Source organism: Eurytemora carolleeae, unplaced genomic scaffold (genome assembly GCF_000591075.1).
Source record: "Eurytemora carolleeae unplaced genomic scaffold, Eaff_2.0 scaffold77, whole genome shotgun sequence".
NCBI lineage: Eukaryota > Metazoa > Arthropoda > Copepoda > Calanoida > Temoridae > Eurytemora > Eurytemora carolleeae.
In genome coordinates, this window is record NW_019396022.1 from 98,243 (window position 1) to 170,331 (window position 72,089).

The 72,089-nt window shown below is 33.4% G+C and overlaps 2 protein-coding genes and 1 long non-coding RNA gene across 3 annotated transcripts; 2 read left to right on the forward strand and 1 right to left on the reverse strand.

The window, feature by feature from the left end:
- Positions 1-15,884: 15,884 nt before the first annotated feature.
- Positions 15,885-32,138, forward strand: LOC111698253 (dynein intermediate chain 3, ciliary). Its single transcript, XM_023468578.1, has 18 exons — positions 15,885-15,919; positions 16,587-16,668; positions 17,358-17,403; positions 17,915-17,978; positions 18,921-18,988; positions 19,641-19,697; positions 19,771-19,802; positions 20,667-20,699; positions 20,974-21,015; positions 21,444-21,504; positions 21,730-21,796; positions 22,943-23,071; positions 25,633-25,706; positions 29,210-29,338; positions 29,952-30,010; positions 30,419-30,509; positions 31,260-31,326; positions 32,128-32,138. The coding sequence occupies exons 1-18, from the start codon at positions 15,910-15,912 to the stop codon at positions 32,136-32,138; spliced, it is 1,122 nt and encodes a 373-aa protein (XP_023324346.1). The 5' UTR covers positions 15,885-15,909.
- A 4,217-nt stretch (positions 32,139-36,355) lies between these two features.
- On the forward strand, positions 36,356-39,749 carry LOC111697973 (uncharacterized). The gene is made up of 4 exons (XR_002764443.1): positions 36,356-36,387; positions 36,629-36,688; positions 36,902-37,008; positions 37,071-39,749. It is a non-coding gene; the product is annotated as an uncharacterized LOC111697973 (long non-coding RNA).
- A 6,661-nt stretch (positions 39,750-46,410) lies between these two features.
- LOC111699674 (uncharacterized) lies at positions 46,411-69,713 on the reverse strand. Its single transcript, XM_023470434.1, has 7 exons — positions 69,519-69,713; positions 65,875-65,974; positions 63,837-65,083; positions 54,155-54,293; positions 53,738-53,808; positions 48,874-49,589; positions 46,411-48,186 (listed from the first exon to the last, which is right to left on the reverse strand). The coding sequence occupies exons 1-7, from the start codon at positions 69,542-69,544 to the stop codon at positions 47,528-47,530; spliced, it is 2,958 nt and encodes a 985-aa protein (XP_023326202.1). The 5' UTR covers positions 69,545-69,713; the 3' UTR covers positions 46,411-47,527.
- Positions 69,714-72,089: the final 2,376 nt, after the last annotated feature.

Here is a 72,089-nt window from a genome sequence, read left to right on the forward strand (position 1 = left end):
GAATTACAATTCAAACTTGACTCAGATATTTATAATATTGTCAAAATCTTAATTTTATTTTTGATTTTTAGAGGACTTTTTATATAGACACAGAGGTCTCCATAGGGCTGTAACTGAATCACATGTTTTTAATATTTATATACATAAACACAATAACATATTAATGAGATTGAAAATTTTTTAAAAACAGTTCAAAGGACAATCTGGACATTTTAAGTAAGTAAGTTTAACATTGATAATTAAAGTTCTAGAGTTGAATACAAACTTTAAAAAAGTTATTTTGAATTGTTAGCTGAAAGGTTGAAAGCCTGAGAGCCTTCTATTGTCCGGTGAGGTATATAGGTGTATGAATGGCACTGAATAATGTGTGAGAAATAGGACCAGACATGTTTAGACTTTTTTCAGATCGTCAAAAGGACTGTAAGCGTAATTTCAAGGGACCCTTCATATAGAGATGCCAATGCCCGATTCACAACGGTACCCTTAAAAAATATTTATATACTTAAATACTAAATAAATATATATACGTTCTTTAAAGCGCTTGTTCTAATATATGGATGATGTTTGGAGTTAACAATAAGGAAAGATTGAATTCAGATGACAGATTGGTTAGAATCAAAAGTTCAATTTTTGGTAATTTCCACTCAAAACATTTTCTAAACAATTCCTGCAAAGTTTAATTTGAAGTCACATCTTATGCAAAGATGGCAATGCCCGATTTACAACGGTACCCTTAAAAGCTTTGTCTGATCAAGTATGAATTTTTGTATATTTAAATTGTTTATGTTTCATTTGCGGTTTCTCTGCAAAAAAATGGAGAAACTCACAGAAACAAACAATTTTTGTGTCAAAAAACAGTGTTATTTTCCACATTTTTGATAAGATTAACGTTATAACTCGGGCATTGACATCTTTGCACATGGAGGGTCACTTCAAAACACGCTCAAAGTCCCTTTAAGTAACTAAAGGGGAAATAACCTTCCTATTTCCCTGAGTTGATGAGTATTTTAAATCATAAATTCTGAATATTTCGAGTTTATAGGTGAAGATAGGATAAACAAGGTAGAGGCAGGGTCGTACACAGGGAAGGGGGGCTGTGGGGGGCTATTTACAGTTTTCACTACGGACTAACCAGGGTGAGACGCATTCGGTTTCTACTATTTTAATTCCATCACATGTTGTTATTTAATTCAAATTCAACAATCTTTAATCTTACGAAGTTGTCTTTTAATACTTTTTTTGTTTAAAATGCATATGCCATGGCAAAGAAGTATTAGAGAAAAAGGCAAAAAAATTTGTTTAATGGGTCAAGTTGTGATCGAAAGTCATAATTAGCTGGGATAAGGGCCTAACCACGTGTCTTACAAGGCAAAGGGGGTGAATATTTTAAGTGAGCTGAGCACCCCCCCCCCCTGATAAATTCTAGTAAACGCCCCTGACGGCAGGCCTGGGATAAACTGATTCTAAAGTGTTGGAAGATTTAAAGTTGGAAAGGTTGGAAGTTAAGAGATAGTAAAGGTTGGAGTTATTGGACGGTTCACTGCTAGCTAGTCGGTTCACAGTTCACTGCTAGCTAGTCGGTTCATATTTAAAGTAACGTACCGATTTTTATGCAGCTAAGTCAATTATACATTTAACATGGTACCAACAATCAATGAGACTCTAAGGACGACCTCAAACTTCTAAAATATGACAATTTTAAGGTAAAAATAAGTCGGCTGCCTTTTTAAGGTCTTTATCAGAGTATTGTAATTTAAAATCTGTACCCAAGGCTCAAAATGATTAATATCTTGTTAAAACATCTATTGCAAAAAGGAAAATTGAAATTTAAACTAAACTGAAGCATTTTTATTGTTTGTTTTTGTTGTTTTAACAAACAATGATGAGAGAAGGAAGAACAAACAATGTTTACATTTGATACATTGTGGCTCCATCTGTGTTTGATCAACGACAACAATCATGCAAAGGATGAATTAGACCCATGTATAGCAGTTACTTTTAATTCCGTGTTGGCAGAAGAGAGACAAACATTTAGAAATATGTTCGCAGAAGTTGGAGCAACTGTGTTAGTATGTAAATATGCAGGATGCCATAGTTAAAGGGAACGTTCAGAAAATTTGAAAGGGTAAGAGTGTTCTCTGCACGTAAAACTGTTGTATTTTCACATTCAATCATCTCAGAGCAATGAATCGAACTCATTTACTTTTATAAATAATGACACACACTAAGTCTAAATATTTTATCAGATTGGACCTTTGTGTAATGCACTATCTTTGAAACCTGATACTTTCATATATGGGACTAATCTTATACTTGGATTCAATCCTGATATTACTCATCATCTTGGTAACCTGATACTTTCATACATCGAGCTAATTCTACTTTTTAATTTCGAATCCACTCTAATAATATTACTCATAATCATTGCAACCTGATAACACCCTCTCTCTTTAATAAACATTTCATACATGTATTTATTTATACATCATTGTACATTACAGCATTATATTATTATATTATGTACTTTAACATTATAATCAATACAGACGAATCATGGTCTTTATACAGCATGATTCTCAACTTGATCTTTAAGGATATGATCAGTTGATATATTATTACGTACAGATAGGACCATTATGTTGATCAATCCCTCAACTATTTCTTGATCCTCTGTTTTCCAGGTTCGTTGGATAACGCGCTCCTTCATCTTCTGGAGCAGGTACCAGACCTGGTTATACAAGCGAGATATAATAACATCCCTACTTGCATCTGGGTAAAGATCAAACTCTCTTTCCCAAGCCAACCCCGTGTCCCACAGTTTATCATCAGGGACCACTGGTGGCTGACCAGAGCTTGTACTCCTCCTCATGGTGGTATTAAATGTTTGGATCTTCTCAGATATCTCACCAAGGAAGTCGTACATCTCCTTCACTGTCTCCTCCTGTCTCCTCGCAATCAAGTCCTCATCATGTCCATCATCTAGTGTCAATCCGTCTGCTTGGTTCATCATTGCTCGTATTCGTAGAAGCTCTCTGTAAGCTGTGCTAGTAGTACGAGGCCCGGAACGATAGTGGAAGACGGACGGCTGTATATGCGTGTCTTCTCTTCTAAGGTTCGGGCTGTACTGATCAGGGTTGCCAACTACAAAATTTTGCTCAGAACCACATATTTCACTGCAGGGAACCAGTTGGGAACCAAAATCGAACCTGCAAAACCACTTCAGAACCAATGAAAAAAAGAGCATTTTAACAATAAAAAATACTTTTTATTCAACACTTTCTGCTAGAGGGCTGTATAACTACTCTGAACTTTTCCCATCTCTGGGTATATCAGTCAATATTAGATTTTAAAACATATGGGACCCCTTCTTGAAAATGATTGTTTCCACATGATTTTTTTAAAGGGTCACTGAAATAGGGAAAAAAACAACTATTTTTTGGTAAATACATGGCATTTTTTTAAGTAAAAATTATTATAGAGGGTAAAAACTTGGCCATTGAAAGCCAATTTTTGAAATTCATGGGGAATGTGATGACTTTAGAACTGTAAGACGGCCGTTTTACATGTTCTAGTAAGATAATCGGTTATATCTATATTATCGAAACTAGAAATTTAAGCGCTTAAATATATAAGCCAATATCCATTAACTTTATAAACTGTCCTAATAAGAGTTCTTTAATTCCAAAAATAAACAGTTCAGATTTTAGGCTGGGTTATATGGTAGATTGGAAATATGGAATTTCAGTATCAATGCTAAAAATGCTAACAAAAGATTGTCCAATTCACTTTTTTATTATAGCTTCTGTCTGCTTTAAGTCTTCAGCTTTCACTTAATGGTTCCTTACAGTATACATTTTTTTAACCTTTTTTGTAAACCTTAAAAAGATATGTGACCCGCTTAGTTGAGGGCAGATGCAAAACTATCACATGAAATATAAAGTGGGCATTAAATTACTAAGGGAATGGAGGTGCTTAAATTATATAGTTTATAAAAATATCCCTTCATTTTCATTAATCAGAATATTTTATTCAAGAATTATCTTAAAAATGATTTGCTAAATCTAGCCATTTTAACGTTTTCCTCAATAAATACCCAAAAAAAATCTTGGAACCAGATGGGAACCACCAGAACCACAACTTTTCTAGAGAACCACTTTTGAGTTATTTGGTTCCGTACAGAACCACTTGGCAACCCTGGTACTGATCCTCATCCCGTTGTATCTAAGGGACTGTTCACTCTTATTGAGATCAGTCTAAGATACAACAAAACTAAAGTGAAATTGCACGCACGATTGATATCTTACATGTTTTCAACCATAACTCCTCTTTTTAAAAAAGCTATTGAGAAGAACAAAAATGTTTTGAAATTTTAATATGTAACAAGATAAATTGGCTTTTCTCATACTTGTGCATAAAATCAAAACTAGAGGAGCTACGAGGTCACAAAGTCGTGTCAGTAATTTCAAACAAGTTTGGCTTTCTCCTCCTGTCTAGTTCACATGTGTAGCTGTAATCTCCGGTTCATTTCAAGTACCGTACCGACTTTCAAGCAGCTAGGGCAAGCTGTACAGAGTACAGTACACAGACAGTGTATACTAGGAATAACTGGACGGTACGACAAATGAATAATCACCTTCTAGTGCTGTGGGTATCAAAGGAACTATGTAATATTAGATAACGTTAATAATTATTTTCGATCTATGGGCGGCAAAGATTATTCAATTTTTTCCCGGTCTGCCAAAACATAATACAGGATGCAGAATACGGCAGGGTGTCTGTGAAGCTTGGCAAAACTTCTTTTAAGGCCTGGCGGGATTGAATTTAATGAATTTGATTTAGGCCGCTGAACTACCTACTTCCGGTTCAAATCGAATCACTGATAAAAAAAAATTTGAATCGGTGGTGGGTAGTTCAGCGACCTTCCCAATTCATTAAATTATGTCCCAGATTTCTTACAGTGGTCGGCGTTTATATCATTATAATGAAGACGACTTTTCTTCTTGAAATTTGACTTCATTTACATTGTAATTTACAGCTTCTCTTTGTTTCCATGTTTATATGTGTATCCATGCTGTTTGAAAGCTTGGTAGAAATCAAAAATTGTGATCGAAAGTCGTCTTTATTGTATTGATATTTACGACGACGACTGTAGGAAATAATGAATAATAAACATCAGATAAAATTAAATTCACTGGTAAACTAATTATTTGGGAAAAGATATACATTCATTTCATAAAACCATTTCTATGATAAAATCAGCATATCAAAAAGTTATCTCTTCAATTTATTAACGAAATTGTTAAGAGTTCATCTTAAAGAAAAAGTTCGGGCAACGAAGTTGCATTGGGTAAATATCGGTAAAATAAAAACCGATTTTATAAAAAAAAATTCAAAAATTAAGTTTTCCAATTTTAACCATTTAGAAAAATAAAGGCAACAACGGATGGACATTGTTAATTGAAGTGTTTGCTGTAGTATAAAGAATGTATTTTGAAAGGATTAAAACTCAGGGGCGTACTCAGGAATTTGTTCAGGGGGGGACTTTATATTTTTTCTTTCCAGGAAATCACCCTTTGGGGTCTGAAAACCCCTTGGAAACCTTACATTTTTCTGATAGCCCCCCCCTTAGTGCGTTTCTGTTGACTCTTCAGAACACATGGAAGGGGTTAAGAGGGGGGGGGGGAGGGTTAAAGGGGTGTGTATAGAGAGGGGGGGGGTTGTGTGAGAAAGATGATAGGATGATGTGAAGGTATTGAAGTAGATAATGATAACAAGGAAAAGATCTAATCATCACATTGTTCAAATATCTTCCTTCAAACAATCCTAAACTTGAAACAAAATATACAAAACATAATATAGAAAATTTAAACACAAATTTCAATTCTGTTTTGTAAATAACCCACGTAGTTCTCGACCTATAAAATGGGTTTAGAAAGGACTGTAGGAAAAATTTCAAGTTATCCTCTATTTATAGATTTGTATGTTCGAGTCCGATTCCATTTATTAATATTTGTCATAACTTGGACAATGAAGTTGTCAGAATTCAGTATTTTTCAGGACAGAAAACAATGATATCTTCCTCATTTTAACTGCAGATAAAGGTTTAAATTAAAGTGTAACGTTGTGAATTGAACATGCCAAAATGAAGGTCCAATCAAAAATATTCCTCCAGTCTCTAAAAGGCTTTTTAATCATTATGGCAAATTATGTCAGCTATAACGCCTTTGGTGCGCATCAAAATAGGATGCATCTTTGGTGCGCATCACTTTTTGAGGTATCTTTTGTGTGCATCACTGTGTGATGCATCTTTGGTGCGCATCACTTTGTGAGGCATCTTCGGTGCAATGACTGTGTGATGCATCTTCATGGTAAGTTTCTTTCACGCTAATCCGAAACGTAAATTGTCCACGACAAGGTGGTGAGATTTATCTTAAAACACAAACATTCGTGATTTCTTTGAGAAACAAAATAAATAAATGTTACTCTGAAGAATGTCTTTTCAAAACTCACTTTGGCCTTTCTAGTCCTTTCTTCCTAGTCCTTCTTTCCTAGTCCTTTCTTCCTAGCCCTTCCTTCCTAGTCCTTTCTTCCTAGTCCTTCCTTCCTAGTCCTTTCTTTCTAGTCCTTTCTTCCTAGTCCTTCCTTCCTAGTCCTTCCTTCCTAGTCCTGTTTCTTTCCTTTTTTCCTCCTACTTTTCCGCTACTTCTTACTACTTCTTTTATGTCCTCTTCCTACTTCTATTTTTATCCTATTTCACCAACCCCTGAGAAATCCAAAATTCTAAACTAGGGTTTCCTATCGGAATTCCGGAATCAGACTCGAATTGCGAGGAATTGTGTGGATATGCTCGGAATTACATTGCTCGTAATCATGCGCGCAAGAAAAAACCTACTTTGAACCATGTTTAAACCCATCCTACTCACGCAGCTACAGAGAACAGGGTTATCCACAAAGGATGAGACTTTAATGAAGACCAAAAAGTATGACAATTATTAAAGATAATGATACGTGTAAAGCTACGGGGAGCCAAGAATAAAAGAATAAATAAATAAAAAAGTTAATCAAAGTCGTCTCTGAAATCTCAAACTTTTTGGGTAACCCTGTATATAATCAGTCTTCATACCCCTCCCATCCCTTCCACCTGTATTCAAATAATATTATTTACTATTAAGTGAACTGGAGTGAATAATGATAAACCTAATATGAAGTTTTCAACGAATAAATTAGAGGATTCAAACCTAGAGGATTAGATAAATATGTGTGGTACAGTCGTCGTCATATATATGAATACAAGAAGGACGACATTCTCTTTCAATTTTGATTTTTACCATGCTTTCAAGAACAGCTGATCTTTGTTTACTTGTAAACCTGTACTTTTGAAAACTGCTGGTTAGGGATTGAATCATTACTTATAAAAGTCGTCTTTATTGTATTGATATAACCGCCGACCTCTGAATGATTGTCGATTTCGTCATGTTATAACAGAGAACTAATTTTAACAATTTTGACATATTTAAAAACTAAAAATATTGACCTAAAGCTCTTCAATTATTCAAATTTTTTTAAGGCTTGATTGAAGCCTAACACAGGGTTTTTACACCCACTGCAGCCTGAGTATTCTAAAAACTGCCTGAATGCCTAAATTTTGCTAACTAAACTTAAATATACTGTGGAGTTCTACATATATTTTTATAAAGTTTTTTTTATGAAATTACTCATCAGGAACTGAGTATTGTATCACGAGAATCATTATACATTATTTAATTCTCAATTTAGTATTTGGGGATTGGATAAGAGGGGGGGGGGTTGTTAAGTAAGGAGGGTGGGGGGTTGTTCAGTAAGGATGGGGGGGGATACTGTCCAGGGGCGCAGTAGGGGGCTAGGAATCTGAAAGGTATGGTATGGTGATGAAAGATGATCAAGGGGGTATCTAAAGTCAGGGGTAGATAGATAGATGAATAGATAGATAGATAGATAAATAGATAGAAAGATAGAAAGATAGATAGATAGATGACAGAATTAAGAGGGTAGGTTTCATTTAGAAAGATAGATTGATAGATAGTCAATATCTCCTGGAGAGATCAATAAACCCGCAGAATTTTGATGTACACTAGTTGTACATGTACGTAAATACAATGTAAATACACTGTACAATATACATACAACGTACAAACACTGTACATGTAGTAAATACCCTACTCCATAAATCTCTCTCGAACCCAGGTACAATTCAGTTTCACTTAGCTGGCAGTACTAAACCCGGACACAATCTCGTCAGCTATCAATGTCTACGTGGACGGACATGCAATCAATCAATGTCAAACCAATGGGCGCGATCAGCTAATAGTGTCTCTCCACAGACACAAGCACATAATTGATCGACGCCAAACCAATGGGCGCGATCAGCTATCAATGTCTCCCCACAGATACAAGCACTTAATCGATCAATGCCAAATAAATGGGCACGATCAGCTATCAATGTCCTACCAATGTATTTGAGGTTTATATGTTACAAGTTAAAGTTAATAGACGTTATTACAATTCCTACGTCGTTATCTATAAACCATGATTAAGACAATCATGTTACGTATTTACAGCACAGTTAAAATAGGCGCAATTAAGATGTATGTCATTAAAAATATCACATGATTAAGATAATCATGCTACGTATTCATTTGAAGCGCAGTTCAAATGAATAATGGGGTTTACGTAGAAGTTTACAAACGAAGATAGTTAATAATGTATAACGTAGTTTAGGTTTAAAGAATATCATGTTACCCGATATGTAGTACAGGGTATCGGTACATACTGTAGTATAGTGTATGTATAGTGTATATGCAGTTGGACAGGATTAAGCTGTACACTTCCAAACAGTTAAAAAGATTTAGCTGTACCCTGGTCAAATAATGTACAGCTAGATTGGATGTGGCTGTACCCTGTATCGTTCATACAAACTACAGATATTAATCAGTTAGACAGGATTAAGCTGTATCCTGTACTTAGACTGTACAGCTAGTTATCTAGGAGTTACTGTGTAGATGCGAAAAAATAGCATTTTGTTGGTGTTTTTTTTTATAGAATGAACACTACGAAAACAATGGAACAAGTGTATCTAATTTATTTTATATATGTATTTATGTGCGCAATGTTTCTTTTTTATAGTGGTGTCCCTGTGTCGCTCGGGTGTGATTTTACGCATGCGCCCCTCATGCCCCCCCCCCCTCCCGGCCCTATCTAAAGCGAATCTATCCTCTGCTGGCTCAAGCAACCTTTTATTCGCAATAAAATATAAATAAATTTATATCCATGAGCTTAATACTGATACCAATATATTTCAGAGATCATATCTTTAAATTCTAACTTTGCGGACACTGGTTCTTATTACAAGGAAGAAGATACAAGGATTCAAAGATACAAGGATTCAAAGATACAAAGATACAAGAAAGAAGATACAAGGATTAAAAGATACAAGGATTCAAAGATACAAAGATACAAGAAAGAAGATACAAGGATTCAAAGATACAAGGATTTAAAGATACAAAGATAAGGAAGACGATACAAGGATTCAAAGATACAAAGATAAGGAAGACGATACAAGGATTCAAAGATACAAGGATACAAGGATGCATGGATGCAAGGATACAAAGATACAAGGATTCAAAGACACAAGGATTCAAAGATACAAGGATTCAAAGAGGCAAGGATACAAAGATATAAGGAAACATGGATACAAGAATACAAGGATACAAGGATGCATGGATACAAAGAATCAAGGATACATGGATACAAGGATACAAGGATACATGGATACAAGAATACAAGGATACAAGATGCATGGATACAAAGAATCAATGATACATGGATACAAGAATACAAGGATACAAGGATACAAGGATACAAGGATACAAGGATACAAGGATACAAGGATACAAGGATACAAGGATACAAGGATACAAAGATACAAGAATACAAGGAACAGGCTTAAAATGGAAGATGGATACAGGATACAAATAAAAATCCTTTATCTAAAAAAGCCTTGAACTTGTATTGCTGCATTCGAATTAACTAATTTATTACAAATGTCAGAAATCCTCTAATAAGATGCCAGTTTTTTCACATTCTGATAATTAAAGATTCAACTGATAGGCCTTGTGCTAATTATATATTGGTAGTGCCATTGCATAATAATAGAAAAATATTAATTTAATAAATTGCAATCAATTTCCGGGCATTTTTTAGAGAAAAAAAATGAAAAATGTGATTTAAAGTTTATATTTCTAAAATCGAAATTTTTTTGAAAAAAATATTTCTCTGGTGTTTTTTAAATCTTTGCAAATGAATTGAGTTCTTGTCACAAACTCTGATTTTGTAATCCCTGTAAAGGAATTGAGTTCTTGTCTCAAACTCTGATTTTGTAATCTTTGTAAAGGAATTGAGTTCTTGTCACAAACTCTGATTTTGTAATCTTTGTAAAGGAACTGAGTTCTTGTCTCAAACTCTGATTTTGTAATCCCTGTATCTCCGTAACCCGATGTCGTAGACCTTTGATATTTCAAACTATGAAATAATCTAAAGATTACATCATCAAGGTACAAAAATATTGAGATTACAACATTTTAGTTTGTGGTAAGAACAGAATTTAAAATATGTTTTTTTCAAATTGTTATTAAAAAAATTATTTTTAACTCCTAGAGTAAAAAATAGCTCTGTTGCCTAAAACGGTGCAATATTATTATTATAGAGATATTTATATAAATATATAAAATATTTATNTGTACAATTACAAGCAGGGTATACAGGATGTACAATTACAAGCAGGGTATACAGGATGTACAATTACAAGCAGGGTATACAGGATGCACAATTACAAGCAGGGTACACAGGATGCACAATTACAAGCAGGGTATACAGGATGTCCAATTACAAGTACGGTATACAGGATGTACAATTACAAGTAGGGTAGGTATTCAGGGTGCAGTACAATTACTACTAGGGTGTACACTTTTCAAGCTAAAAAACTATATTTTCCTCCAAATCATTGATCAGATTTGGCTTCATAGCTTATGTATTGCCTTTCAGTGGTAACCTTAATTTTGCACTAAAAGGCAATACATAAAGTGTGTCCCGGTAAACGTGATAATGTAAAGACGACATGTCCCAGTAAACGTGACAATGTGAAGACGACGTGTCCCAGTAAACGTGACAATGTGAAAGACGACGTGTCCCAGTAAACGTGAAAACGTGAAGACGACGTGTCCCAGTAAACGTGACAATGTGAAAACGACGTGTCCCATCAAACATGACAATGTGAAAGACGACGTGTCCCAGTAAACGTGACAACGTGAAGACGACGTGTCGGCCTAGTTAACGTAATATTGTAAAGACGACGTGTCCCAGTAAACGTTACAATGTGAAGACGACCAGTTATTATAGTGAAAATGCATTTCAGCTCGACATATACCTACACTGAAAACTTCTGTTCATTTTAAGTACCGGACTTTCTTTAAGCAGCTAGATATAATACATATACAGATCGTATAGACTTTAAAACTGGCAAAACGGAACGGTACACCAAATGAATCATCTCCACCTGGTAAGAGTAATGTGCATACCCAACAACACTGGTCGTAAAAATACAATTCTCTTTCATTTTTTATGTTTGATGTTTTAACGGATATTTTACCTGTATCAAACTATTATAATGACCATTTGGTTGTCATCAACTATTTATTTGATAATATTTTTGAAATATTTTAATCTATAAACTAATCTTAGTTTTGTAATCTTGTTATTTAGCCCTGAACTCATTAAGCCGGACATTTATCAAAATCAGGCTGAAATACATGCACAGTAATGTAACCAGGCTCAAAGCTTGAGTGGTTGATATATATTAATCGGTCTCAAAATTAGCGGTATGTATGAACTTAAATGCGCAACTGGTAATCTTGTGAAAGGGAGATGGGATAGGGGGGGGGGCATAACAGAACAAGTAGAGATAAAAATGTAAAATAAATATAAATGTCTCAAATTTCAATAAGAGTATGAAAATGTTATGTGGATAGTCAGTCATTTTATTTGGTTGCATGTTGAGACTCAGCTTTTAAAGGGACTGTAAGCATAATAAGTTTCTTGCCCCTTTTTGATTTAGGTTTAAAGGGTACCGTTGTAAATTTGGCATTGCCATATCTGTGCATGCCCATGGGAGTCACTTGAAATTGCGCTTACAGCCCCTTTAATCGCTCTACTTAATTGCTCAAATCCTACCAAACTCGCCAAAAAACATAAATTCAGGGGCGTACACAGGAGACTTTTAGCTAAAATATTTTATTTCAAACGTTATCTTTATGTTAAAGATATTCTTTATTTGGATCAGTTGATATCCCTGTCAGGGGCGTATACATAAATTTTTCTGGAGAAGGGGATGACAAAAAACTTTATATCTTTCCAGCGGAGGCTTAGCACCCATTCGAGTCTAAAACCCCCTATAAATCAGAGATTTCACTAATTCAGGACGGGGGGGGGGGAGGCGGATGTTGAGCCCCTATGGTCCCCCGGCAGTATACGCCTCTGACCCCTTTGTACCCTGTGTACGCCCATCGTCTTGATCCGTGTAAGCCTAGTTTATGCATGTCACTGATGTGTTTTATTATGACAGGTTCTAATAAATATGCATGTAAAACCTTCGAGGAATTTAATAATCTACTTGTCATGGGAAGACGACATATTTTGATAAAATTGAATCAAAAAGTCAAACTTGAGTTAGGTAAAAATTAATGTTTTTGCTTTCAAGTGGCCCCCCTTTATCTCATGCAATTCTAAATTTTTAATTTTTACGCCACTCCAATTTAAAGATGATCAGCAAATCGATAAAAATTGGAATGTGCGCGTGTCAGGCATAGCGCACATGCCGCAACGTAAATTATAAACAATAAAATTCCGCGGATTTTTGAGCATGATGCACACTGGTACATGAATTTAAGACCCTCCCCCCACCTGACCATCATCTTTATTTTAATTCGTCCTATTGTCCTTCGCAGTTTTCAATCAGTTAATTTGCGTCCATGCCTATTCATGTAAATTGACAACGTGAAAAAGAAGTTTAATTACGGAGTCATTCTTTAATATTATCGATACAAGGGTCAAGTGACATTGGCAACATCCAAATATTAAAACTTTTTATTTGCGCGGCGTTGCCTGTGAAATTTCAAATTTCATTTTATATTTTATATTCAAGTGTAAAAAATGTAACATTTCTATTATTTGTTACAACTTCCAAAGTTTTACGGTTTGGCCGTGCTTTAGAGATCATTGCAAACAATCACTAATAATGTTTTCAATTTCAACGTTTTATAAATAAATACACTTCCTACTTTTTGCTTTAGATAAAAATGTTTCTAACTTTTATATTAGGAAATTCTTATTCTTTCAAGTCCTTATTATACATATGAAAATGAGTCAGAGGGGGGGGGGCGGGGAAACTCTCCTTCCTTGTTGCAACTTTTTCCCTCATTTTTTGTAAATAACGAAGTGAAACTAATTAACAATAAATACTGCATTAACTTCCTCTAGTCTCTGTTCACTGTTATTTTGACCAAACAGGGGGAATTAAAAAAAATGGCGATTACAAATAAAATAAAACAATTGATGAAATTTTTAGTTAGAAAAAAATTAGATTTTTAAATATTTTTTTTTAGTTAGCCCTGTTCTTTACTGCAATGTTTTAGTTTTCAAGTAAACATTTGGTCAAATAAAGGTTTTTATAAAGCAGTTAGGCCAGTTTATTTCTTTCTCTGAACAATATTGAACACGTTAAGTTTTTCTTCTATTTATATTCATGAGTTTATATTGGTTTAAAACATAATCTCATTATTATTATTTTTTATTTTTGAACAAAATTTCCCGAAACATGTTTAAATTGTTATATCAACGCAAATATAATGATTTTAATTTGATCAAAACAATCCTTATTTTCTTTCGTGATTTATTTTTAAGGTGAACCATCATGCATTATTATTTTGTATTTTGTGTTTGAAAATAAATACTATAAATATAACTTTAACTATTTAACATTGTTTTATTCTTACTGATTAAAGATATTCCTGAGAGGCCCGATGTCAAATATTTTCTGTGAAAAAATGATTCAGAAAAGTTAAGTGTAATGTGGTCTTTTTAGTGAAATAAGTCACAATGTTTAGTATTGCAATAATTTTATAAATATATATTTTCTTATGCCCTCTTCGCTTATAGGTAAAAATGTATGCTTGTCGTGTAGAGCAACTTTTTACCAACTTAAAGAAAAATATTTTTTTATGCCCTCTTTCTGTAGGGCAATAAAGTACACATAATTGGTTGATAACATCGTAATAATTAACGGATAAAATGTTTTTAGGAAAATAATGTATATATAAATAACTAAGATGTTTAAGTGGCCAACTCAATATACTGCCCAAGGAGCAGACTGCAAAAAGTATTGCAAGATAAATTAGCACTCATACACATACAACATATGTTACCTTTACTCTATCTTTACACTTTACCCCAGCAAAAACTAGATTTGAAGGACAGCTATAAGGGTGATACAGCAACATTAACAAACTTAAATTAAACAAATAAAACAAAGGATAACTGCGGTAGGATTTATACAGGGTGAACCCACATAGGATGAGGCTGTAAAGACGACCTGAAACTCTTTTGATTTGACGTTTCCGAGGTTAAACGAAGTCTTCTACCTTGAATTTCGTTTTTATGGCTTATTTAATGATTTGACGAAACAAGTTTACAATTGATGATCATAAATATTATGAAACTGACAGTGTAAATTTTGTAGAATTGTCTCTGAAGTTGCATCTTTTGTGGGTAACCCTGTACTAAACATAATGCATATAAATAGGATACATAACCAATGTGCAAGTACGTGATAGACTGGATACAAACCCATTTCACTTAATAAGGGATTTATTAAGTTAATAGTAAAGCTATGTGGCTTTTAACAACATCAAATATACTTAACTATTGCATTAATGTCGTCTTCCTGTTCCACAGTTTTCTGGTTCTCACAGTCACCATGTGTACATAGAAAATTAAGATATAGATTTAACAAATTTGTAGAATTTCAACCATGAATGATGATGATGATGTGAACAGTGGCGGAGAAGACGAGTATTTCGAGGAGAAGGAGATAAAGACGACATTAACAAAGAAAGCGAGGAGAACAAATAGACCAATCTGCTTCCAGGAAATCTAATAAGAAAAAAATTATATAATTTGTATTATTTTAAATGGTTGGGAAAATGAAACGGATTTATCATGAATGTTTGAATGAATAAGTCTAATTTCTTTTTATATCCTCTGTAAAGGGAATAAGATTTAAAACATTTTTCAAGACCCCCGAACCGCAGTCGGGAACTGGATTTTTGTCTATCTTTGGACTAGCTAACTGCCTTTCAGAGAGCATGGGTTAGACACTTTACAGAAACATTGGATAGAAATTAAGAATGAAAGCTAGGGTATCATCTAATTGTGATATAATTCTATTCCTCATTTCCTTCATTCTCAAGTTTTTTAACATTACGTTGTGAACACTAGGGTAACTTGAAATTAGGTTACCAGTCCCTTTAATCAAATTTTACAAGAGATAGTTCTAAAAACTCTTATATTTTTATGAGAAAACTATATTCAGGATGTAGGTGCCAAGCTAAATGTTTGTATTCCTACCAACCCAAAAATATTTAAAAATACAGTTTCAGCAAGAAAATTAATGTGCTAACAAAAATCTAATTTGAATTAAAAGTTCTAAAACATAGTTAACAGTCTACTGAATGTAATTTATGATTTAAAATATCTAAAGAAAAAAATATAAAGTATAATGATTTTTAAGGTTTACATCAAGAATTTGTTTTGAAGAAATCAATGAATAAAGGTGAGTTAATTAAAGTTTCGTTTTTCAATGATTGTTGGTTGTTCTATTCACTATCAAGCGTTTTAAAATCTGTCAGCTGATTGAAATTTTAGTTTGTACATTTGTCAGCTGATACATTTGGTTTGGGGATTTTGTCTGCTATAGCCAGGTTTGGCTTAGTGAATTGGTCAGTTGATTATGATTTGGTTTGGTGAATCAGTCTGTTGATTAAGATTTGGTTTTGTAAATCGTTCTGTTGATTAAAATTTGGTTTAGTAAATCGGTCTGTTTATTAAGATATGGTTTAGTAAATCGGTCTGTTGATTAAGATTTGGCTTAGTAAATCGGTCTGTTGATCAAGATTTGGTTTGGTAAATCAGTCTGCTGATTAAGATTTGGTTTAGTAAATCGGTCTGTTAATTAATATTTAGTTCATTGAATCAGTCTCTTGATTAACATTTGGTTTGGTGAATCGGTCTGTTGATTAAGATTTCATTTACATTTAACCTTCAAATTGATTAGAGTTTAGCCAGTTGGTTGGCTTAGTTTATTGTCAACTATTTAATTTTTATTGAATAAGTGAGTTAACCAAAACATGATTTGGTAAATTTGTCAGCTGACTAAGATTTGGTTTGGTAAATCTGTCAGCTGATTTAGTTTTAATCTCTATAATTGTTTGGATGGTCAGTGTGCCAAGTTGGACCAGTATTCGGATCCTCTACATGCAATCATCAACAGCTAGAGCTGGCATCAAAAAGCGTAAACCATAGGTAAACAAATAGGTTTATTTTTATTTTGAGCTTTTATTATGAACAACTTGTAATTATTGAGGTTTATTTTAATTGTAAGTGTAAATTTAAGTGAACCTCCATTCAAAGAGAATTTACAAAGATACCCTTAAAACCATTGTGCGTTTGTCGAGTATAGAGATGTGTGTGTTTAAACTTATCGAAACCTGCTTGTATTCAGCTGCAAATTCAACTGTGAGTTTGTTGAGTTACGTAGTCTCAAATTAAGCTTACAGTCCCTTTAAAGTACACTTAGAACTAGAGAAATTTGAACACAGTCACATAGGTACAATTCAAGTATGTGTACGTACCGGCTTGTCTAGTGTACCCCGTGTATGGTGGACCCAGTACGTTTTAAGCACATCCGATAACCTGACTGGTTCCATGTGATTTCATAACGGGACATTACACCGGAAACCCCATATCCTTCTACACTGTTAACTCCGGTATATGTCATGTACCAGGCCGACTTTTAAGCAATTACATCAAACCGTACATAAAGGCTACATAAGGCGAAACGGGACGGTACACCAGAAGATCAATCCTCTTCTAACTAGTTAAATGTGAAATAGGATGCCTCATTGCGTCATACATTTTAGTCTTCGGATATTTGGGTTTTGTGCAAGACTGACAAATACTTTGTGGTAAGAGAAAACTGATGTCTTATTTAGAGAGGGTGGGTGGCCAAAGGAAATTGATGCTAGGGATTCAGACCAGGTAAAAATTCAATTTGATAATCAGGGTACTTAATTAATACTTACGAACACTCCCTTTAAAGATTTAATATTCACAAACACTCCATTTAAAGGTATGATATTCACAAACACTCCATTTAAAGAAATTATATTCACAAACACTCCATTTAAAGGTATGATATTCACAAACACTCCATTTAAAGGTGTAATATTCTCAAACATTTCCTTTAAAAGTATTATATTCGCGAACACTCCCTTTAAAGGTTTAATTTTTACGAACACTCCCTTTAAAGGTTTAATATTCACGAACACTACCTTTAAAGGTTCAATATTCACAAACACTACCTTTAAAGGTTTAATATTCACGAACACTCCCTTTAAAGGTTTAATTATATTTACAAACACTCCCTTTAAAGGTTTAATACAAACACTCCCTTTAAAGGTTTAATTATATTTACAAACACTCCCTTTAAAGGTTTAATATTTAAAAACACTCCCTTTAAAGGTTTAATTATATTTACAAACACTTAAAGGTTGCCCGATTCTTAAAGAAAATAGAGAAGGACGAAAACTATTTGGATACAATACTCTCAGTAGGTTAGAGTTTTTTTTTAATTGTCAGCCACAGACTAATTTTCAGCATATATATCAATACAGTGTCGGTTACTGAAATGGTGATATTAACTATAATTACGTGATAATTCATTGGTAAATACACAGAACACTCTTTCTTGTGTAGCAGTTCCGTTCAGGGTACTGTATTGAAATATATGTCAGCCTCTGTATTTAGGGATGTTAACGTTTTCATTTTTTTAAAAAAGGATGTTTATTTCGTTTTCCTGTTGTTTTTTGTTTCGTTTTCCGATCGTTTTAAAAACAATCTTTTTTTAAAAAGTTTTTTAAAACGATTGTTTTTAAAATGATCGGAAAACGAAACAAAAAACGATAGGAAAACGAAAAAAAACGTTCGTTTAATGATCGTTTTCAAAAACGATTAGCAACCCTATCTGTATTATTTCACCATTTCAGAACAAGATTTTATATTGATATACATAACAAAGCCTTTCGATCATATATGGATACATTTATATTTTTAAATGTTAGCTATAGCTGAAAAAACGTCAGAACCGAATTGGCTGAATTTTTTTAGGGAACCCATGGGCTAAAAAACGTTTGATTTTTTTTTTCAAAATTCTTCAATTTTTTAAAGTTTTACTGGCAACTTTAACTTCAGCTTTTAAACTTTGTGCAGTGTAAGAATAAAATGTTAAAATTCTTGATCAGAATTGATCAAAATTTTTGAGGAAAAATGATCAATTTGATCATAAGAAAACTTCAATGATGATTGCACTTAATTATTGTTTAGAAGAAACCAGCATTTACATTCCCTGAAAAAGGCAATCTGGAATATATATGCATTTTGATGCGAGTGTTCGTCTTGAGGCTAGGGGGGGGGGAGGGGGGTGTTTCAAAAAAGGGTTTCACCTTCTTTTTAAGTCATCGTATTTTTTGCCATTATTTGAAAAATTGATTTTTTAGCAAGTTTGATGGAGGAGAAAGTTCAGCAAAATAATGCTATCGAACTTTACGGTGACTATTTTACCGAGGTAATATTTTTTCAAAAATATTTAAAATCATATTTATTATTTTATGGAAGTTGACAGTGCATTCTGAATAGGCAAATCCCATAAACACACACAGTTTTTGCGATATCATTCCTGCATATCCGAATTCAAGGGTGTGTAAAATTGGCTGTGGTGTGAAAATTTTTAAACTCAGAAAAAAAGTAATTAAAATACAATTTATAATTTATAATTCATGTATAAATCTTGAAATCGTTAACTTCATTTTGCATTTTGATTTTGGTGTTTTGACATAATATAACAATGGATTCTCTAATCCAAAAAATATCAGAAATTAATCCCTTCACATAAAGATAAAAAACAAGAATTAACGAAACTAACTCTGAACTGGTCAAATAATTTTCACTTATATATTCTCTCAATGACCAAACGTTTAAAAGCTTTCTATCAATTAAAGTTTTCAGCTCAAAAGTAGAAACTTATTGTACGGCGGACAGCTGAATAATTCATCATTATTTGCCTAGAATAAAATAAGAAAGTTAGTATAAGTAGCAATATTGAGTTTTATCTTGAAAAAAGTATTTCTTTATTTGATTTTAACAAATAATGATTTTGAGAATTAATAAAATGTAGTTTTTTTTTCTTCTATTTTTTCTTCTATCTGGATTTTTTTCAGTTAGATGAATCCACCAGAACGGATAATTACAAAGTCAACACTCTTGCAGTTTTTAAGGCAACTAGAAACTTTTTTGAAATTTTTTTTTTATTTTTACTTACACATTTTTTTCAATAATAATATTTTTCAGGATACATTGGATTTTTCAAGTAGACCTGTCAGGCAAAAAGAAAACAATAATAACAAGGATTTAAACCCTATCTCTGCTGGGGTACTTGAAAACCAGGATATACGGGGGGGGTCAATTTCTAAATCCCATGTTTGATGTCCAAATATGACAAATGATACATCATTGGAAAGATCTTGTGCTCTACCTTTAGAATCTGCAAAAAAATTTGCAAATTTGCAAAAATTGAATTTTTTATGGCAAAATCCAGTTATATAGTAAAAATGTTTGCAAAAAATTTTTTTTCCAAAAAATGAAAAATTATACATTTTTGAAAAGCCCTTGACCATGCCATTTCAAATATGCAAAAGTTTTTGCAAAATTTTAAATAACCTGATTTTTAATCAAGAAAAACTATAAATGTGCAAATTTCCTTTGACAGGTTGTTTGCAAAATATTTGCAATTTTTTTCCTTTTTGTGCAATTCATTTCCTTATGTCAAAGGCTCTCCAAAAAGCTAAATTTTATCAAAATCTGACAAGTGGAAGTGGGTCAAAACAAAGATTTAGTTTGTTACAGGAAAAAGCAGTCATTCAGGCAGTGTACCTGAGGACTCAGGCAGTTAGTATTAAAGCCCGGTTTTAGGCCTAATGGGAGGGCTTTGGGTATGTAGGAAAAGTCAGAAAAATCCAACAGCCTCAGACCAATACTTTTTGAGTTATTTAAAAAAAACTACAGGGGGGGTCAAATTGACCCCCCCCCCTAGCAGGAAAAGGGTTAAATCCGGTTTAATTCTGAAAATTAATGATATATCATTCATTCATGAGTAGGCGATTAAATAGGACTTGTTACTCAATAAACGGTTATGATATGAATTTTTGTTTAAAATAAATGTTAAAAAATGTGTTTTTCTTTTAAAGTGATATCAGCTGGTCACCAGATGGAGGCTCAAGGAAAGCTGCAAAATATTTAAAACTAATTTTTTGGTGCATTTCTATCTATTATTTTAACTTTATCCCCTCCCCCCTCCTTTTCAGTTTTGATCATATTCTCTGTTAAGGCTTTTAACGTTTTAGGGATCAAAATATAATTATTTTTTAAATTTTTGAAAAGGTTAGTAAACATTAATTATCCATCCCCCTTTTCTTTGTTTTAGGCCAAGTAAATATGAAGGTATGAAAAATATTTATTTTAATAAAATATTTCACATTTTTCCAAATTGACCAGAATAGCGGTATCCTACTGTTCTCGGGACTACAGAATCCCAAGGTCTGTTATTTATTCTGAATTTTTTTTTTTTTTTGAAAAAGTAAGTGTGTTCTCATATTGTTAATCATAAATCATTAAATCATTATAAACCCTTATATTCTCGAATCTTTAACCCCCTCGCCCTTCATATCAACATTACCCCCCTCCCCCTTCATAACAACATTACCCCTCTCCCTTCATACCAAATGGGATAAAGCTTAAATGCTATAACAATTCCGTCTTCTTTGCTTTCATTCTTAAAGTAAAATACTCACAAAATATACATTTTTTCTCCAAAGATTTTGTTCTTTACTTTACTTTAGCTGAATTTACTTGGGGTATATTGTAACTTATAGCAAAAATTTACATTATATTAAGATATGTACTAAAAAAATTACCCATATCTCCTTATAAAAATATAAAAAATTATTTACGTATGTATACTTTAGTGATATTTGTGAGGTGTCTGATGCCTTGCTTTTCAATGTTGATGACCCCACTAAATTTGAGGTGAATGTTCATCATTAAAGGGACTGTAAGCGTAATTTTGAGTAACCTCACTTGCAAAAATGACATTGCCCGATTCACAACGGTACCAACGAAACCTTTATTTGATCAAAAATATGGAAAATATCGTCGTTTTTCTGACTAAAAAAGTGTTTAATTCTTATCATTTCTCCATTGCTTCTTTAAATCAAACAATGGTGATGGCATGGTTTAAAAATTTGATTTCAGCTTGCACTATCAGCATCTGTTCCTGTTACATCAATAGCGTTTAGCCGTACTCCGTTCATTATTGCAGGTAACATAATTTTTCTAAAAATTTAATAAAAAAATTATATAAAGTATATTTCATACAGTGGAACCCATAAAATTGGGAAATTGTAAGACGACTATTAGACTTTAATAAGTTATAATCTTGAATAGTCCAATGAACATGACTAGGAAGACGACTTATCGACTAAAGTTATGATTTTATTCATTAAAAATGAACACGAGACGCAGCAATTGTGAATTTTGAACAGACACATTTCACTTAATATATGATTCAATAAGTTACTGATACAACTATTTGCTTTGAAATAGCATCAAATACTCGAAATTTTTGTTTTAATGTCGTCTTCTCCCAAAGTTTTCTAGTATTTTAGATAGTTTTCTTAGCTATGGACGTGTGCAATTTATAAACATTAACTCAAGTTTATACCCTGTATTATTAACAAAATTAAATAGCTTATAAACCTGTTGAAATATCCCTTTAAAAGAGACGTTTAGTTTCGTTGGACCGTTTTTTCAATGTCAAAGTATTTTTAAATAAATACCCATTTAAAGTAACGGTAAACTCTTTATCTAAGGAACTATTAGGACTAGAGTTTCCAGCAAAAAGGAAAATCGTTTCGCTCGCTCACGAAAAATGTGAAAATTTTCGCTTTTCTCGCGAAATAGAAAATTTTGCGAAATAAAATGCGATAATCACGATTGAACATATGTTTTGTGGACGGACAGACAGAAACTTAAAAAGATAGCTAGTGAAATCAAATTCTTTTCATCAAATATTTCTTAAAGTAAAGAAGGAGAAATTATTTATTTAACATAATAAAACTTCAAATATTGAGCTATCAGAGGAATTAGAGCATAGAGTTCTTTTGAGCAATTAATTGTTGCAGCTATGGAACTCATGGTTTTCACACTTTGGGAAAATATTTTCGTATTTCGCATTTTCGAGAAATGCAACCGAAAATTTTCGCATTTTTTCGCGGAACATTTCGTTCGCTGGAAACCCTAATTAGGACGATATTGTCGAATTTTCATTTTACTAAATTCTGACATTAACGGAAATGATCAGTTTTCAAATAGAATAAAATCATGTTGGTCTGAAAAAGGTTAAAAGGGAACCGTTGTGAATCGAGCAAGAAGGGTTCCTGAAAATAACCTTGATTGTCCCTTTCAGGAGGATTGTACAACGGTCAAGTTTGTGTCTGGGATGTACGTGTTGGATCTCATGTACAGAACATTGTACCTGTACCGTTCTCACACACAGAGCCTGTGTACGGGTTAGTGTGGACCAATGTAAAGTCAGGTAATACCAAAGAGCTTGGTAATATTGGACCATACATGGGTAATGCTTGGGTAATACGGTACATATGGTACATGAAACCTTTAGATGTCATAGTTTCTTCTAAAATGTTTTTTAGACTTTTAAAAGACATTAAGATGTGAAACGTTCTAAAATTTTTATTCTCTTAAAGTTTTATTTTAACTGTTGCTCTGAAAGTTTTTTTATTCATTTCCAAATTTTAGCAGATTTTTCTATTCAGATTATTATATTTGCAAAAATCGTATTTTTCCTTGTTCAACTTTGACGGTCCATAACGTTCCCTAGGGTCATGTGAGTTGCCACAAAAGATTTGGGCTCGATCGGTTTAACCGTTTTGGCGTTTATTGGATACAGACAAACACGCCAAATGGGATAAAATTTTAATCAGAAGAAATATGCCAAGCATAAAAATGTTGTTAACAAATGTTTTCAGATTTAAATTAAAAGCAAAATTATCGAAAATACCATTTTAAAATTTACTAAATATCTCAGATTATTGAAAGTTCTGCTCAAAGTAAAAAAGCTGAAGGTAGTGTCGTCGTAATTACAAGTGACTCTCCATGATAGGAGTGGCATACACGATTCACAACGATATCCTTGAAATATTTCTCTGATCAATGATGTGGAAGATATCGTCGTTGTTTCTCCATAGAAAAAAGTTAAATTGTGATCAGTCCTCTCCTGTTTTCTGCATCCGAAATGTGCAAGTACAGTACAGTACAGTAAGTTACAGTACAGTACAGTACAGTACAGTACAGTACAGTAAAGTATAGTACAGTAAGGTACAGTACAGTAAGGTACAGTACAGTACAATACAGTACAGTAAGGTACAGTACAGTAAGGTACAATACAGTAAGGTACAGTACAGTACAGTACAGTACAGTAAGGTACAGTAAAGTACAGTACAGTACAGTACAGTACAGTACAGTACAGTACAGTACAGTACAGTACAGTACAGTACAGTACAGTACAGTACAGTACAGGTACAGTACAGTACAATACAGTACAGTAAGGTACAGTACAGTAAGGTACAGTACAGTACAGTACAGTACAGTACAGTACAGTACAGTACAGTACAGTACAGTACAGTACAGTACAGTACAGTACAGTAGAGTACAACAGACAGGAACCAAGAAAACGACGTCGATCTCTCTGTTTATTAAAAGAATGACTAATTAATATGCCCAACATTTGAAATTTTGTCCTGTTTTAAACATAAACTAAAAACCAAAAATGATCGATCGATCCTTGTAATATATTGAACATTTTGGATCATTAATCATCCTGGTCGGTGGGATCTTTTATATTCATACATATTTAGATTATTCATGTTATATTATACACTATTATAGAAAGAGGTCACAACTCTGTAAATATGACTGAACAGGAAAGATAATTAACTAGACCTGGTTAATCATACCATGCTTGTAAACCTTGTTTATTGATATTGAGGCAGGTTTAGGTTCCCCCCTGTTTAATCTAATATTGTGCAAAGTCACCTCTATAATATATATAGATAAGGTTCCAGAACGATATTAAATATAATCAAGAACACATTCAACAATTTTTTACTTCAACTTCCGACATAGTGAAACAATTTTTCTACCCCTTCTTTTCATAACTGCAATATCTACTTTGTGTATACCTCACTAATGTCTACTTTATATCTACCATTTTACCTTCTTTAAACCTACCTAATTTCTACGTTATACCTACCTTATACCTACTTTATACCTACCTAATATCTACTATATTCCCTACTTTATACCTATAGTAATACCTCCCTATATATATATATATAAAATGTCTACTTTATATCTACCATCCTACCTACTTTACCTACCTAAGTCCTACTTTATACCTACCTAATACCTACTTTATACCTACTTTATACCTCCCTAATACCTACTGTATTCCCTACTTTATACCTACCTAATACTTCTCTAATGTCTTCATTATGTCTACCATATTACCTACTTTAAACCTACCTAATTTCTACGTTTTTAATAAATATGAAAACTGAGAAGCTTCACTGATTATTGCTTTATAGTTAATTTCTACGCTATACCTACCTTATACCTACTTTATATCTACCTAATACCTACTATATTTCCTACTTTATACCTTTAGTAATACCTCCCTATATATAATGTCTACATTATATCTACCATCTTACCTACTTTACCTACCTAATACCTACTTTATACCTACCTAATACCTCCCTTATGTCTACTTTATATCTACCATATTGCCTACTTTATACTAACTTAATTCCATAACTAATAAATACTTTACACCAGACCTGTACGTAGTCCGGATGATTATATCTTGTATTATCAGGAAAAGAACTACAGACCTGTAGTCTGGATGATTATATCTTGTATTATCAGGAATAGAACTACAGACCTGTAGTCCGGATGATTATATCTTGTATTATCAGGAATAGAACTACAGACCTGTAGTTTGGACGATCATACCTTGTATCATCTAGGAATAGAACTATACAGACCTGTAGTCTGGATGATTATATCTTGTATTATCAGGAAAAGAACTACAGACCTGTAGTCCAGATGGAACGATAAAATGGTGGGATATCAGGAACCTTGACAAACCTACGGTTTGTTATTTTCTATGAATAATAATTATGCTAAAGACTATTCAAAAACAAACACGACCACAGACCGTACATGATAAACAGCTCATTAAAAGTAACCCCCCCCCGCCCCCTAAAAAATGTCACTTTATTTGATTTATATTAGTATAGACTTGAAAAACTCAGTAGTAAAAAGCCTAGGGTCCAAGATTGAGTGAATTAACAAAGCATTAACAAACTATATTTACATTATAAAGATACAAACAATTACTGTTGGACCAACTAAAGTTGATCTAAATACACATGATATTCGCCTGGGGCAAATATATTTCCATTTGACTCTTCTGATCAGATACTTTGTGCTAACTGACGAGGTTTTGGGGGATCCTGGGGATAAGATTGCCAACTACACTGCTTTCTTCCCCGGCTGGATAAATGCTATTTCACTCCTTTCTACAGCATCGATCTTACCCTAGCTCCGCCATTAAAACCCCCCTTTAAACAGGACCGACTTGATATCTTCAGATGAGAAGGGGGTTCAATACCCTCCTTGGCCTATCCTGTCATATACTCAGTCTGCAACATACTCCGGGTTTGATTTCCTCTTGGTAGATAAAATTGCACCCCATGACTGGCTCAGCCTATTCTATTATATACTCAGGCTGCAACATACTCGGGGCTTGATTTTCTCTTGGTAGTTTAAATTGCACCCCATGACCGGCTCAGCCTATCCTATTATATACTCAGGCTGCAACATACTCCGGGTTTGATTTCCTCTTGGTAGATAAAATTGCACCCCATGACTGGCTCAGCCTATTTTATTATATACTCAGGCTGCAACATACTAGGGGCTTGATTTTCTCTTGGTAGTTTAAATTGCACCCCATGACTGGCTCAGCCTATCCTATTATATACTCAGGCTGCAACATACTAGGGGCTTGATTTTCTCTTGGTAGTTTAAATTGCACCCCATGACTGGCTCAGCCTATCCAATTATATACTCAGGCTGCAACATACTCGGGGCTTGATTTTCTCTTGGTAGTTTAAATTGCACCCCATGACTGGCTCAGCCTATCCAATTATATACTCAGTCTGCAACATACTCCGGGTTCGATTTCCTCTTGGTAGTTTAAATTGCACCCCATGACTGGCTCAGCCTATCCTATTATATACTCAGGCTGCAACATACTTGGGGTTCAATACTTTCTTGGACTGGATCTGGATTGTTTGGCTTTATTCTTGGATTGCATTTGTTTGGCATGATTTCACCGACTGGGAGCAATAAACTGTACAATACAATAAATACATCTGGAAACCCTTAGTTGGGTTCACATTAGCATTCCTCATTTCTTTTTGAAAAGATATTCGATCTTGTAGGCTTACTAAAACAAGAAACTATATATCAGTTATATAAGCATGCGTAAATTATTATGACGTGATAATTAAATTAGCTCCAACTCGTCTCATTAGTATTCAAACTACAGGCAGGGTGTTTAAAAAAATTATCACAAAAAATCAGAAAATATTGTAAGAAATTCAAATTAAAGCCACCAAATTTTTAAAATGGATTTTACTTCTTTTTTTGAAATGTTCAAAATACCCTAATTTTTGGAATTAGGTTCACATTGTTATTAGCATAGCCATGCATGTCCTATTTTGTTAACTGTAGGTCATTCAGAAAAAAAGGTTTTACAATGAACTTTTTATCGATTCTTAGGACCAACAAACAAGAAAATGTGAACAGTTAAAATTTATGAAATATATAAATAGATTTTCCAACTTTTACAAAACTAAAGAATAACATATTTCATTGATTTTAATCCGCTTAGATGCATTTTCAATACTTATTTACAGGAAGCATGTGTTTTCTGGAAAACAATAAATCCCTGAGTTTCGAAAAGAAATCATTTCAGCTTTTTGGCATATTTTAATTAGTTATTGGTAGGTTTCAGCTTTTTGGCTTTTATAATAACAAATAAAAGCCATTTAGCTTTTAGCTTTATTAGGCAAAACTGCGATGGAAATGGCAATTTTGGCTTAAAGTTTCGAAAAACTCTGGAACTTTTTGACACCTTTGAGCGGTAAAATAGATTCAATTATGTTCCTCATTCCAAAAATTGTGGTACGAGGCGAATTTTAAAAATAAGGGAACAATCCCTTTAAACATTTTTTAAAAATATTCTGAAATTTGTGGACACCCTCTTCAATCTGTTTAAATAACACCTTTTTAACTGTATATTTGGGTTGAAATGGAGCCTTTACAGTGTTATCTGATTCTCTTGGTAAGCATAATTATTCTCAATTTTAACATTTAGATTCATCATTAATTAATTAACTAATTTATTAATCCAAAGTTATAATTAACCCCGTTAATTAACCGCTTATTATACCCCTTATAAACAACCTGCCCATAGCAGAACCAAAATAATAAAATTCAAAGGAAAGGGACTGTAAGCGTAATTTCAAGTGACCCTCCATGCAATGCCCGAATTACAATGGATCCCTTGAAAACATAATCTGATCAAGAAAGATGAAGATAACGTCGTTTTTTTACTCGAAAATTGTTTATTTCTGGAAGTTTCTCCTTTATTTTTTCTATAATCAAGAAATACGCAAATATTCAAGGGTACCGTTGTAAATCGAACATTGCCATCTTTACATGGAGACTCAAGAGTCAGTTGAAACTACGCTTACAGTCCCTTTAAAGGAGACTTGATTTTTAAAAAGGAAGTGAAACCCTTAATAAAGAATACATCGAAAGAATTCATCAAATGTCGTATTCTTCACTTTCTGATAATGGAATGTTGCAGATATTTAGTATTTTAATTAAATTATTATATGGAACTCTTTAAAACTGTTCCCGCATATTTATGGCTATTTATATATTTTCGCAAATACTGAAATTTACGTAATATAGTATAAAACTCATTGAAAAATTGTCAAGACGACATTTGATAAATTCTTCTGATGTATTCGTTATTAAGGGTTTCACTGTAGTATTCTTGCTTCTTATTCAGAAGGTCAATCTTTGCCATCGAAAAATACTTGCATCACACCAAACATACTAATGCCTAGTATTTGAATAGACTCATTCAAGATTTAATTAACTGCATGTAAGCGGAACTTTATTAATTAAAAAAAACAAGGCCCATGACTGAAAGGAAGAGAAGGAAATAAGAAAAAAAATTGAGAATTGAGAAGTTATAAATATATACACAATTTTCTCTTTAGAAAAACTGGATTGAAAGAAAGATATGTTTCGATTCAGTGACGTTTCATTACTCTTTATCGATAAAACTGTCGACAATACTTAATGATCGATCACCTCAAACTCTAATTTTTCAATCCTATATCTTTGCACCCTGATTATAAAATTAGACTAATAAGTTCCTTGATCTTGTTATAGGAGACCCTGATCCTTCCTCTTGTAGAAAACCTTAATACTTGATCTTGACACCCTGATCCTTGATCTTGTAGAAAACCTTGACTCTTGATCTTGTAGGAAACCCTGATCCTTGATCTTGTAGGAAACCCTGATCCTTGATATAGAAAACAAGGATACTCGGAGCCCAGGAGATATTGACGCTGCACTGGAAGGTAGCGTACTGGAGTACGAACACACCATACCAGCTAAATACATGGTCGCCACTTCACAGGTCAACTTTAAATCTAATCAACTTGACAAAAATCTATTCATTCCAGAGTTCAGAACTTTGGAAATCCCTTTTCAAATCACTTATCCGAATCTATATTGGCCCAACAGATTCCTTAAGAAATTGGAAGACTGCAAAACTCTGGTCGACAGTTGTTGTTTCACATACAGGGTTACCCAAAAAGAATTAGACTTCAGAGCCGATTATTCGGAATTTGTGTAGTCCGTTTTTTTAAATTCGGGATTTCTTGTAGGCCAAAACTGGATTATTTCTGTGCTTAATCATTTGATAACCCATCAAAATGCTCTCATTTGCATGCCGAAGCCAAAAATAAAGCTTCAAATCGTCTAATTTTTAAAGTTTTGGGTCGTCTTTACATTCTCATCATTTCTTGGTAACCCTGTATTTAAAGGGACAAATATTGATATCTAATTTATACTTTATCAGTCAAAGGTTTCTAGGGTACCGTTGTGAATCGAGCATTTCCATCTTTGCGTGGGGGTCACTTAAAACTATACGCTTGGTAGCACTTAATGGCCACATGAAAAGCATCCACTGCGGATATTAATTATGGACATGGTAAAAAATGTATCATTGAAATAATTTATTTTTCTAGGGTGTTATTCTAAACTGTTCGAAGAAAGCAAGAAGCCAGCCGGAAGTTTTTGGAAAAAGGTTTGATTATTTAAAGGGACTGTAGATATAATTTCAAGTGGTAGTGGTCCTATAAAAAGTGGCATGTCTGATGCACTACGTCTTGCCCGCGTATGCCTCTAAATAAGTGATAATTTGGCAGATATCGTCATTTTTCTGTCCCAAAAAATTTATGCAATATTTTAATTTGTTTCTATGTTTCTATTAATATAAATGCGCACATATTTTTACGGGGAAACCACTATTGAAAATAATCAATGTTTAGCTAGAAATTTCTGGGTATTTTGATACCTTGATCAAGAAAAAGCTTAAAGGGAATTTTATAAATTAGACATTTTTCTATTTTAAGGGTCACTTGAAATTGTTTCGCCAATCTCTAAACTATTTTTTTTATATTTTGATTTTGTTTCTATATTTCTATATATTTAGATACAGTGCTCATACTGGGGATATTGTTGCTCTTCAACGATGTAAAATATTTCCTAAAAACTTTTTAACTGTCGGAGATTATACAGCTAAGGTAGGGCACAGTGATTAAAAAGGTTATGAAATTGATGCATCAAATTTTTGGTAAATTGTTGGTTTCGTATCAAATGCTCAAAAGTGAAACCCGATGTATAGGATTCTTTCTCAACCTTAAAAGGTCTGGGAGAAAAACTTTGGATATCCTTAATCCCGATCGGTTAACTAAAACTGAAAATCAATGACAAGAGAGGAGAACAATTGTATATTATTTAATCTCGAGATTAAGAAAAAGAGTGGATCAAGCATTAATCCCGATATTCACCATTAAAAAGTTTTCAGTTCAGGAAACAAAATTTCAATTAACAAACCAGTTTAAAGGTTGTATGTCCGAAATATACTGGTATCCTTTCGTCTGCACCCACATTATGGAGTTATCTCTTTTTTATCTAAAAATTGATTTTTCAATTTTCCATATAATAGATTTTTTATCTTTTCCATGCAGATAAACCGCAATATCTGTCTCATTGTTAATTCAGAAAAGGGCTATGTCTACAGTCTCTTTAAGTATGTGAATACAGCTACATTTGGTTTCCAATTACTATGTTAATTCAGGTTTTGAATACACTCATTGCATTTGCAGAAGTTGGTTAATTATACGCGGTTTCTACTTTTTCCTCTCTCATATTTTACTAAATTTCTGTAAAGTAGGTTAATACTAGTTTTATGACTTTCAACTAGTTTTCAACCAAATTTTAGCTAAATATAAATAACATGCGGATTTTTTTTTGATTTTTGTAATTTTAAGATTTGGAGTGAAGATATTGATGAAAGCCCTCTGATAAGTTTAAACTGTGGTATTGAGAAACCAACAGGTATATTACACGGAAGGAAATACGGTTTTTATGAATATTAGGCGACGAGCTCTTGGCATGTTGGTGACGAGCATTTGTCATGTTAGTGACGAACTCTTGGCCTATATGTGTAGAGCTTATGGCATGTTGGTAACAAGCTCTTGGCATGTTGGTGACACGCTCTTGGCATTTTGATGACAAGCTTTTGGCATGTTGGTGACGATTGGTGACCAGCTCTTGGATTATTTTATAACGTTTTTAACACTTGATGTCATTCAATGTTATTTTTGATCGAATCAGTTAGCTCTTTTTTAAAACAATTTTGTAAACTATTCTTTTTCTTTGGAGTTCAGAAATTTTGAGGTGACATTAAGTGCACTTTTGCAGAAAGAAAAAGTTGGTCTTAGGGTTATGTTAGGACTTTTATATTTTTATCAGATAATTTCGAATGATTTTTAGGAAAAAATTTAATTTTCGTTTTTTGCGTTACAGTTGCCATGCCTGCAAATGTACAAAGAAATTGTGAGAACATATGCTCACGATTGCCAGAAGACAAATTTCGATAAAAAATACAACATTCTTATCAAAAATCATCAAAGCAATAAAAGTATCATTTAGAATTTATCAGACACAATACATCCTTCTTTTTTTTTAATGGTAAACCTAATTTTTACATTTCTAATTTTTACAAATGTAAATTACTTTGTAAAATAAAACATATTTGCGTAAAAAGAAAAATTGTGTAAGCCCTTCCTCCATACATACACAGTTCTCATTACAAAACTGGATTTCAGTTTTTACGTTTAAGAGATTTGTTTCCAGGAATATATTAAGCAATTAAATCTTCTAAAACACAATTTTATGAAATCTGAATTTTTGAATAGTTAGGAGTTGAACTAAGTACTAATAGTTGAACTCCATTTCTTAAAGGGACTGTCGATGTAATTTCAAGCGATCTGTTCTTTAAAGTGAAGCAGCCTGATTTACATGAAGGTGCCCTTTAATCTTTATCTGATCAGCAACTAACTTTGATAGAGGAACCACTGTTGAAATAATAAGTTTTCAAAGAGAAACCTGAAAATATACTTGATCAGACATCGATGTGAAGGGAATACCGTTCTGAATCCTAACTCTCTTGAAATTACGTGTAAAATTCCTTTAAGTCTGGCAGAGATTTAAGTCGTTTGTAAAGTTGCATTTTGGGTTACCATTGTCCGAATTTAATGAATTTGAGCCGCGGCTTAAATCTGCAAAAAAAACCGTTTCATTTGAGCGCCGGCTTAAATCTTAAATATTGAATACAATTTTAAGTGGAACCAACCATATTTGAGCCGCGGCTTAAATTTAAGCTGCGGCTCAAATTCTTTAAATTCAACCTCATGTTTATTAAATTAAGATATTTTTAAACAAATAAAATAGATTAATAAAGACTGAGAATGGGGTTTTAAAGCACGAAATTATGTCTCTTCATGAGAAACATTTGTAAATGTATCCTTAACCCTACCCCAGATGAGATGGGGGGACCCCGGAGGATAAGGTGGGAGGAAGATGGACAAATGGCAACGTAGGTGTTTCAGAAAAATCAAAAATACTCAGTAACGCTTTTATTTGATCTGCATATCTTAAAATTATTCCTTTGAAAAGCCCTTGAAAAATAGAAAGAAAACAAGGGTGGAGGNTTATATACCCAGTACAGTACTCAATACAGGTATTATATACCCAGTACAGTACTCAATACAGGTATTATATACCCAGTACAGTACTCAATACAGGTATTATATACCCAGTACAGTACTCAATACAGGTATTATATACCCAGTACAGTACTCAATACAGGTATTATATACCCAGTACAGTACTCAATACAGGTATTATATACCCAGTACAGTACTCAATACAGGTATTATATACCCAGTACAGTACTCAATGCTTAGAAAATCCATTTCATTTTGATTCGGTTCCAGATCCAATACTGATCCAATGCTGATCCTAGATCCAATACTGATCCTAGATCCAATACTGATCCTAGATCCAATACTGATCCTAGATCCTTCCTTAAAAATAAAATAAGTTTATCCAGCTTATGATTATATTAAAGTTTTGCTAATTTATTTTACGAATCTATAAAATTTGATTTATTCTTTAATTATTGTTTTATGATAATTCTACAGGTCGGAAATAAAAATATGAGTTTTGTGAGCAAAACATTTTACTCCAATGATTTGGATACGGCATATATTCGCGAATACGGACTCCGGAGCCGTATGCCGGGGATCTTGAATGTTGCGAATCCAAATGATCCGGATCCTTAGCACTGACAACAGTTTTTAATTAAAAAATGAATTTTCTTTTTAAATAGTTAAATCAACAGTTTTTATATGGGGATAGGGGTGGGGGGGATTGTGTTTCTCGTAAACACAAATACTTTGAAATAAAGAATTAAAACTTTAGTTCGTAATTTTACTTTAGATTTAAATTTGAAGAATAATTTTAATGTTTTTTTTATTTTTTTTAGGAAGAAGGAGATCTGCTCTGTGCCGGGGGTATTGTTTGAATATTTGAATTTACTTAAAAAAATTTTAAGTTCGCAAATTTTGATTCAAGATCTAAGAGAACTGAGTCTTTGCAACAAAATCAAATTTTCTAATAGCTAAATTTTTCAATCTGATGGTGTAAACCTTTGGTATTTCAAACTCGCGTTATTTGATCTAACAGAATTCATAGTTTGTAATATAGGTCTGGGACATTGGGTTGCAAACATTTTGATAATGTTTTTAATCTTTGTGACAGAAACAATCTCAAGAAATGACGAGGGTCAACCCAGACCGAAACATAATTTCAATAAATGTGGAACTAACATCTATTTTTTTTTACTCTACAGAGGTTTGGTCCATCACCATCACCAAATTTTAAATCATATAGATAATAGTAAATCAGAGCTTGTGGCAAAGACTCAATTACTTAGGAGAAAAAAATAATTTATTATTATTAGTAAAGCTTCCAAAAACATGATTTGCCCCNATATTGTGTACAGTATACAGAATATTGTGTACAGTATACAGGATATTGTGTGTAGTATACAGGATGAATGCAGATGGGTTGATGTGGATATTTTCATAAAATACAAAATTAAGTGTTATAGAAAAGATATATTCTCTAATTGGAAGTCTTCATTTTTTTAACTTTATAAAGGCGAGGAAGGGTGTGTGCATCTGTTACAGGTTTCAGATTCACTAGGGAACAAAAGATTTATTTTATTTCACCCTTTTTTCAGATTTTTTTCACCATCCTACACACAATCTAAATGGCATTTATCTGGAAAATGCAGTGATAAAGTCAATAAATGTCCCAAGTATATTTTAATTAAATTTGTGGATTCAGGGCTGCACTTTAAAGGAATAAATTGGATAGGGGTTTTCCATAACAGAACATACAAATGAAAAATGTACGAATTTTGGTCAAATAAATGTAAAACGTGAGTGTGACCCTCAATTTCCGATTCACAACGGTACACTTGAAATGTCCAAGCAGAATTAAATGAGGAATATATCCTTGTATTTTTTTAAAACAGAAAGAGAAGAGACAAACAGAAACAATTTTATTTCCATAAAACTAATACATTTTGTACCGAATACTGTTTAGTTGTTACAATTACAAACATCATTCTGTTTTTTTATAATTTGAGGGTCATTATTTCGTTTTCAGTCGCTTAAAGATCGTTTTGAAGGGTTGAGAGTGAATGTAGATGGGTTGAGAGTGAATGTAGACGGGTTGAGAGTGAATGCAGATGGTTTGATGTGAAGGGTTGAGAGTGAATGCAGATGGGTTGATGTGAAGGGTTGAGAGTGAATGCAGATGGGTTGATGTGAAGGGTTGAGAGTGAATGCAGATGGGTTGGTGTGAAGGCGTGATAGTGAATGCAGATGGGTTGATGTGAAGGGTTGAGAGTGAATACAAGATGGGTTGATGTGGAGGGTTGAGAGTGAATGCAGATGGGTTGATGTGAAGGATTGAGAGTGAATGCAGATGGGTTGATTTGAAGGGTTGAGAGTGAATGCAGATGGGTTGATGTGAAGGGTTAAGAGTGAATGCAGATGGGTTGATGTAAAGGGTTGAGAGAGAATGCAGATGGGTTGATGTGAAGGGTTCAGAGTGAATGCAAGATGGGTTGATGTGGAGGGTTGAGAGTGAATGCAGATGGGTTGATGTGAAGGGTTGAGAGTGAATGCAGATGGGTTGATTTGAAGGGTTGAGAGTGAATGCAGATGGGTTGATGTGAAGGATTGAGAGTGAATGCAGATGGGTTGATGTGAAGGGTTGAGAGTAAATGCAGATGGGTTGATGTGGAGGGTTAAGAGTGAATGCAGATGGGTTGATGTGAAAAAATTAATTTGTTTGTTTCTCTTGTCGCTTGCGCAACTATCTAAGAATGCCGCACACCACTCACAATTTTCGAAATCCGTTGAAAATGTTTTCTAAAAAATAAAATATTATAAAATATTAACTATATACAAATGTGGCGAAAGATAATCGATGACTATAGGTTGTAATATCTAAATGATTTCTTTGAAATTAAATTGATTTTTTACGGTCTAAGTAGTATGTTGCAATTTTTTCAATTTGTATTGCCGCTAAGTTATTCGGTATGAGACGTCTTTAACAATTTTCTCCTTATAGACTCAACAGATAGAAGTGAGATTAGTAGAGATCAAAAGCGCTTTTTTATCGCACTAAGCCTATACCCCCTTTCATTTTTCGCGAACACTCCCTTTAAGAGTGAATGCAGATGGGTTGATGTGGATATTTTCATAAAATACAAAATTACGTAAACCTGACAAAGAAGGGTTTGATGCTACGAACATGAAAATCTAAATTGCATGCTGATATGCAACATTCAATACGGCAAAATTTAGATTCAATCAAACAAGTTGAATACTTTAACTGACACACCCTTGGATATTTTAAACACTAGGTCGATACGAAAGAAATAACATTTTATTACATCATTAAAAATTTAATATTAAAGACAAAATAATATTTTTGTTAATCTTAGTGAAGTGCAATAAGGCGGAAAAAGCTTGGGTAACTATAAAATATCTAAAAATAGTGGAATCTTTGTAACAAACTCTATTTTCTAATCCCTACTTTCAACCTGATGCTGTACTTCATTGATATTTCAAATTTAGATTATTTGATCTTATTGTTTGAAATATCTAAGGTTTATGACATTGGGTTCCAAAGATACAAGGAATAAAAACTCAGAGTTTGTGACTAAGACTCAATTTCTCCTGTTATAAAAATGATTTTGAATTTGTATTGTTAGGTTCTAAATTTGTTTGAAAGAGAGTCTAAAAGAGAGAAAATTCTAAGTGGAATAAATAAAGTAAGTTTAAAAATTTGAAGAAACATGTTTATTTCTGAAGGAACTGAAAACTCTATTCAAACTCTAATTTGTGTAAATTTCTTAAATTCCTTTATCTTTGTTACCTGATTGTCTAAACTTTTACTATTTTAAACCAGCTGCGACATTAGGTTACAAAGATTTAGGGATTACAAAAATTAGAGTTTGTGAAAATTGTTTTATCTGTATTTTCAGGAAGCAACACTAAGGAACAGATCTAAGTTAGTAATGAAGAACGCTATAGAATCTGGTCTACTAGTGGGAGCTGCTAAAGATAAAAATATACAGATTGATCCAGTCAAGTAACTTAGTATCCTTATATTATTTCTTTTTATTATTAATATTGTTATTATCATTGTACTAGGATGGCAGAGAACGATTTTTTCCGGGCTCTGAAGGAAGAAAAGGAAAGAAGGGAGAAGGAAGGGCGGCCCATAGTATTTACCGACGACGTTTGAAAGAAAAAAATGGAGATTGAGAAAAATATCTTAAAATTTTCATCTGAATATTTTCCCTTCAACATCGTCAATCAATTGTTAATAATTATATATGCGTATCTAGTGAGCTTCGTGCCAATATATTCGTTTTTTTCTTCTGACCTGTTTAAACATAATTTAACATTATAAAAGTAAAGGTACGCCATTGCATCATCATAACACCTTCATTTGTCATTGTTGAAAGATTTAAAGTAAATAACTTTAGTTCAGAATGCACAGTTCAAAAAAATTTCTCCTGACCAATAAAAATGTATTTCAGCGTGCACAACTTGAAAACATTTCTCCAGACCAAGATAACTTTAGCTCAGCGTGCACACTTTGAAAAATTTCTCCAGACCAAGATAACTTTAGTTCAGCGTGCATAGTTTGAAAACATTTCTCCCTGCCAAGATAACTTTAGTTCAGCGTGCATAGTTTGAAAACATTTCTCCCTGCCAAGATAACTTTAGTTCAGCGTGCACAGTTTGAAAACATTTCTCCCTGCCAAGATAACTTTAGTTCAGCGTGCACAGTTTGAAAACATTTCTCCCGACCAAGATAACTTTAGTTCAGCGTGCACAGTTTGAAAACATTTCTCCCTGCCAAGATAACTTTAGTTCAGCGTGCACAGTTTGAAAACATTTCTCCCGACCAAGATAACTTTAGTTCAGCATGCACAGTTGGAAAACATTTCTCCCGGCCAAGGACTTTTAAATACTTGACGTTAAGAGTAATGTAATGTATAGTTGACACTGAAGATAAATTTAAGATTCTATCCGACAATACTAGTTAGTAAACACATACATTAAACAGTTGATCAGGTAGATTTTTTGCAATATTCAACAGCTGATCACGTGGATTTTTTGCAAGAAGCTGGATGGGTTTCAACGTTTAACCCTATCCCGATCTAAGTTTCAGAATTCAGAACAACAAATTGACTGCCTAAATCTTTCTCTAAATATGAGATTGATACGTCTTTACCAATTATCAAAAATATCAACATAATATCTAGAGTGTATCAAAGAATGCCTTTGAATTTACTAATTTATTCTAATGTGTATACTTTATTTAAAAATAGGCTTTTCATGCCTGCTGCGATTCAAATCCTTCATATTCGTATACTTATTACAAGTTATTCTCCATAACTAAAACATGACTTGCACTGAAACACTTGTGCTGTAGTAAATGCCTACTCCTAGGAATACTTTTAAATTAGTACCAATCCAGGTGCAACTCAATCCCTCTCCTTAATCCACGTGGTATAATAATCCAGGCATATTCTTCCATATGCTTAGGTATCTATGTTTCAAGATACAACTCATTGTTATTCCCAATCTATATCTATCTTTCAAAAAAGTGGTTCAGGACGCTTCTCTTTCGCTAACTAAGAAGAATCACTCTCACACTGTATAATCAAAGCGGTATATTTTTACAACTGACGTTTATTTTGATTTATATGTTACAGTTTTGCTAACCGCAGTACAGGTTTGACTTAGTTATTAACAGACGTAGCTAGATTAGGTTAATTGCAATACAAGATTTTGCGTAATTATTTACAAGCGCATTTAGATTACAGACAATGTACAATGTAATGTATGTTCAGGTTTACAAATATAGGGTTTGCTACGATATTTGTTACAGTGCGATCGTATTAAGGACAAAAGTTAAGTTTTAAGTCTATTTTTAACTCTTATAAGACAGAGATAAACTAAAGAAAATCGCAGAATAAAATTTATTTTAAATTCACATTACAGAAACATCTGAGAGAAATTATAACATTTCTAATCGATTCACAACTTATTTTCAAATTTAATTTTTTTACATTTTTGCAAACCCTGTAGATGTAAATTGCACATGCAAATTCGCCCGTGATGAGTTAAATGCACAAATTGTTCTCCTTTTGCGAATTCGCGTTAATTCAAGTTCTATGCATTTTGGTTTGCAAGATTTTCATGAACTTAAACATTTCTAAAATCAGTTTTGAGAAATCTCAGATCTGAAAGAATTATCAGAGAAAAATATGTTAGGTTCGTAACCTACATAAAATCAAATGTTACACATGCTCTCTTTCATTTCGAAATTACAAACTTTTTGTTCAAAACCAGATGAACATTCTTGTCATGGCAATCTCATACAGCTTATTAAATATCACATAGATCTAGACTAAAGTGAAAAGTTGGGTCAATTTTCAAGCCTTTTTCGACTTTTAAGTTCTTGGCCTTATATACTTGTTACATTTTAGAACTATAAAACAATTGCCTTTAGCTTTAGTTTTCAAAATTCTCATCGATTTTTTCCTGAGAGCAACTTGTGGATCAGCTAATGATCAGGCTAAAACGAATATACAACAGCTAGAGAATAAAATCGCTGCTATTTTTTTAATGTTGTCAAAATTAAAATTCAAAAATAACTGTTAAAAAAAACACATACAAAATGTTAAGATTTCTTATACCGGTGTATAAACCACTACGCTCATACAGCTTAAAATAGAAATGTCATTTTACTATGTTAACCTTGCAAATATATCTTATTCTTTCAAACACTTCATTATTCTGGAAACTACTAAAATCTCACTGTTCTAATGTCATTTAATGTTTTCGTTTTCTATATCTTAGGGGTGACTGATCATATGAGTGTCTATTTTTATATCTCTAACTACAGCTAAATTTGTAAATCTGTCTATTTGTCTATCTGTACCTAATCTATCTCCCAGTCTATTTTTCTAACCGTCTATTGTCTATCGGAATGTTTAACTGTCGGTATTGTTGTCTAATGCCCATCTGTCTATTTGTCTTTGTATCTATATGTATATTTTTCTATTTGTCTAGGATCTATATTTGTTCATCTGTCCATTTGTCTAACTGTCATTCTGACCAGCTGTCAATCTTTCTATCCGCATATTTGTCTATCAGTATATTTGTCTGTCTGTAATTTTTTTGTCTGTCTATTTGTCCACCTGCATATTTGTCTATTTTTTTGCAAATTTTTTTTTGTCTATATGTCTAATAATATATTGATCTATCTGGTCTGGTTTTAATCAGTGTCCCTCAATCTATATATTTGCATGATGCATCAATTTAATGAATGATCATGGTTGATAGTGTTATTAAATATTGTGTACGGTTTACAGGATATTGTGTACATTGTACAGGATATTGTGTACAGTGCACAGGATACTGTGTGCATTGTGCAGGATATTTTGTACAGTGTACAGGCTATTGTGTACATTGTAAAGGATATTGTGTACATTGTACTGGATATTGTGTACAGTGTACTGGATATTGTGTACAGTAAACTGGATATTGTGTACAGTTTAGGGGATATTGTGAATAGTGTACAGGATATTGTTTACATTGTACAGGAAATTGTGTACAGTGTACAGGATTTTGTGTACAGTGTACAGGATTTTGTGTACAGTGTACAGGATATTGTGTACAGTAAACGGGATATCATGTACTACAGTGTACAGGATATTGTGTACAGTATACAGAATATTGTGTACAGTATACAGGATATTGTGTGTAGTATACAGGATATTGTGTATAGTATACAGGATATTGTGTACAATATAAAGGATATTGTGTACAGTATACAGGATATTTTGTTTACAGTATAAAGGATATTGTGTACAGTATACAGAATGGTGTGTACAGTATACAGGATATTGTGTGTAGTGTACAGGATATTGTGTACCATATAAAGGATATTGAGTACAGTATACAGGATAATATGTACAGTATACAGGATATTGTGTACAGTATACAGGATATTGTGTACAGTATACAGGATATTGTGTACAGTATACAGGATATTGTGTACAGTATACAGGATATTGTGTACAGCATACAGGATATTGTGTGTGGTAAACAGGATATTGTGTTTAGTATACAGGATATTGAGTACAGTATACAGGATAATATGTACAGTATACAGGATATTGTGTACAGTATACAGGATAATATGTACAGTGTACTGGTTACCTGATTAAATCATGCAGAGAAATTGTCTAATAACGAAAAGGACGATATGATGAGAACAACAAACATTTTGATTGTGAACTTTTTTTCTGTAAAAGAAATGTTTCTTAAAAATTATTGATTACAATTAGCTGAAACTTTATGAAATCAAAAATTAAATTCAAAAGTAGGGCCAATAATGGGGACGGGGTATGTAAGATTTAAAAAATAAAATATTTCCTAAAATGGAATTTCATTTCACCCCTCCCCCCTCCCTCTTTTTCTCTCGTCGCCAGCCTTCAAGTTTAAGGCCGTTGCATGAATTTAAATTTGCACGAAATCAGGTTCCTGCCTAGCTAGCTAAACAGTCCCTCTTGTTGAACCATCCATCTACCCTATTTAAACATCTTTATCATCAAAATTATTAGAAAAGAATTAAGGAAGAAAGACTGCGTTTTTATTCTGAAATTTTTACAAGGATTTTGTTGGACATTAAGTAATTGAGTTTTTGCCTCAAACTCTGATTTTCTAATCTTTATATCTTTGAAACCCGGAGTAGATCATAAAGTTTGAAGTTTGAAATTTCAAAGGTTTAAACCATTAGGTTTAAAAAATATGGAGATTAAGTTGTGGGAAAACTCAGTTTCTTTGTAAAAGAGAGAACGGGGGATGATTATCGTATTTCATATGATTCACACAAGTCTTCTCAAGCTAGCTATAGCCTGGACAGTGAAAATATATTTAATCCATGTCTACTTCGCAGGCTAAATTGTTAATCTAAAAAATTCTCGTATTCATACATTATTAATTATAATGATGTACAGAGACCAGATTCAATAAATAGGGAGAAAGGGTTGAACCAAGTAACGCCGGTTCAGCCAGTTCTCTTGTGTGTCGGGTTAAGCAGAAGAGAAGTGATTCAATTTAGTCTATGGAGTTAAACTACTTCTCTCTTCATTCATTAATTTATTTATTTATTATTTGAAACCATTTAATGTTGTTGAGCTACGTTCCTGAATTACCTCTAATTGCCGGTTTAAATTTGAACCACCGATTCAAAGATAAAGTTGAGGATTAAGGCAGTTTAAATTCATCAAATTCTGTCCCGAGATAATTCTTTCTACGTCATATGTTCAAATGCACTGAAAGAAAATACAACATCTGAAAACGATTTAACAAGTAAAAACTTTCAATCTCATTCTGAGCTTGGAGTTAAGAAGTTTACAACGAGATTTAATGTCGGTTTCAAGATTAGCTCGGTTATTTAAAAACCGAGCTGAAACTCCAGACAAAATGTTTTTGCAAGAATCAACACAATTCAATTTTATTGATTTTTTAAAATATAAAACAATAAGAAAAACGTTTGTGGATTTATTAAAATTGTTTCGCGCATTTGAAATTATTTTTTCAAATCAAAACTTTTGGGCACAATTTATTGTAATTTTGAGCATTCCCTGGGGTAAAATTTGGGTCCGATCGGTTCAGTTGTTTGGACGTTTGTATCCAATAGCCACCAAAACGGCTAAACCAATCGGGCTCAAATTTTGTGTGGGACCTCGCATGACCCCAGAAAAGGTTTATGGATGCTCAGAATTACAAAAAGTTGTATCAAAAAGCTTTTGATTTTTGTGAAATAAAAAAAATGCGCGAAAAAATATTTTAAATTCGCGAACTTTTTGTTTGTTAAGATAAAGCCACTGCAATTATAAGTTAAAATTATGAATTGGCGCGAAGCTCCCTTGAAGCCTAGTATTTTAAAGATAAATCAGATAAATCTATATTTTACTTTCTATAACTGCCTCTAAACTATACTATAAAGATATTTAACAAGGACCAATAAATGCATTAAAGTCTAAAACCAATCCGACCACACACTAACAGTCCCAACAATACAGAAAGGAATTCTATGGGACACCCCCCCCCCTCGAAAAAAAAGAAGAAGAAAAGAAGAAAATTTTCATTTCTGAGTGATTCTAAAAAGTTTGTTATGCTATAAGCCCGCAAGATTCCAAAAAAAGACTTACTCCCTACTAAAGCTTACTATTTGTTTGGTAAGTGTACTGCAAATTAATGCAGTACACACCGACAGCTCAGTTGAGGGTGGACTGCAAAATGTCTATTAGTATTTAATTAATATTTTAACTGCCTAGTGACCAACATTAATGCCCCATCGATAAAGTAAAACAACATCCACAGATAGAAATTAGAAAATTTAAATTTTAGACAAAAACTTATTTAATTTCCGCATTTCATCTAAAAAAAACTACACAAATTTGTACAATTATTTTTTTTTGGAAATTGAAATGTTTATCAAACTACGGTTTATCAACCATTTTGGATTGAAATACCTTTAACTGACTGTCCATTAAATAGTTGTAGATAATTATTTTGTACATATTCGTAAAAATTTTCATTTGAAAATTGCCACTATAAGGTTACTTTAAATCTTTAAATATTCTTTAAATCTTTAAAATTCTCTGCGAAGTTCTTATAAGATATTTAAAGGAGCTAATACCCTTATCTTTGCAACCTAATTTCGTTAACAGCTGTAAAGAAAAGGGGATTACAAAATTTGAGTTTGTGGCAAAAACTTGGATATTTTGTCCCATCAAAACATTCAAGTTTATTTCGTTATTTCTGTATTAAAACTTGGAAAGAATTTATTATGATTTTGCTCACCCTGTCTAATTAACCGAGATCAGACCATTATATATTATCATGATTCTGTGTTTTATTGTTATAAATAAAAAAACAGGCCCTGAGACCTGAGTAAACACTTTTGTTCAAACTTCTTCACGACTACCATGTTATACCTAGCACCCTTTATTAGAGATGGACATCGAATTTGCATTAATTTAACAATGTTTATCTTTAAGTGAATTCACAAAAATTCGATATTTTTATCAAATTTTAAAATTGTATGCTTGATAAGTTTGATTTCATATCGTGCCCATTGGTTTCTCAGACATTAGGTCCAAACAAAACATGCAAGTAATTTCTTAACTTGTTAAACTTTTTATTATTCCTTTGTCGGATTAGAAATTTTAAATATTTAATAAAAGCAAATTTTTGAGCTATACAGAGTACAAATAGTGAATTTAGATTTATACTTTGTATGTCTGGGTGTCTCTTTGGAATCCAATAAACGGCAAGGTTTATAGACCTCAAAGTAAAACTCCGAAAGAAAATGTCTACAATAGTTTTTTTTGAAAATGCGACCAACGATGCCCACCTCAAACCATGATTTTTTTCTTTTTTAATAATTAATCTCATGCTGCAGACATGTTTACAAATTACTTTTTTTTGGACGCACTCCACCCCTCTTTCTATTGATAAACAAGAGTTTTAAAGTTTCTTGTTTAATCCTACGTTATTTTTTTTGTACATATCATCGAATATTAAACAAATTGTCAGATATGTCTATTTTTGTTTGCGAATCATAAGCAGGAGTCTATTCTTAAGAATCAATCCCCCCTACACTACTCTACAGCTACGTCAAACTAAAGTAAATAAAAAGTAAGATTGATATATTATATTTTTTTCAATCATAACTCCTCTAATAAAAAGCTATTGAGAAGAACAATACTGTTAGATTTACTTTGCTCTTGGCATAAAATCAATACTACAGGAGCATCAAGGTTGTAAAGTGGTACCACTGCCTGACCTTCTTTTATTTCTAGTTCGCAGTGGCAGAGAAAGGGTTAGATGCCATTATTTATGTAGGACTTTGTATTTATTTGTTTTAAATTCAGACAATCAGATATTTTTAAAGGGACTGTAAAGGAAAATGAAAGGGGGGTATAGGCTAAAACATGAGAATCTCAGGAGTTGATTGAGACCTGTGAGAGTTCTATCTGATGTTCCTGTCTCAAGAAATTGATATAAAACTATGTCAAAGTTTTACCAAATACATATTTGTAAGATTTTGTATAAGATTTGTAGTATTTAACAGATCATGTTCAACAAACACAAAAACAATCTAAAAACGATTATATCACAGAGGAGCCTGAGAAACCCAAGTTTGCTCCTATTAGTATTTGAATTTAATAATTTTTCATTTTTAATAGATATAATTGATAATATTATTTATACGTCCGATTCATGTTCCAGAATTTCAATCAATGACAATGCAGTATTATTGTCACGTGTCTCTGTCTGTATCACGTGAACAGTATACTGCACTGCCATTGGAGGGAGTTCTGGTCACGAGATACGGACGTATATATTTCACATTGGTATAATTTTGACACAGTTGTATGTCAATTTCTCTAGACAGGAACTTTAGATAGATGTCTTATAGGTATCGTTCAACTCCTGAGATTCTCAGGTTTTAGCCTGCACCCCATTTATTTTTTCCTTTACAGTCCCTTTAAGATAGACAAAAAAAAACTACTAATGCAAAGATTGATAGAAAGGAAAACTCACACAATTTGCATCTGTATTAAAATGAACTATTTTTAACTATATTTATTTCATTGAATGATTCACAGCCATAGCAGAGTAGGAAGACATATTCAATCCATCTTAAACTAAACAATACCATTATACTACATATACACAGTAGGAGATACAGGAGACTACAGGGGGGTACAGGGGGATACAGGAGGATATACAGGAGGATACAGGGGGATACAGAAGGATACAGGAGGATACAGGAGGATACAGGAGGATACAGGAGGATACAGAGGGATACAGGAGGATACAGGGGGATACAGGAGGATACAGGGGGATACATGAGGATACAGGAGGATACAGGAGGATACAGAGAGATACATGGGACACAGCTAGGGATAGCAATAGATAAACGAGGGGAGAAAAGGGATACAAAGAAAGGGATATAGAGGAATATAAAGGGAAACAAAGGAATAGAAAAGTAGATCAGAATTAACAGAAATTGAAAAGGGTTTAAAGGGATTTAAGAGGATTTGGTTTCACAGAATCGCTGACATGAAAAAGGAACAGATGAAAAGATTTGTCGACAGTCCCCTTAAAAGCACGTAAATATTGCCTGAAGAAATGGGGGTTGAGGGCGGGGGTTGAGATATTGAATACATATCATGAGTTGAGAATAATTACTTAGTTCTTGTGAGACAATAAACAAATATGAATGAGTAGAGATAGAACAATGATGAAGATGAATAGATTATTCTATAATAATATGATGATTGTAAACTTTATGAGAACAGGCAATTGAGACTAATTCGTAGAGCCAATACAACCCCCCATCCCCCTTCCATGCCTCATATGCATAATATTTTATTCAAAATACTTTTTAACCCCCCCCCATCCCCTCCCATCCGTTGTCCAGTAGCATAAAGTGGCTGTATAGGAAATGCACTCAAACGAAAGAATAAAAAGGTCAAGGAAGCTTTCAATTCGTCGAACTATTTTGTCCAACAGCTTGTCATAGAAACCTGAGATATACTTCTATCAAAAATGTCCATTGCCTCAAAAGAAAATCAGAAAAAAAGTTGTTGTTGAAAAAGGAATTTAAGTTTTTTAATCCTTATATCATTGCAACCTTGTGTAAACCTTTTGTATTTTAAACTTACAACATTTTGATGTAACATAATTCTTGGTTTGAAATATCGAAGGTCTGCGACATCGGTTACAAAGATACATGTATTAAAAAAACTCAATTCCATCGAATATTGGGACATCCGGTTTAGAATATAAAAAAGGCGGGCCTGATCAACCCATCAGAGATTTACTAGTGCGGAAGATTGAATAATGACTGTCTGGTATAGAAGGAAGGATAGATTGATGTTTGTATGATATATTGGTTATATATCGGGTGCAGTAGATGGAAATCTAAGTGTTTATCATGATGTATATGAGAGTGGAAGGAAGAATGAAGTAGTGATCAATAGATTGAAGGATCTCTCAATGGAGGAATGTGTTTTCAATTAATCAATGAAAAGAGCTATAAATGGATTGAATAAAATTCAAGAAATATAAACGCCAGGAAGCTATAAAAGATTTAAGTCAGCAGTACAGTTTACGAGTGGAACATGAACAAACCAGCTTAGGCCGAATGTAAACAATGCAGTAGACACAATTTTTTAGAACAATCTGTGTAGATATTTCTCAAACATAACTATTCAATATAATTTTCTAAATTTAGTTTGATTATGAGTAGAGCGTTCTTCTTAAATCTTACATCAATTCACTTAGAAGAGAAGAGCCGATTGCTTTTCAGTTATTTACTGCATTTATACTGACTGAAAATAAGGCAAAATTAAGAAAATATTGCAAAAATGAATGAATTAATCAATGATGTTAATGGTAAAGTGTACAATTGTGTACAAGTTTATAATAATAATATGTACATAGTTATTAAAACATAAAGATGGCAATTGAGGTTAATTTTGAAATTACATAATATTTTTTTATACAAAGCTCTCAAGACTAGAAATGGGGGTTTCTGTAGTGTAGTAGCCGCAATGGCGACCTTTGACCTCCGTAACCCACCGATCATCCGATCCCTGTCGATCATTTGATCGCCGCCGATCGATAATTTCTTGTTCAAGATCTAAATTTAGACTAGCACTGCAATAAATAGTAATTGTTTTTATCGCAGCCATTGCAGCGATTTTAACGGTTTCGTTATTTTCGGCGGATCTGGCCACTTCTAGAAGTTTATCTAAACCGCCGATCCTGACAACACTATCGGCGGAGGCGGGGTCTAAACAAAGGCGGGCTAAAGCGATGGCGGATTTACTAACTGTTCTTTCTGTAGCGGCGATCAATGCCGCGTCAGATTTATTCGGACAAGTTGTCCCAAGAATTCGAACTAGAAGATGAAGTGCCGATCCTTCGATCATTTGACTTCGAGCTCCACCGATCTTCGCCAGATTAGCGATCACTGTAACTATCTGGTCCTGGATATACACTGAGGCAGATGCTGCGGCGGAGTGGTTTAGTAGAATAGGAAGGAGAGCGGCGGAAGATATGGTTGGAAGAGCCAGGGGTAGAAGGGAACTAAGGTTAGCGAGGGCAGCTGAGCAAAGCAGGAAGGTTTCAAGGGAACATGTTTTCCGAAGTAAGTCTAGATAAATATATCAATTATGTCAATAATAATAATGATAACACTTTTAATAATGATAATAATAATTACATATATTATATTAATAGTAATTATTAGTCCATTTGAATAAAAAGTTCGAATTATAAAAAATGAATTAAGCTAATTTTGCTCTGCTACTTTCTTGTATACCCTGAGAGATGCAAAATGCTAAGATAAAAGTCAACAACTGAGGCCATTTAAAGTCTTTCAACAGCTGTTAAAACTGTATATGGGTTGGATCTGAATACGATTTAACTTGAGAAAAAAATACAATTTGATACGCGGCATTCTTCCTCTTTTTCTTAACTTTTCTATCGTTTTAAAGATTCCACCCATTTTAGGGATGTTAAAAATAGTCAGAATTTCCAGGCTTATCTCTGTTTTTAGTTTCGAGAGCAATCATTGACAGAGCTGTTAGTTTTAAAGCTCAATACGCCAACTGTTGAAGATTACTGACATGCATTGATAATGGGCAATTAAAACATTTTAGGTAAGATAGAATTAGTAGTTCAGGCGCAACTATAAGCGTCGTAGAACATTATTGATTAAAATAATAATAACAAAAATAATAATTATCATAATAGTAATAATAATAGTAATAATAATAATAATAATAATAATAATATAATAATAATAAAAGTAATAATAATGATAAAAGTCACAATTTACCTTTCAGAGAGTAAACAATATCTGAGACTAGGTTCTGTATACCAGGGAACCCTGTATTCCCTTCTATCCAAGGACTAGTTACTTGTGCTAGTACTCCAGCAGCCTCCCTTCTCTCCCCCTCTCCTAAACCACGGTCTGCTAGTATACCTACAACTATATCCGGAGCACCAAGGTTGGCAAACCCTTGTATTCCCTCTAGAACACAGCAGATTGATCCTAGGGCGCGAAGAGCTGATATCCGTACTGGTACAGAGTGAGTGGAAGAGGTTAGAGCGAGTATGCTCGCGAGAGCTCCGTGAGAGACGAGAAGACGACAAAGATTGTTTCCCTCAAGAGCTAGTGAGGTGACACAGCTCAGAGTTGTCTCATGATCTCCAAGTCCTATCTGAGCTACGCAGCGTCCAACCTGAACCCCAAGGATAAGCTCTACTATACGCGAGAAGGAGGAACCAATCTGAGTCACTTTACGAACCAAGTCTCCGCTCTCCGCTAGGATACAAGTTCGAACCTCTTCGCAAACGGCCAAAAGGCGGGTTTGTTCCGCCGCCAGGTTTCTAGTTCCGGCCTGGGCGGAGGATGACCGGAATCCGGGGAAATGGGTTAAGTCAGCCACCGTCCAATCTTGATTTTCACACTCCAGGAAGAAAAGGTTGATTTGATGAATGAGGGATTGAATGTAAGGAAGCAGTTTACTCCGGGCTCCATCAGAGACTTCCCTACAAAATATCAGATTTAAACTCTTGTTTTACCCTAAAGGATAAAACCCTGTAAGAGTGTTTTCAGATTTATTTACCCTTTATTAACTCATTTTTTGTTGTTGTAAAAATAACTCATTGTAAGCTGTTTAAGTAAACAAACTTACAATATATTTTACAAAAAAAAATGTTGATCATCCTAACAATTCGGGTAGGAACAAAAATAAAAATTACAAAATAAAGTAACTCCACGGTTACAGTTACGGTGCTATAGCATGGTTTCATAATTAAGACTAAACTTAAGCCCATCTTCTTTCAATTCACAAATTTTAGATAAAGGAACATATTTCTTTGCATAGCCTGGTAGAAAAATGAAAATAATACAGTTGAAACCTACACTCCGTTTAACAAATTATTTCCTTGAAGAATTTTGAACAAATGTTTCTTTAAAGGGACTGTAAGCGTAACTTCAAGGGACCCTCTATGCAGAGATGACAAGTCCCGATTTACAACGGTACCCTTGTAACCTTGAAAGCTGTATCTTATAAGAAATGTGCAAGTCACTTTCGCGAAGAAACAGCCAATGAAAAAAACATTGATATCTAATTCAAGCTTGATCAGAAAAATCTGCAAATCGGGCATAATCATCTTGGCATGGATTTACGTTTACAGTCCCTTTAAAACTGAATATTTTTCCATGAACCAAAGACACGTTAAATATCTAGGAACTGTTATGAGTAGTGTTGGTGGAAGAGCTCTGACCCCGAGAACTTGAAAAAATGCATTTTTATGACAAGCCCGCCAAAATTTATGGTGTTGGGGGTTGAGGGGAGGGGGTGAGGTTTATAAACTATTTTGAAGAGTTGAATAGATGCAACAGTTTGTATAATTTCAATATTAGGCTTTACTCTATTCTTGTCTACATCATGCAACACGAAATAAAGCGCGGAAAATGTCCATGAAAATATGGATTATACTTTCAAATCTTTTAGAAAATACCCCAAAACACTCAAAATATGTCCAATAATAAATTTTTATCAAAAAAACAGATAATTCAACTCACGTAGTAATTATTTGACAAAGAATTTAGCTGATTTTTTAATATTTTATTTTTATTTTTTGGCTTAATTTTAGTCCGGTCATATCATTCCACCCTTCCCCCTCCTCCGTTCCCTACACCCCCCTCCCCCCTCCAATCATGATAAATTTAAAAACACTTTACTGTATAATTATTACATTAATTACTATGTAATTAGTTCGGTCCGTTTAGCAGTATTTTGTGTGGGAACAAGAAAGCCTTGTTACAACTTTTTGCATGAATTGTGTTTTGTGCAAATTTAAAAGTATTTTGTGCTAAAGAAAAGGATATGAATGCAAATCTAAAAGTATGAAATAAGTGTTTAGGTGAGAATTATTTAACAATTTGTTATCTATATAGATTAAATGGATTTTATCTGAATTTAGTGTAAAATGTATAGCTATTTTTATTAAGAGAATGGTTTGTAATGTTGCTTTTAACTGGTTAAAAATCCCAAAAAAAAACAGAAAAATTATAAATTATAAGTTGAAATTAAAGGTTTTTTAAAAACAAATAGGTAACCGTAAATATATATTAGTGTTTACCCAGTGCACAAAGGGGCGAATAGAGGGAGGGGGGGGGGGAGGTAAAGGGACTTAGCTCCCAAACCCTCGAGAGGTGGTGGTTATGATTTTCAGGAGGGCTAACTGCCTCCCACCGGTTGAACAAAATTGAAAATAAATTGCCCCCCCTCTCCTATAAAACCCCTGTATACGCCCCTGAGTACACATTACAGCAAGGGAAACCTCAAGACCACAAATTTATCTTTGTAACTAATACGATGGGATACAAAAGTTACATTAGGTTCTTTAAAATACATATAAAGATGGCTATGCCAGATTTAGAACTTAAAACCTTAATCAGATCACAACAAATGTGGAAGATAAAACCATTTTTTCTGACTCGAAATTTGTTTGATTCAAGTAATTGCTACATTCATTTGTACAAGGAATTATGTGCAAGTCACTTTCGAATCGAACCCGCAAATGAAAATGAACAGTTTAAAGAAACAAAAACATGGTAATATTATTCATACTTAATCAGACATTACCAACTTGGCATGACGAATCAATTCAAATTGTATTTGAAGTCCGTTTGAATATCGTCTTCCTATGCCATATTTCTATGCGTGACAGTGTTGTAAACATAGATAAATAAATAAACATAGATAGCTTATGTACGCAAAATCACCAAGAATTGTACAGTCCGCGAACTCATACTTCTAGGGGTCAAAGTGTACTTCAATGATAAGCCGGTTGGTTTGGTGTTTTAATGGATTTCATAATAGAGTGTAAAATAACTCCGGGAATGGAACTATTTGAACAACAATATTTCATTAACTAACTTAAATTTCTCTCTACAGAACTCATGTACACCACAAATACTCAATGACATGAGAACAGCCAATGTTCACAACCGATCTAGGTAATCTATATAATAGGAATATCTTTAAAACATCTCTGTACATTTATATCTTTCAAGATGAAAAATGTCGTCTTATGCGCAATCTATCTTTATCTATGGTTGTAAATTTATATTAATCTATTTCTCGTCGTATTTCTACCAGTTCTATTTTCAGCTTAAGCCTGTTCCTGGTTAAAATCCTTCTTTGCTCGCTCACCCAAAAAACTAGAGATTTTAACGCAAAAAATCAATTTGAGTTTTTATTTAGATTTATTTTAACGTTCAATAGATCTTGAATAATTGTACAATGAAAGAATAACGGCTGACAAGATTCAAATTTAACCCTATCACGATTGGGGTGCGGGTTGCTTCCCCCCCCCCTGTGGTTTTAAAAAGGCTTACACTAAAACGCTCAAACTCCTTCACTTTTTCAACTTCATAGTTGTGAACAACTTTATTTTGATGCACAGGGTAGGGTGGAGGGCAATCAAAAATAAAGCTACAGGCTTATTTCCAAGGGCAAAATCCTATGGGGGGGGGGGTAAATTCTAATATCGGGATAGGGTTAAAGGAACTGTCTACGTAAATTCTAATATCGGGAAAGGGTTAAAGGAACTGTCTACGTAAATTCTAATATCGGGATAGGGTTAAAGGAACTGTCTACGTAAATTCTAATATAGTTGGATAGGGTTAAAGGAACTGTCTACGTACATTCTTATGACACCCATTTAAAGAGGTGCAATGCCCGATTTATTAATGAGAAAAGAATCGTAATATTTTTAATAAGTGTTAAATTCAGGCATTTCTATTTCTATTTCAGTTTCAGAAGACAACTTTACAGAGAACCGCACTTGGAAACAACCAATTTTAAGTGAATCGAACAAAGATATCTTCATCATTGTTACCCAAACAAATATTAATACCATTGAAAATCGAACATGACCACTTTAAAACTACTTCAACAGTTCTATTTGGAAAAAAATCTAAACTCTAACTTTTAAATGAATGTTGAGTTTCCTGAGAAAATGTGAAATGTTTAATTACCGTCATAAGAAAAATCTTAAACAATTTAATCGTTGTAAAAGAAATTTGAAAAATGTTTGAAAGAGAAAATAAAATTTGAGTTCTCAGGAAATTAAAGTAAAATATGCTTGCCTATGGAAAACATTAACCTTTATATATTTATGTTCCATACAGATATCTAAACATTAACCTTTATATATTTATGTTCCATACAGATATCTAAACATTAACCTTCATGGGATCCTTGACTCGTTAAAGAGTATTAAAAATATGGAGTGTACATCATATTTAACTTTTATACAGGGTGTCCTTCGGGCTAAATAATATAAATGATGTCTTAATTTTGCACGTAATTTAAACCGTTTTAAAAAAAGTATTTTTGTGTAAATGAGTGTGTAGTATGCAGTCTTGTGAACCAGTCTATAAATATGATTTTTAGAATTCCATATCTTCGCAACCTGGTATCAAAACTGTCAAAGGTTTACGACATCAGATTGCAAAGATTAGTAAATTCGAGCATGTAATAGTGAACAAAGCCATGCTTGTAAACTGCCAATTATAAAAGTGTGTAAAATATTTTTGATTTAAAAGCTTTCTGCACCCTGAATAATATCGAAATGAAAAAGAGTGAATCGAATAAAATAAATATGTTTTTGGCTCTTACCTGCAGAGGTTAGAGAATACACTGGACACTGTATGAGCTCTATCCTGGATAGTTCTAACCCTCTCTCTAACCTAGAGATATATATATAGAAAGAAAGAAAGATAGATAGAAATAAGGTTAGATACAGTGAAACCCTTAATAACGAATACATCGAAAGAATTCATCAAATGTCGTATTCTTCTTTTTCTGATAATGGAATGTTGCAGATATTTGGTTTTTTAATTAAATGACTATATGAAACTCTTTAAAACTGTTCTCGCATATTCATGGCTATTTGTTTATTTTCGCAAATACTGAAATTTACGCAATATAGTATAAAATTCATTGAAAAATTGTCAAGACGACATTTGATAAATTCTTCCGGTGTATTCGTTATTAAGGGTTTCACTGTAGATATATAGATAGATAGATAGTTACCTGGAGTACACCCTCCTTATCTCCGTCCCCCTCCCACCGTTTGACCGGCTTGCTCTGCAACATGATGGTACACTCAGATTCATGAACATTCCTCAGCTCAGATAACCAGGAGCCCACACAACCAGATCCACATACAATACTACAATAATAATAATAACCCCCCCAACTCTACAAAAACACTCTGTTTATGTAAATTAGTGTAGAAATGTTGATATTCAAGGAATCCGTGTTTTCCTTTCTCTATAGGTGGGTGTTTTCACTCAGAAAATACGATAAACATGGTGTCACGAGAAAATAAATATTTTTTTTAATAAAATTCTAATGAAAAACTGTAAACCATAAAACAACCAAAAACTTATTTGATAAAACAGAGTACCATTCTCGGTTTCAAGGAACCCATCTTAATTTTCGAGAACACTCTCTTTAAGAGCATGAATAATTTTGGCAGCAAGAACTGTTGAAAGTACCATTATCTATCTATTTCTAAATAAGTTTTGTTTATCAGAAATTTAAACATTGCTTTCCTTCAATTACCCTGAAGCCCCCCCCCATCCTTCACCCCTACCCCCCGGTCCAAGGTTATAATGCAAGGAAAGTTATTTCAGAGGTGTACGCCTATTTTGTACTGCAGTGTACTGTCTCTGGGCGGTAATGTAAACACAAGACGGATGTCGAAGCCTGACATGGGATGATCCATCATTCATATAAAAAATAACTAGAATACTAAAATTGTATACTAGAATACTAAAATGTTATGCCATTAGAAATTAAAAACATATATATGAGTTAGTATTTACTCTGAATGGAGAGCATGAAAAACAGATTTTACTTAGTATGTACCAGGGTAATAAATTTTGGTATGTACTATGTAACTCTAGAACTTGTGTTCAATTCCTAAACATAATTTCCTCATATTTGTATCTCGAATTTAAATATATGTTTCAAAAAGAGCTTTTTTTATGTGAGTTAATAGCTATTTTACCCATGAATGTGGGGGGAGGGGTGCTGCTGCCCCCCTTTACTAAAACCATTTTGCTTGTAATTCGTATAGAACTTTTTGGTCTTCCATGTTTTGGCTCAAGTTAAAGTTTCATCAACTGCATTATTAAAATCAGATTACAATGAATAATAATGCAATTTTACAGAGCAAATTTTAACTTTTAAGCTTTGAAAGGGGAAACGTAAATTTTAAGGGGCAATGTCCCTCTGCCCCCTCCCCTCTTTACCCCTGGTTCTAACTACAGTTTGTGTTTCCTGTAATCCTATGGTTCTATTGAAACCAGAAGTAAAACAGATGTGAGAAGAAACCTGTATGCATACATACTTATATTATATCTAGGCCACTTTTTCTCAGAAATCAAACCAACTTTTTATACGGGGGAGGGGGAGGGTAGGGGGGGATGTGGGAAAACAATGCAGTGGAAAGTTAGGTTTACATATTTCTTGTTTATCTTGGACCGTAGGCGTGGGTAGGAAAAACACAAGGTGTTGCCTTCACTAAATTTAAATAATAAAACTTGATGAAAAGAATTAATTTAATTTTAGCACTGTTCCTTCCTTACAAACTGAATAATTTAGCCGAGGACATTAAAATTTAAAGATTGTGCAAAGAGACCCATAAAAAATAATGATTAGAGTTTTTAAGTCATAAAATTCTTTTTAAATCTAGAAAATGTGGTCTGTTCTGAATTTTAGGCATTCTTCTAAGACCATTAAAATTCCTGAACAATAAAAAGTTAACAAAAACTGTTTTCGAAAGACAAATAAATAAAAAATTTGACGAGCAAAAGTAAAAAATGTTTTATGTACAGTAAGAACCAGAAAACTCTGAAATAGGACTTTTTGTCGACTTTTTGTCTCAAATTATGAAGATGAGACACAGCCATTGTTCAGTGTAAACCCATTTTACATAATAAGTGATTTAATTATTAACTAGTAAAGCTATTTGCTTTGTAACCACATCAAATAAACTTTATTATTGCTTTAATGTCGTCTTCCAGTTCTACAGATTTCTGGTTATCACTGTATATTGGTAAGGTTTATTATACAAGCAAACTGCCTCAAAATAGTCTGTATTTATCTAAGATAGACAAACAGTGATAAAATATCCAATATTTTTGTGAAAAACGCTTCGAAAAATAAACAAAACAAAATAATAATTTCCACTGTTAAATCTACCAGTTTGAGCATGAGGACTAAAAAATGGTTTACATTAAACTAGTAGGTTTTAGGACTGTTTGCAGTGATAACCAGAAAACTGTAGAATAGAAAGACGACACTAAAGCATTACTGAAGTGCATTTGATGTTATTTCAAAGCAAATAGCTTTACTAGAAAACTTATTAAACCACGAATTAAGTGAAATGGATCTGTTTACTCTGCACAATTGCTGTTTCTCATTCTCATTCTATTGGACTCTTTAAAGTTATACCTTGAGTTTAAAAGTCGACTTCTTATTCCAGAGTTTTCTGGTTATCACTGTAGAATATGGTTATTGTAGATAAACAGTTTGAAAACAATATGACTTTACAAACCCTACTCTACCCTGTACTTGAAAATTCCGACCTTTATTTACGATTTTTATTATTGATTTGATAAAACTAAAACGTCACACAAAAATGTGTACAAAAACCATCCCCCCCTCCCCCCCCCCCCCCCTTATTAATTGGAATCTACAAAGATGTTTAAAAACAACTGTTCCCAGAGCCCAAAAATTAAGGCAGGGTATCGTTATGAAACCCAGTATCGAAAACTGGGTTTTACGAATGGGGTAAGGAAACTTTTGATATTATTGATAAAATAATATTATTTTACGTCGTTAATTTTATAAAATCTTTTTAAGTTGATTTACACAAATGCGAAGACGACCCCTAAAAGAAAAATCGGAAGTTTTGTTCAACGATACTCAATTAAAAGTCTGGCTTGTACTTAGTCTGTACATAAAGTTAAAACAGTTTTTGTTTACAATATTCCCATGTGTACAATTACATATTTCTTGCTCAAGTTAAGAGGAAGACCAAGGTATGTATACCAAATGTAGAGGGGGCTAGGGTTTGTGTACACTGTACGGTGTACACGACTGTGGAGTATTAGGAACTAGCTTTGTCAAAACAAGAACAAAAATTGTGAACAAAGATTGTAACTTTTTTTTTTAGACAGGCATAGCAGGCCGGGCTTGTTTACTAACAGTTGTATTTCCTCATGGTAAACAATCCCCCACCTTTTGTATAATACCTTGAAAACGCCGAATCCACCTACCTTTAGTAAACATACCTTGAAATCCATATCCCCTACCTGTAGGATTATACCTTGAAAACGCAAATCCCCCTCTACCTTTAGTAAACATACCTTGAAATTAATATCCCTTCCCTGTAGGATATATACCTTGTACACCCTAAATCCCCCTCTACATTTAGTAAACATACCTTGAAATACATATCCCTTACCTGTAGGATATACACCTTGGAAACGCAAAATCCCCTTACCTTTACTAAACACACCTTGACATCCCTATCCCCTACCTGTAGGATATATACCTTGAACACGCAAAATCCCAAGTAATATTGCGTGCAAATAACTTGAACCAAATATTAAAGTGAACCATGGTTTATTGTTCTAACAATCTTGAAGGAAACATCATAAAGATGAGACTAATCGTAGAACTGTAAAGATACCATCTAGAAATTCCGCCCAGTTATATTGTTAATGCTTTTACCAAATTCCAAAGTATAGATTCCAAAACATAGAACAAATACTTTTTTATCATTTTTACTCACTTCATCGTGCATTTCATAATTAACGTGCTATAAAGTAATCATCGTGCTATAAAGTTAAATTAGCTGTACATCATAGCACGTTGTGCTATAAAGTTTTGATTGGTTCCCGGATTTCTCCAAAAAAATTAGGATATTTAAATAAAATTGAAATCAACTTTATTTTTTTTACTTCTGCTTTGTTTCAAAGCTTTTTTGATCTATAGAAATAGCCATTGAAACAAGACAAGTACACAAACGTTTCATAAAATTACTTATAACACTATTATTTTGGCACGACGTGCTATAAAATTTTTGGACTTAAATTTTCTCTATATCTCGAAAGGTTCTCGCCTTTTTGTATAATTTTTAAATTCCTAATTTGTTTTGTCACCATATTGTAAAGATGGTTTGTTAAAAATGCATTTTTTAATAAACTTGAAATACAATTTCTTGGAAAAGAATTTGGATATTCTACTGCTAGCATTAAATTCCCATCTCAATTCGAAAGATGTCTTAACTCAACCCCCCCCCCCCCCCCCCAACAAAACACCTTCAAAGGTTTGAACACTAAAATTAGTATCAGATAAACCAATTTTTAGCAAACAATTTTGGTTGGATTGAGACAGTTTTTGAACCGATGTATAAATATAAGTTTGCATAAATGTCGTCTTCCTATTCCACAGTTTATGGTTTCCACTGAATGTACATTATGCATATTGAAGATAGTGATTAATATTCCAATAGTTAAATACAAAACAATTGACCAACAGTGAGATAAAATACCCAATACTGTTAAAACAAAAGATTGAATATGTAGATTTTCAGAGAGACAAATTGATGTTTGGAAAGCAATGTTTGACCAAATGAAGAAGAAAGATAGAGAGAGAGTGTAAGGAATTTACCCAATGAATATAATTAAAGACAAGCTGTGAGTTAATCTGTTCATCCAAGTCCTCCACCCCTCTCTCTATAAACTGCTTAATTAAGCACTTACTCCTACCCAGGCATACATCCATGGAGGGAAGGGGGCTTCAATAACCTTCCATCAACCATAAAGTTCAGAAATTATTTAATAAACTACACACTCTAAACCACCTTCTAAATTATATGCTTTCATTCGATCAGACTGAATTTCTTAAAATATCATCTCACTCAAAATACATAAATTATCAAAAAAAAATTTTTTTGTTCACTTTTAGAATTTACAAAAGAGTATGCATTTCATTTATTGAATATATAAACAAAAGAAAACAAATCGTTTTATTTCAGAAATTCTGGAGTTGTTTTATTTTTGAATTTTCTTAAAGGGATTAAACCTAGACGTATTTTCCACATGTTCAATTCAGAAAGGTACCCCTAAAACTCCGACTGATCAATAATAAGCTAAATATTTATACTCTTAAAGTGACCTGCGCATTTCTGCTTAAAAAAACAATGGGGATATAATCAGAATTTAACACTCATCAAGCTGGAAAAACGACGATTTCTTCCACATTAACGTTAAGATAAGATTTAAAGATACCATAGTAAATCGGGCTTGTCCCTTTTTGATGTTAGGTTACTTGAATTTACAAGGACAGTCCCTTTAAACTGTATTTATTGTATTAATGTACAATGCCACACATATACATATATATACATAATATCTTATCTTATTATATTTATAGATTTGGTAAGTACACATCTGGTCAAGGTTAAGCATTTAAATTCTATACGACAAATCATTATTTAATTAAATTTAAGATTGGACAAATGACACACCCAGCCCCCCCATCCTAACCCAATTCCAAATTTAGAAGTTCTATTTTTGAACCCAAACTGAAGTCAGGAAATAAAGAGATTTGTCCCTCTTCCCTCTACCCTCTATCCCAGGGGCGTACACAGGAATGTGGCGAGGGGGGCTAGGATTAGACTGTATTGGGGACTAAAACCCCTAGGAACCCTATTTTCTCTCTCATAAATGGGAGGGGGCTTACTTCCCACAGCCCCACCCCCTTTACACACCCCTGCATCTACTCTACTTTAGATAATTGGTATAGTCCTGGCTTTAAGCCGGCCCTCGCTTCATTTTAAATCATGAAGAGTGCCCCTGGCCTAAACCGATCAGAATTAGGACTAAAATTAGGTCCTGCTTCAGAGATTCCTACGCTGGACTGGAATTTAGAGCTCAACGCGCCACAATCAAAATGATTTAGGAAAAGTACGGTGATGTATTAAACGAACTATTGGGTTTCAGACCAAATGTTATTTCCGATTTAGGCCATTCAAATTATTTTGCGACATTGCATGGAGGTTAACCGCGCGTGGCCAGCCGGAAAACAATTCTTAGGTCGGAAACGTAAATTGGTCTGTCTTCCCCTATGATTGGTTTACATAGCTGCAAAATAGTTTAGATCAAAAATGCTAACCCTTTAAAAACTTGTATTCCCTAAGCACGAAATAGTTTTTAAAAACGAATAAGAATTTGGTAAATGTAAAAATTAAAAAGAATAGTTTTTAAGCATGAAATACCTGGACACCGGGGTCGGTATGAATGTCGAATTAAACATGATTTACCGCCGCTGTAAATGCCGAGAAAGATGCGCAATTACATGTTTTGGAGGGGCACAAAATACAATGGTGGGGGGGGGGGGCACAGGGTGTAGCAGAAAAGCTTGTCTAAAAAAGTGTCTACTGCAGACGGAACTTATGAATTATACGGCTTGTCAAAATTTTAAGAATTTTGTCAACAAAGCAAAATTTTGTTGTTATCATTCTCAAATATATTTAAAAAAACAGCAAAGCCAATAATATTACAAGAGTTGCGAAGCCTTGTGTTTCAGGAAATTATTGGTAAACCGTGTGGCCGGCCCAAAAACAAAAAATTGTTAAAAAGATGTCTGGAAATTCACCAAAGAAAACAGAAAAAGTTTTGTTGCTATAATTTTCAAATGTACAAAAAAAATAGGGTGTGTAAATAGGGCTTATTTACAGCGAAAAAAAAACACAACATTTTTCAAAATTTAAATCCAAAAATTTGTATCTCCTGTTGAATCTCAAAACAAATTCAATTTTTGGTCTAAAATTCATTAAAACCATAATTAGTGGATTAGCTACGGTTCCTCTATATGTTCATACACCCCCGAGGAATATAGTCTAATCGCTTCATGATTAATTTACATAAAATTCTTTACAGATAATTATTCTTAATTTCACCGCTATCGTGAGATACTTTCTAATCAACATTTATAATTGATGATTACTTATTATCAATTTTTCAAGCATCGTGTTTGTAAATAATGTTTTGTTTTAGTTTCTACAATTCACCCCCCCCCCTTTCTCTTTTAGTACAGTAATCTCCATTAGATATAGTATTAAAGGTCTATAATCTAATCTCTGACCTGATTATACGCCATAGTTTATAAATAGAGGAGGTTCAAACATATTTTTCATCTTTTGCAAACTTTCACTTGGTTCTGCACAATAAGGTTTGTTTATAAAGAATGGATAAAAAGAAAATATACAAAAAAATTGTATACCACTAAACTGTTATTGTATACTAGAATACTAACATTGTAAACTAGAATACTAAAATTGTATACTAGAATACTAAAATTGTATACTAGAATACTAAAATGTTATGCCATTAGAAATTAAAAACATATATATGAGTTAGTATTTACTCTGAATGGAGAATTAAAACAGACTCCTTAAAAACAGACTCCTTTAAAACAGACTCCTTAAAAACAGACTCCTTTAAAACAGACTCCTTAAAAACAGACTCCTTTAAAGCAGACTCCTTTAAAACAGACTCCTTTAAAACAGACTCCTTAAAAGCAGACTCCTTTAAAGCAGACTCCTTTAAAGCAGACTCCTTTAAAACAGACTCCTTTAAAGCAGACTCCTTTAAAACAGACTCCTTAAAAACAGACTCCTTTAAAACAGACTCCTTAAAAACAGACTCCTTTAAAACAGACTCCTTTAAAACAGACTCCTTAAAAACAGACTCCTTTAAAACAGACTCCTTTAAAACAGACTCCTTAAAACAGACTCCTTTAAAGCAGACTCCTTTAAAACAACCATTTCAAATTAGAAAGGCGGCGCATGAAAAACAAACTTCTTTTTTTAAAGAATTGGACAAGAAAAAAGTTACAATGTTGCAATTCGATTTTAGTTTTATCTTAACCTAACATATAACACCTCATGCTATTCTGTCCTATTTCTATTATTTTTAAAATTGTTTTTTAGTACCTCTGCCATTTCTGGTGAATCCCACATACAATTGAGAAGGTGCAAATATATACTTCCTAACTGTCTGTATAATATGAATTATATGCATTTTATGGAATAATTATACTCTAATTTTTGATATATTGTGTGAATTTATAATGTTTTCTAATCCTTTTTATTTTCAAAATATTTGGTTTGATGGGAATTATTTCAGAAATTGTCCTTATTCTAATTCATTGTTATCCTTTCAAAAATGCCTCTCAACAAATTGGTTTTTTACTTTCATTCGACTTCATGAGTCGTATTTTTCGCTTATTCGATTTTCTTCATTTTGAACTGACTTCATCAAAACACAAATTTAGATTTTATTGATTAAATATGGAGTGTACTTGATCATCAAGCATTTGCTTTTTAGAGTTGTTTTCATGGAGAGCTCTAAACAAAGCAATAGATTTAAAAGATTGATGAGCTGAAAAACTTGCGCATCTACTGCAGGTGCAGTGAATTAATTAGTTAAGCATTCGGCAATCACCGAGAACTAAAGTCTGATTACTTTTCAATAAAATGTTTTGAGACACATTTCTTTTCTCCGGCTCTTGGAATTACGAAAAAAGAGAAATTAGAGAATTCGGACGAATAAAAATAAAAGTACGTTGTATAATGTTCACAAAAAATGCCCAAGTGCCTTCCATCACTGTACTCTGTCAAACTAATTAAATCTGTGCGAATGGAACCAAACCAAACCGTTTTTTGCGAAAACAATCTGCAACCTGCAGAACAAGAATAAGAAGCGGTGTTGAGTTCGGAGAATTCGCGTTCAATTTGTTCAATCGTGTTTAATAAGATAGAAGATAGAAGATAGGAAATAGAAGATAGAAAATAGAAGATAGAAGATAGAAGATAGAAGATAGAAGATAGAAGATAGAAGATAGAAGATAGAAAATAAAAAGTAGAAGATAGAAGATTGAAGGTAGAAGGTAGAAGGTAGATGGTTAAAGCTAGAATGTAAGATGATAGAAGATAGAAGATAGAAGATAGAAGATAGAAGATAGAAGATAGAAAATAAAAAAATAGAAGATAGAAGATAGAAGATAGAAGGTAGAAGGTAGAAGGTAGATGGTAAAAGGTAGAATGTAAGATGATAGAAGATAGAAGTTAGAAGATAGAAGATAGAAGATAGAAGATAGAAGATAGAAGATAGAAGATAGAAGATAGAAAATAGAAAATAGAAGATAGAAGATAGAAGGTAGAAGTAAGAAGGTAGAAGGTAAAAGGTAGAATGTAAGATGATAGAAGATAGAAGGTAGAAGGTAGAAGGTAGAAGGTAGAAGGTAAAAGGTAGAATGTAAGATGATAGAAGATAGAAGATAGAAGATAGAAGATTGAAGGTTGAAGGTAAGAAGGTAAAAGGCAGAAGGTAGTAGATAGACGATAGATAGAAGATATAAAATAGAAAATGAAAGTCCATGTTTTGGATGGAATCTAGTAAAATCAATGTTATTGAATCTGGGAAAATTGAAACCTTTATCTGTCTAAATCATGAATCTTAGAAGGCTTTCCCATCCTTTGAAACCCTACACTTGTTTTGATCTGATCTAATAACCTTTTCTAACTAGAGACATTCAATATTTAATTTGAAGATATTTTAAACAATTATTGACATTATAGAACGCAAAATAGGAAGATCAGAATGAAATGGTTTTATATAATAAAACTAACCTATTAAATGTAGAATGCACTCCGAATGCTTCTAATTGTAGGCTAGTGGATAAGAATGAATGGTTGGATAGGGATTGAATATCTAAGGACGGATGACTGGATGGGTTGGGAGAGGGTGTATGGAATGAGTAGTTAGATCCAGGACTGAAGGAAGTATTTGAACTATGCTGGGACGCATCTAGAGGATTATCAAAACTATCCAGATCACTGTGAATACTAGAGGTTGTTAGATTAAAACTATCTCTCTCTTCCCTCCTCCTCGCTCTCTGGTTCTCCGCAACCTTCCTGTTCAAACTAAGATCGGAGTAAAGTGAACCGTTGGTGATTGGAAACGTATGGGTTGGTGTATTCGATCTCATTAAAGGACTCGATCTTCCGCTTCGATCCTTCTCCTCCCTTCGATGCTTTCGTCGAAGTGAACTGGTTCCAGTTCGAACTCGAGGGCTTCGCTCTATCTGCGGTGAGCTTCGCATCATCATATCGAGATAGTCGAGCTCTGAAACCGGGGCGGAAATGCGGGGCGTGGATGGGTTAGATGTCGGATGTTGGTCTGACAGATGGATGGGTTCCATCTCTTCCCTATCTTCATATCCCCTACCAGACTCCTGTAAAATGTCACTTACAGAGTAGAAGTAAACCTTGCTGACGTGATGCATTTTGCTGGAGTTGCTCAGAGCATGGGTCTCATGAACTACTGCACTTTTTAATTTCCGGCCCTCCTCACCTTCCCTTCTTCTTCCCTCTTCTCCTTCTCCCCTTTTTTCTACTGATCCTTGTCTTTTATTCGCCACTTCTTCTAACTTTTCCCTTTTCCGACTTTCTTCCGAACCCTTTCCTTTTCCTTCATCCATGTCACGCCTTGGACTTTCCACATTTTCTTTTCTCCGTTCCTCTTCATTGACTTGTTTCATATTATAGATAATGTGAGACTCAGAGCTGTCAGAGAACCCTGAATCTAAACTAAGTTTTTGACTTAGTCCTTGTATGATCTTACTCCGGGTTCTAAATTTAGTACTAGTTTCGTTCTCCTGGAGCTCTTCACTACTGCAGGAAGATCTACCGGAGAGACGGAATGAACAGTCCGGACTATTTGAATCTCCATTTGATGTCGGCACATAACCATCACTGTGTCCTTCGTCTGATTCGTCCTCTATACTACTCTCCTCAAGAATATCGTCCAGCTCGGACGACCGATTAAAGACAATCTGATCTTGAGAATTCGTCCCACCCTTGACACCATGAACAACCTGATTTCACAGACAGAATTTAAATAAGATATTAAGGCGGTGCAATCATTAAACCATCCAACCATTGAGCAACTAACAAAATGAGTAAAACGTGCTAAATTAGTTGTGGGCAGAACCCAAACCAATCTAACTAGACCTAGAGATACAACCAAGCATATAAGCACTAAAATATACAATTCAAATTGCTTGATTAAGCTGAGATATCTCTTTTATCTGCACTTGAAGCATCTTTAAACACCGTTTACACTTAATGCTAAACACCCACTTTGAGTACTATATCAATTATATACACATGGTCCCCCCCCTCACGTTAAGCTAAAGTAAATTCCACGAAAGGGAGAAATCCTAACTCCTCTTGTTGGAGAGCTATTGAGAAGAACAAATGTATTTTGAATCTCTAATATATTTGCTATTCTCATATTTGTGCGTAAAATCAAAACTATAGGAGCTACTTGGTCACAAAGTTTTACCAGTATTGACACATAAAATTGACCTTCTCCTCCTGTTTATTTCAAAGTGCCCCCCCCCCCACCTCTTCATAAAAAACCTTCTCAGCTGGGAAAACTTAAAATATAGATTTTTCTGGTTAACTGCTCCTGATTTGCAGGGAGCAGGGTGCATGAAGCCGGGGTATTATTAACCATAATACACCGGTAAATTGACCGTTTCATTTCACAATACAACAAGGTTAACCAATCACATCAGTCGTTAAACCAACCTCAAACTTTTAAAAATGGCATGAGGGTCATGGAGTAGTAGGGGGGGGGGTGGTAATATTTGTGTCTGTTTTCCTGCTCGTCTGTTGGACTTGAATCTTTAGCAATAAGTTTAGAGCCGGTCATCTCAAACTGCGCTATCCGAGCAGCAACTGTTCTCTCCCCGTTTTTCATCCTGAAAAAAGTTACTTTATTAAAATTGGGAAAGTTTAAGAAATTTTATCAAAAATATACCCCCCTCTCCCCCACCTCCCAAGCCATATATGCAAAATCTAAAAATACCCACCTACAGCCTACAACCGTTAAAACAACAACAAACTACAACAAAACTTTAGCCACTCCCAACCGCAAAAAGTTCCCATAGAAAATATGCAAGCTTGGATTGAAGATCATCTTGCAACGTACACTGAGAACTATTAAACTGTTGAATAGAAAATACGACTGTTTAGACTAAAGTTAGTATTTCGAATAGTCCATAGCATAACATAGCATTAACATAGCAATTGTACAGGAAGAACTATTAAACTGTTAAATAGAAAATACAACTGTTTAGACTGAAGTTATTATTTCGAATAGTCCATAGCATAACATAGCATTAATATAGCAATTGTACAGGAAGAACTATTAAACTGTTAAATAGAAAATACAACTGTTTAGACTGAAGTTATTATTTTGAATAGCCCATAGCATAACATAGAATTAATATAGCAATTTTACAAGAAGAACCATAATACTGTTAAATAGAAAATACGACTGTTTAGACTAAAGTTATTATTTCGAATAGTCCATAGCATAACATAGCATTAATATAGCAATTGTACAAGAAGAACCATAATACTGTTGAATAGAAAATACGACTGTTTAGACTGAAGTTATTATTTCGAATAGTCCATAGCATAACATAGCATTAATATAGCAATTTTACAGGAAGAACTATTAAACTGTTAAATAGAAAATACAACTGTTTAGACTGAAGTTATTATTTCGAATAGTCCATAGCATAACATAGCATTAATATAGCAATTTTACAAGAAGAACCATAATACTGTTAAATAGAAAATACAAATGTTTAGGCTAAAGTTATTATTTCGAATAGTCCATAGCATAACATAGCATTAACATAGCAATTTTACAGGAACAGCCATAAAATTGTGAAACATGAAGAGGACTGTTTCATTCAAGTTATCATTTAAAAATAGTCCAATGAAAATGAAACATAGAAGTTGTGCAGTGTACACAGACCCATTTTATTTTATAAGTTAATTCTCTAGCTAGTGGTAAAACCTTTTAACAACATCAAATGCTAATAAGATGGCTTAAATGTCGTCTTCTTATTCTACAGATTTATGGGTCCCTCGGTATCGAAGGCCAGAGGGAAGGGCGGGGGGTGGTATTGTATTAAATAAAATTGGTGTGGGGGGGGCTGTGATCCCCTACTTTTTAATGTAAAATTTATGTTAATAGCAGACAAGATAATAGTTATGCTAAGAGGAATTGGCGAAAAATCGGCCACTTTTTGCTAATTTTACGTTAATACATAACTTTGCAAAAATTTAGTTTGACCTCGTCAAACAAGAAATTAAATACAAAATTTTTAGCAATATTATTGGCAATCTTTCGACGTGAAAATTTTTGAGAGACAATAAAAAATTGCTGAAAAATTTAAAAAACTAGATTTTAACATTTTGAATAAATTTGAGTCCGTTATTACAGCCATCAATATTCATCTGATCAAAATACTCTGTTCTTAAATTTATAATTTTTCCAAAATTAGGATCATATTTCATTATAAATTCAGGCCGATCAAGCTTAGGACTAAACATGGCCTGAGGTCAGGCCCTGACAAATTAGCCTTTATCAGAGTATACATACAATATATTATATATATATATATATATATAATATATATATCTCTGTGTTTCTATGCGTTTGACCCGGGCTTTATAAAGTAGGAGAGCATCGTAACAAATTATTAAAAAATTGGTTATATTCACTATACGTATTTTCAAGAAGTTTAAGTGGAATCTCTAATTTAGAACAGTGTGTTCACTGGTATGGTCAAGAAAAGAATGAGATATTCATGTTCATCTATTTAAAATTCATAACATTGAATTGGTGTTTTTCTGCAAAAGGGACTTTTGCATTTCTGCTGTAGATTGAAGAAAACTATAAGAATTAAACAATATTAAATAAACATGACAATACTTCCACATTATTGACCAGAGAGAGGTTTGAAGATTACCGTTTAAGGATAATAAAATTGTGGCTTCTTTATGAACGATTTTAATTGAAAATGCAGTGGATAGATATATAATGGAGAAAAACGATTTTAAAACAGATTTGATATCGTTTAACTATCATTAAAGCACAAAAGAGTAATTAACTTGATCATATTTCTTGTAAAATTCTTTCCTAAAGAATGCTTCTATGAACCTCTTTGCTTGCTTAAACCCTCATGGTATAAAAGTTGTAATAAAACGTAACTAAATTAATTTAATTCGTACAACATCATGAACTTAATTAAATTCAACAGGAAAGGTAAGGCATGAAACCTTCTCAATTAGCATTAAATTTTTTTTCTCGGGTCCTGAATTCGAAAGAATGCATGAATTAGAATTATAAAGGAACCTTAAAAGGCGATTCGGTATTGAAAGAATTTTTATTTTAATTTGAAATGATTTCTGAACAATTTTATTTGCACCTAATAAATAAATAAATGAAAAAGATCGTGAAAGACCCCCAATGTGGGATCCCAAGACCGACTCCGGGAAGGGTCTCAGTCAGGTGCTGATTCCCCTGCCGATTCAATCTGGCACCCTAATCTAAATAGTTCTGTGTTTATGTACTTGTACCTTAGTACTTCTGTACTTGTACTTTGGTATTTCTATATTTGTACCTTGGTACTTCTGTACTTGTACGCTGGTACTTTTGCACTTGCACTTGCACTTGCTGATACTTTTGTATACTTGTACCTTCTGTACTTGTTACTATGTACATTCTTACTTATACTCTGTAACTTTTGTACGATTTAAACCATTTCTTGTTTACTTTCTAACCAAATCTACCCCCCCCCCCTGACATCTCTATAAACCCTACTAGGGGTATATATACCAAGGTATGCTTGTAAATGCTTGAGATGAGAGGAAAGGGTTGAATTGTTTTATTGCTCCCCTTGTAAAATCTTCCAGAGATCCTCCCTCATCATTTTATCACAAGATTTACTGTTTTACACCCTTTAACAGAGACAACTAGTCGCAAAAATGTAGATGGAAGGGGGGGGGACATTTATGCGTTTAACGTGTTTGCTTTGTACAAACAAATATTCTTAATTTATCCGCTTTTCCCCCCTCCCCCCCCATCCTCAATTAAAAAAGTTTCGCCCTTTAATCTGAATATTTTTTTAATGTTGTGTAAACAGTAAGAGTGATGATGATTAAAATAAGATAAAAGTGAAAAGAATTAAAGATTTAAAAAAAAATTCTCCTCCAATAAAATATCAAAGTAAATGTTGGTGTATTTTAAGAGTGATATGGAAAAAATACTGCAAACAGAAAATATTTGACAAATCTGCGATTTATAATCATATGGTAGAGCAGGTCAAGATCTCAGGTTTACAAGCTATAATGAAAAATGCGTCAACATCCACACCAGGGGACTGACTATATAATAGTAAATGTACTTTAAAAGTTCCCTGGCGTCGAAAAAAGTTTGTAGTCTACCTGGTGATTTTTATATTTGCTGACATAAACTCACAAAATATTTTAACATTCACATGACATACGTCTTCACTGTTTGCGCGTCAAATGAGAACTGACCGAAGTTTTCTTGAGTCTACAGTGTACCTCCGCCACTGTCGTGTTTCATCGGTGCTTCACTCTCTCAGAAATCCACCAACACACTCCGCTTTTCCTGACCGGCACGACTGTTGTTCCCACCTGCTGCCTGTGGAATTGACTCAACACGGCCTGTTTTCCCGGCACGTACCGCTTGTTTTGTCTGAAGTTAGTGACTGTTGTGTGTGATAGTTGTATATGAATGTGTGTGAGAAAATATCGGAATGCTACGAATGCATAATTAAGTTTGACCTGTACCTAATCAACTGAATATTTATTAATGATATATGAGATAACTCTTAATCAGAATAGATTCTATAATTAGAGTTACATTTATCTTATATAGTTACAATAATGCATTTACAATTGCAGTTACATTCAAGTCCATATGCACACATTTACACAAGTCACATTACGTAAATTACATTGATATTTACTTTTATGTTGCTTTAGTCTTTTAAATTTACATTTTGTTTACAGTTAAAATTATATTTGTATTTTAATTTACAAGTACTTGAGCATTTACATTTTAATTTACATTAATATTTACGTTTTTATTTGCAATAACACAAATGAAAATTTAGTTTCTTTCACTTCTAAATTTACAATCATAGTTAAATTTGTATTTTTTTTGCACACAAATACAGAAAAACGTTATATATGTATATTTGTTTCTTATTCGGCTTTAGAATAAAAATAGAAAAACATTTTCATTGTTGTTATTTCTTCATTTTTTGTTTTCTTTTAGGAAAACGCAGATGCATGACACACGCATATATTAAAAGCATTTTACGCAGCATTATTTGCAGTTTTAAAGAACCCGCGTTCTTGTAATAACATCATCAGTGCGGGTTCGTGCTTAAAAACTGCATTTAGAGCTGTTGAACTGTTACACATAGTAAACTTGAAAAATAAACAGTTTAACCCCCTGTAGGATGCATTAACACAGGTTGGATACTAGTGCACTAGTATCCAGTATTCACGGTACTAGAATTTTAGAGCGCTTCGTGTCCATCTTTTTAGTTTTTCAGTCAACATTTTTTCTTCGTCCTTCAAAAATCAGTATATTTCGCAAAATGTTCTTTTTACATTGATGGATTTCACAAAAAAGCTATATATTAATAGATTCAGGTTGGAGACTATAGTTAAGTTAATTCTGTCCTAAACTGCATCCTGAACGTATATTGAAGTGTCTGTCCATTGTATCCTGAACTGCTCTGTCCTATTCTATCCTGAACTTCTCTGTCCTATTCTATCCTGAACTTCTCTGTCCTTTTCTATCCTGAACTTCTCTGTCCTATTCTATCCTGAACTACTCTGTCCTATTCTATCCTGAACTGCTCTGTCCTATTCTGTCCTGAACTTCTCTGTCCTATTCTATCCTGAACTGCTCTGTCCTATTCTATCCTGAACTACTCTGTCCTATTCTATCCTGAACTTCTCTGTCCTATCCTATCCTGAACTTCTCTGTCCTATTCTATCCCGAACTGCTCTGTCCTATTCTATCCTGAACTTCTCTGTCCTATTCTATCCTGAACTGCTCTGTCCTATTCTACCCTGAACTGCTCTGTCCTATTCTATCCTGAACTTTTCTGTCCTATTCTATCCTAAACTTCTCTGTCCTATTCTATGCTGAACTGCTCTGTCCTATTCTATCCTGAACTTCTCTGTCCTATTCTATCCTGAACTGCTCTGTCCTATTCTATCCTGAACTTCTCTGTCCTATTCTATCCTGAACTTCTCTGTCCTATTCTATCGTGAACTCCTCTCTCCTATCCTATCCTGAACTCATGTGTCATATACTATCTTGAACTTCCCTGTCCTATTCTATCTTGAACTCTTTGTCCTGTCCTATCCTGAACTCATCTATCCTATTCTATCCTGAACTCCCAACCTATCCTACACTGACCTCTCAATCTACCCTCATCCAACCTATCCTATTCTACCTTAATTTGCCCTGGCTGAAAAGTATTCGCCTAGAGTTCTCTATAATTTCCCCGCGGCGGCGAAGCTATGTTTCATATAAAACTGTGGACCTGCTGAATATATATTATCAGAGGGTAGGATGTATGAGGGAGGAAAGGCAAGCTTTAACATTTCTTGGTTCGGCCACATTTTGCCAATTTTTTCATCCGAGCCACTATGAAATGCTCATCCTTTCAATATTCTTTAATTCTTAAAACCCCCTTTTTAAAAACATGACCACTTTTTTCTAATTGTGCCATGCATGATTTAGATTATGTTTAATTCTAATCCTACTAACTTCGGAGTATGCTTGAAGTTTAATCTCTTCTTTGTAGTTGTTACTTTTTACAAAACTTTATATTCAGAATTATCAGAATTATTTGCGGCATTCTGCGCTAGGTTCGGACGAAGAATTCTTGTGAATGGCCTTCCCTCCCTCGGTGAAAAAAGAGGGGGGGGGATGTAAGAAGAAACTAACCAGGCGCGTACACA

What these genes read in the sequence shown, in the direction of transcription:
- LOC111699674 (XM_023470434.1), bottom strand. Translation starts at nt 69,544, where the DNA reads ATGTCAGCAAATATAAAAATCACCAG. An exon ending in GTGCATTCTACATTTAATAG is followed by an intron (nt 54,294 to 63,836) that starts GTTAGTTTTATT and finishes TTATTATTGTAG; the next exon opens with TATTGTATGTGGATCTGGTT. An exon ending in ATAAGGAGGGTGTACTCCAG is followed by an intron (nt 53,809 to 54,154) that starts GTAACTATCTAT and finishes ATATATCTCTAG; the next exon opens with GTTAGAGAGAGGGTTAGAAC.
- LOC111698253 (XM_023468578.1), top strand. An exon ending in GTGGACCAATGTAAAGTCAG is followed by an intron (nt 23,072 to 25,632) that starts GTAATACCAAAG and finishes TTGTATTATCAG; the next exon opens with GAAAAGAACTACAGACCTGT. An exon ending in TCGGAGATTATACAGCTAAG is followed by an intron (nt 30,510 to 31,259) that starts GTAGGGCACAGT and finishes TGTAATTTTAAG; the next exon opens with ATTTGGAGTGAAGATATTGA.